This window comes from Labrus mixtus, chromosome 1, assembly GCF_963584025.1.
Source record: "Labrus mixtus chromosome 1, fLabMix1.1, whole genome shotgun sequence".
Classification (NCBI taxonomy): domain Eukaryota; kingdom Metazoa; phylum Chordata; class Actinopteri; order Labriformes; family Labridae; genus Labrus; species Labrus mixtus.
Window position 1 is genome coordinate 3,763,722 of NC_083612.1, and position 72,089 is coordinate 3,835,810.

A 72,089-nucleotide genomic window follows, 5' to 3' on the forward strand; every position below is an offset into this window, starting at 1 on the left:
ACCAATGTCCACTATTGAATTAAATAAATCCATCGTTTTCTTTTTTTCATTGGGGCAAAAACGTCAGTGTGTCTTAAAACCAGGAGCAGAATCTAAAGTTAGAAGGAGGACATACTGGCTGCTGCATTGTTGTCAGAGAAGCCAGCACTTCAACATGTTTCCTTAATGTCTGATCAGATAGTAAGATACCTTTATCACTTCTGTTGGTGAATGAGCTGAAAGACTCTAAACTAATCTTTGGAGCTGAAGGGTGATTGTAGACTCAGGTTATTCTCTCTGTGGGATTGTCCTCATAGATGAGTCACGTCTGTTACAGATTGTGATTATGCCTTTGTACTTACACATTTTCATTCCCAGCAGCGTGTATATTGGTGTCCCAGCGTGTGGTTTCACATTGCGTTGGTGCAAAGGGTACGCCGTGTAAACACACACGCCTGATGTTACAAATTGCCAACGTCTCCCTCCACTACAAGTCTGTCACTATACCTTCAATCGGATCAGGGGCAAAACATCTTCGCCCCACCATTGCACCTTGGTGCCACTGACTATTTGAAACATAGGCATAGTGTCAGTGACCCATTGGTTTCTAAAGGGGAGTATTATAGCCTAATGATTGCTGCTGCATTAATGAAAATACTCTCAACCCACCTGTGGTCGACCTTGTAACAGGCGAGGAAGTAGAGCTGAGGCACCATGAAGGAATAAGAGGTCGTAATAAAGACCATACGTTGGATTGAGAGGAAGTGGGGCTTTGCAGATCAGACAAGAGCAGCAGCATAATCAGAGAAAAGAAATACATCATAGTACATGTCGAACCAAATATCAACACAATGCTGCACCTTAGACAATACAACCTCAGCACTTGGTAAGCCACTGTGGTTCATTTTCATAAATTAAACATAAGGCATCCTCTGGCGTTGTTGGAGGGCATTTAACACAGACTGATCAAGATGAAACCTTTGCTGTAATCTGCTCTGTAAATAACACAACCAGGTCGCAGGCGCAGCTGATTCTTAAAGGGCTAGAGAGCTAACACTGATTGGTTTGATCAGAATCAGAAATACTTTATTAATCCCAGGGGGAAATTTGTTTGCAACAGTTGCTCATAACACCAAAAATCAGAAGGAAGTACAGATAAGTTCACAATATAAAATAAAATAAAAATAGTAATAACAATATAATAAGCATAAGTACCAAGTGAAAGCAATAATAAAGTAGTATAAGTAATAAGCTATGTTCAAGTGCAGGTAATTGAAAATATAAACAATATTTACAAATATGAATATACACTGATGGATTAACAGCGTAGATATTGTACGGTTCATGTATAAATATTGTCCAGTTTTCAACAGATTGCACAGAAAGTAGAGAAATACTCAAGGTCCTGGTCCTTGATTCATGTTACTCTAAGTACACACCTACTGTACTTTTGACACTTTACCCGTAATTTCTGCATAGACAGCACCTTGCACTAGAGTGACTTTCACTCGCATCATTTTTATGCAAATACAGAAAACTCTGCAAAGCTCTCCTCTGAACTGCTTCACATTTAGATTGCTTACATTAGACTTTTTAATACCTAGACACACATATCTAAATCTCGATGTAAACATGGCTAGGACTATGTTTAGGTGAAACTTAAAATGCTTTACATAAAGAAAAGAAAGCGGAAGAACTTTTCCAATCTGCGGATTCTGAGCTATCCAATCCTTATATGCACCTTTTCTTTTATTGATGACACAGCTTTGTATTCCTTTGTTGTAAATCCTGATGTATTTCATGTTCCTGGAATGAGCCTAATTCCAAATCCCTGTTTCCATCATGTTATACCAGCTGAACAGAGTCTGGGAACGACACATCTAGTCAAACTGTGTGCAGTGTGTATCCCCTCGGCATTAGAGATTAAGCTGCATTAACACATTGTTCCTGTGGTCTCAGTGGTACATGGTCTGATTACATAAAGTGCAATGCTAGTTTCTCTTTACGTTTCCACAAAGAGAAGTCTCTGGACGTAATGGACCTTTTTTTTTTTCCCCCTGCTGAACTGCTTGCATTTCCCTCAAGCATTCTGTGATTACAATTTCCATTTTTTCCCCCAGCCTTCTCTCTTTTTCTCTGTCACAGTTAAGGAGAGATCACATAATATCTCCAGTAGAAAATTTTCTTGGGATAAATATCCCTGGGCAGTACAATCAACGCCTTTTTCCAAAACACACCCTATCTACACTTTGCAACAGGCCTATGCAGCATAATAGCAATAGCAAAAATAAAAGTAATAGTGTCTGTTTTCAAAAGCAATGCATCAAAAAAACAGCTTGTGATCGAGATCGGTGTCACGTTCATGCTGTTTGCAACACGGCACACAAGTCCCAGGTCTCACATTGGGAAGAAAAAGTCCAAAGGTAACTGTACATATATGTGGACAACACACCAAACAAAACGCAGAATGTACATTAAGATAATGATTAAGATGGAAGAGGATGGTGGAGTGGGATGGCTCAGTAAGTCGGCTTGTCAGGTGATTGAAGGTGTGGTTTGGGCGTTTAACCTTGAGTTCATCTATTAACTTCATTACTTACATCTCATAACAGTTTCACTTCCTGAGGCAATGACAAGTATTCATGCTCTGAGTGCTGCCAGAGGATGACTGAAAGACTGAGAGAAATCCAGGCTAAGCCTTCCTTCTCCACACCCTGGTCACAGTTTACAGCTGGACTAGAAACATGAGAACAGATGTTGGGATTGATCACCACAGTTTCCTACAAACACACAAACGTTAAGAAGAGCTACCTGTCACTACCACAACAACAACCACCAATCAAAATCGAGATGTAGCAATGTATGTTCAACAAAAAGGGAACCCAAAAAAAAGCTGGAGGCAAAAAATACCAAATTCAAGGGTTCAAAAGTATAATGGATACTGTGGTGACCCAAATGCAGCACACATGAAAACATGAATCTTGGGTTAGATCTCTTACTTAAAGTTTCGACAGGTTTAGAAACGCAAGTACACAAATATAAACAAAGTTCAGTTCAAACCCGGAAACAGGTAAGTGTGGCATGATACGGTGGCAGAGAACTGCAAAGCAAATTTTAAAAAACTTTACAAAATTTGAGACAAATTTACATTTTTCATTATTTATTTTTTTTACATTTTAGAAACAAATTTACAAGATGTGAAACACTTTTACAAGCGCTGAGACAAATGCACAAGTAGTAGAACACTTTGACCAGTCTCCAAACAAATTTACAAACGTCACAATCTTGACGGAAAGAGAATGTACCAAATGCAGAAGCGACCCGTCAGTGATTGAGTTAGAGGTCATTTTGTTTGTTTTGGCAGAATCTATTTGATGTGTATTTAACTATTTAACCATCCTGTAACATGGAGGAGGCATTGTTTAACGACCGTTACTGCAGCCAGCCAGCAAAGAGAGCTCCAAATACTTTGGCTTCACTTCCAGGCAGCTGTTCCTCCGTCCATCTTAATAAACAGTCTTTGGTCTTAATGAAGAAATCATTGAGTGTGTGTACATTCACAGAAATAAGTCTTCATCTGTTTTTCCTTTTATGTGTACAGAGTGTCTAAAACTGGCTTCTTAAACCAGAGACAGATGTTTGAATGCAGCACATTGGCCAGATTGTAGGATGCTCTGAATGTCTCTGCAAAATGAGCCATTGTGTCATTAACAGGACGAGAGCTGGTTCTTGTTGTAGTTCAGTCAGTAAAGTTTTATTTGTTCGTAATGTACAATTGTACAACGTACTATATACAGAGAAAGTGCATTACAACAAACACTTAGAAGAAATGTATGTGTCTGGTATTTTAGAGGAATAAAGTGTCGGCTCTCTGTTAGAACTAAAGTTAAAGAAAGGACAGACATATTAAAAGAGGGACTTTGTCTTCCCCCTCTGACTTGTATCTCAATAAATCTTCTTTACAACCCAACTGCTCATCACCCTGAGAGGAGACTTTCATAAATGTTTAATGACATTGTGTACAACCTTTAAAAAAACCGTGCAGCTCTTTTCATTTTCTTTCCTTTTCTGTCTTTTTTCTTTGTGAGCTCATTCCATGTTAGAGTCTCTGGTGCCCTGAAATGAGCGGAGACAATGCTGTGCTTTTAATAATGTGCCAAAGCTAACTGAGATGAATGAAGTTAACAACTTCAGATCATGTCAGCTGTCTGTCATACTTTCAAGATTCAAGATTTGTATTTGTCACATGCTCATACAGATGTGCAGTGAAATGTAAAATGTACTTGTAGTCAGTGGTTCTAAATATTCAGCCATATATGAAAATGGCAATTGTATATTTATTTTCCAATCGTCTGACTACTCAAAGCGCTTTTTACACCGCAGGTCACACCTACACATTCACACACTGATGGCAGAGGTTGCTATAGTGACCATCAGAAGTACATAATCCCATTCATACACATTCATACGCCGCAGACAAAGCAGCGGGGTTAAGTGTCTTTCCCAAGGAAACACATCGGACATGTTGCTGCAGGAGCTGGGGATCGAACCCCCGACCAACCGGTTGGGAGACGACCCACTCTACCAACTGCCACAGCTGCCACATTTATTTAAACTATCTGAACTATCTGTAGGCGGAGGAAAATGTCATCACAAAAACTGACCAGTGCATACTTCACAGTACTTTTTTCAATGTATGGTTCTTATTTCAAGATTTGTTTTTTGGCATTTTGCATTTACTAGTTAGAACAGTGAATGGAGCCAGGAAAAACAGGGTCAAGACAGAGGGGTTGACCTGTAGCCAGGGGCGTGTACAGACTTTTTGACTTTTGTGGCCCAACTGGTGCACTGACTTATGCAGGAGTGGCCTGAAGTGTGAAGTGCGGTGAGTTAATCAAGCCCAAACTATATGGATAATCGACATGTTCTGTTCTTACTCTGTGGTCAAATTGGCAGCACAGAGAGTGTAAAATAGTCACAGACATATTAAATCCTCACAGCAGAGATAATATGTCAATAAAGCTGAATTGAGGTCACAAGAAAATGCAACACACATTCTTTCATCCCTAAAAGATTTACAAATTATCCAGTAAAAAAGAAGCTGATGCAGTTCAGATTCAAATTCTAAACTGAAAGTGGAACAGTTTAGACACTGAATATACTGAAATGGTTCCAGAAAAGAGACATTTTCTCCCCCTGTTCAGTCCAAAGCTAACTGGACCTCATGTCATATGGGAGACATTAATCCCATTAATGTCCAATTTAAACAATAAAAATTATATACTGAAAATGAACGTTAGCTCCAATGTGTAAATCAGTACTGCTTTGAATCTGCTCTGACGCTGATGGCGACGTTGACTGGATAACTTTTCTACATGTGGCTACAAGTTTCCCTTCTAGATCACAGGCATGAAATTCAACAGGCTGCAGCGAGCAGTGCCAATGTGTTTTCTAGCTTTCAAGGGGGGCCTCACATTAAGTTTTCACACATGCACAAAACTCCAGAAAATATTCAGGGTGAGCTGCAAATGGTCAAATTTTTAACCCTGACCTACCTGCACTTTTTTTCTTCAGATGCCCTAATTAAAAATGTTGGGGTCGGGGGTGAACGGATGAGTGAATGCATCAGGAAATATTCCAAGAAAATTCAGTGCAACCAGCTGGGCAACTGAGCAGGTAGTGATGTTTACACCATGCAACCTGTGGGCAATCGGCGAAATCTTTGTGCACAAAATGAAGCAACTTGATATTCTATTCTGCATCCCAGTATGTATTACAGTAACTACTCAAACTGTGAATACGTCCAAACACACGTCGCAGACTGCCACTGCAGTGAAAAGTCTCCCACTGTGCATACGCAGAAGGCAAGTCAGGGAGATTACAGGAGCGGCCTGTCCTGAAATGTTGTAGAAGTTTTCAGGCGTGTATGTGTGAAGAGGCTACAGTGTGAATCTGCGACCGGCGTCCTCAAGAGATCAAGAGGTTGACCACCTCAGCTGGAATCTAACGTGTTTAACCTCGCCTCACCTTTGGCCTCTCAACACTGGGTGGGCCACACAGTGTGTATGTGTGTGCGTGTTTAACCCAGTGTGTGTGTGTGTGTGTATATATATTGGTTCAGCACAGGAGTAATGGTAAAACCAGGAGGAGGAGGGGTGACTTTAATCCTCACCTTTCCACCCCCCAAGGTAAGACTGAAAGGATGAAAGGAGAATTTAGCCAGGCCCCTGTGTGTGAGTAACTATGTGTGTGTGTGTGTGTGTGTGTGTGTGTGTGTGTGTGTGTGTGTGTGTGTGTGTGTGTGTGTGTGTGTGTAGGGCGCTCACATCAGTGCGAGTCTCGGCCTCGGCCATAGAGAATGAATGGGTTTAGTGCTGCGGCCGGACAGAAAAATCAATGCTTCATATGAGGAGGCTGCGGGGGTTAGGCCTCCGTGTTCATGTCAACAAGGCTATTGGTTTTCTTAATACTCCAAAGTTGGCGTTTCCCCGCTTCGGGAGGGCCGCTGAGGTGACTTGTGTGGTCAAAGCTTAACAAAGGGATCCTGCCTTCTAGCCTTTGCTGTATACTCCTTGGCCGAGGGAAGCCGGGCCAGGATTAATTACCAAGTGTGCGGGCTGGATATTAGTTGTTGTTTTCTCCCATTGTCACATGGCACCTCTGGACTGAGGCTATTGGAAGCAGCTTGTGTGCTGCAGACAGTGGGCTAATACTGTTAGATGGAGTAACACAGTTAGATGTAATAGCAGTGCGATGCCGGTGTGGCAATCACACTGCACCTCAGTATGGCTTCACAGAATAATCAATGGTCAAGGCAATGCTCCTATATGGTTACTTATCAAGAGACACAGCCAATCATTGGACTGAAATAGATCAGTTCTGATCAAATATAAAAATGCATATTTAATAAGATCTCTAAGTTTTCATGTTCAATGGTCTGCATATTCCATGAAGTGGTAAATTACTTACATCTCGTCATCCTCGAGTCAAGGATAACAGCCTCAAAAAATAACTTGTAATGTCCAACATTCAGTCAAAATTAAAATATAATATTTTAAGACAACATAAAGAAGCACAATTTCACATTTGAGAAATCCAAAATCCAAAAATATTCTGCATTTCAATGTTGAACTTACAAACAATATTCTTCAATCAAAAATCATCATTAATGCAGTTACAGAAACATCTTAACATTGCAGTGCTACATATTTTAATGAACAGTGATGGAAAATCAGACGTCCACTGCATGAATGGGCGTAGTAGTGGGGGGAAAAGTGGGACTGATCACCCAGGGCCGCATTGGGGTAAGGGGCCCTCATTGGGCTTGATCATCAATATAACGTTTTTGTGCAGATTTGCTCCTCTTACAGTCATAAATCTCTAGTAAAGATTAAATTGCCCAAATACAGAGATGATGGAGATGATGATTTACTCTTTTTTAACTCTTAAAGGTACAACATGTTGAATTTTATTACAATGTTTACATTAAAATATCTAAATAAATTAAAACTGGACTAAACCTATGTTATATATTTTTGTTGTTGAGTACTTACTTAACCTCAAATATTTCCATCAGTTTTCAAAACCAGAGAAATCCATCATTTTATGGTTGTAAAGGGACGTGTCTTGTCGTGGCGGCCGCCATGATATGTTTTTTAGTTGCTGTGGAAACACCAGATGTTACATCAAAGGTCGCTGCATAAGGAAGCGTGAGCTGCTCCTGAAAGCTGCCGTACTGTTGCTGTATGTAAATTATACTTTGATTACATCAGCTCGTCTGTAAACATATTCTCTTCCTCAGGTCGGTTTCGCCCGTTCGTCTTCACTACGGTCAACGCATAGTTCTTTTTCATCGGGGGTTGGGGGGGAAGGAGTAGCAGAGAGAATCACTCCCATGATTACTTCAACGTCACCTTTTGTTTTTTTGAATTTTGATTGAGAGCCCCCTGGTGGCGGAAATTACATGCTGTGGGTTTAAAAAACTGTAAAAAAACAAAACAAAACTGAGATGCTTAAAAACAATTCAAGTGCCAAAAATATGAATATATTACAAAGTTTATGTCACTGCTGTTGCTCGATTTGAACTGCAATTGAGTTTTTAAGGGTTTAACACAAAGTTATTTAAAGTTATTTAAGGTAATCACAATACTCACATTTTAAACTTTCATGCAACACTAGGTAAGAGTTTTGATACTACAACATAAATAAACAACAACTAAGCACCCCATATATGGTCATTTCTTGTTTTTCATTACCAAAAATTGCAAGCGAACTCCTGCTCACTGCGTCAATTCCACAAATCTGTCGGCAACATCTCTGCACCAAAACGTTGCCGACACATTTTTGCAAGTGAGGCAGTCTGCAGGAGTTTGTTTGCAATTGTTGAAGGACTCATTCTTTTCTCATGAAATAGACATAGTTTTTTGAGAGCCTTAATACCGGTATTAGTACTATTGAGTCAAATAAAATAAATAGTTTACTTTTAAAATACCTTGTGTAAAAAGTATACAAAGAGGGGAAGATTTTGACAAAGTTAATTTAAAGCTTCTAATGTGTCATCGTGTGTGATGGCGATGTCGTTACAGCAGTAGGCTATATCACATGGTTGGATGGAGTATGATATCTTTTCATGGGGCCCAGACATCCTGGCAACTCTGCTGTTAAGTGAATATTTCCTTTTTCACCCTTGTGTTAAAAACAACTTTACATGATCATATTGTATCAGTCTCCTGCCCTGCAGCATTAAGAATATTCAGTCTCTCTCTCTCTGCATTCAAATATCTGATATCATAACGAGTTCTGTTTGTTCTGTTCCCTCCAGAACACCTCACCGTTTTACTGCACCTTTTACACACTCACATATATACTTACCCACGTACACACAAACACACAGAAGTGGTCGTTAGCGACACCGCGCTATAGACAGCAAACCTATGGGGAGGGGTCTGGGGGTCGGCGGAGGCAGGGCCGACCCAGCCGTTGAGCATTGCTCACCCAGAGCAATCGGATGAAAACGCAGTGCAGATGTAATTTGTTTTCAATGGCTGTTTCAAAAGAATAATTGTGGTGACACCGGCAGGTCGATAGTATGGATTTTTGTTTTCGAGTGCAGTGTGTGTGTGGCACTAAGAGAGGGCAGGAAATACAACGCTGCAGACCCAAATACAATAAAAATGGATTGTGTGTGTGTGTTTGTAGGGGTATTTGCAGGTCTGGTAACCATCACTGGGCCCTGGACATCATTGGAAGGATTACTAAATGTGTCCTATGGGCTGGCTATAGGCTGATACTCTCTCTCTCTCTGCCTCACTTTGCCTTTCTCCCTGCTGTTCTTTCAGAGAAAAAAAAACAGACTTACCTTCAATAAACTCACTTAAAATGAAACACAGCTCAGGGAGAGAGGAGGCCAGGGTAAAACTGTGAATGTAAACCTAGCAGAAGTGTATGTGGGGTTAACTCTGCACACAAAAGGGATGAATATCTCCATCAATTCAGATTTGACTGCCATTCTCAAAATGTTCTCACAAGAAAGATTTAGGCTGGTTTAAAATCATGTTATTTGTTCCTATTCAAATGACGATTACCAGAGGTTAATGCTGAATTGTTTGAAAGAAAACCTCCCGGACGCAGCCACAGGGTTTTTTTTTCTTCTTCTTTGGTATCATCCTTTCACGTTAAATAAAAATTATAATAATTAGACGCTTTTTTTTGCAGCCTTAAGCAAAGGCTTCCATCTTTCACGTCATCACCTTGCATGTTCGTTGATGATGTCTTTGTGTTACGTTAATGTGCAGGGTGAAACATGGTGAACATGTGCAGGTGGCAGGACTGTGATCAGCCCATGGGAGATTGATGCTTTCATTAGAGCCCGACCGATTCATCGGCCAGCCGATAATAGCGGCCGATATAAGCGTATCAAGTGACTATCGGTATCGGCTAATTTATTGCAGATATGTATTCACCAGTCAAATAGCATTTCATCTGAGTTTCATTGTATAACAGTAGCAGTTTTCTTCACCAGCAGAGGACGCTATATGATTACTGTCCAGAGTGTCAAGCGGTGATGCACGTACATGCACATTTAGGTTCAGGTTGAGTGACCATCTTGTCTTCATTATAAATCTTTCCCCAAGTGTTTGGAAACTGCATTTGACGGATCAACGCAATACATGTGTATATGGATATATATCACTACAGGCCAAACAGAGAACCAAGAAAAATATCGGCTGATATATCGATATCAGATTTGTTTCTCTCCCTTACATCCATATCGGTATCGGTCCCAAAAACCCCACATCGGTCGGGCCCTAGTTCTCATAATCCAGGTTAAAAAAATCCAAAATTAAAATCATAAAAGCCAGAGCAAAACTTAAAAAAATAAAATAGCCTTTAGGCCCTCAAGACAAAAAGACAAAAGCAAGGGGAATACTCGAGTAAATAAACGTGAAAGCATGAAAGTTTTAACTAAAAATACCAAAAGCAAGGGTGTATAAGGGGGCTGTGGAGTGTTTATCATTTAAAGCAACATTGTTGGTGCACTTTGGCGCCCACCGAAGGTCTCTGAGTGCTACTGCACTGTCATAAAACACAGTCTCGTTATGCCTGTCCTTCATAGATAACGTGCATTTGTTGACGAACAGAGGGAGGAATGCTTCCTCTAAAGTCTATGATAAAGGTTTTAATTTAGGCTATTAAATCATGCTTCCTGTTTCCAGTGTAAATGTGAGTAGTGGAGTTTTAATGTGATTCTGTACAGGGAGCTTTATCTGACAGAGGGTAATTGTCCATCAAGACACACTTCCTCTGAATTATACACAGATGTAGAGATGCTGAGAAACTAACTTATCTTTTAACTTAGTGCTTCTGAAACGACGAGGGCGCACAGGGTTGCCAGATCTCACGAGAAAAACAAGCGACCCAGCTCTTCAGATACCTAATCAAGCCAACAAACTATGATACCCCCCCCCCAGAAGTACACTTTAAGTTTGACCACCACACTGAACATTAATTTTTTTCCATTGACTTTTATGCATTCTGTGCAAAACATGCATTTCCATGTTACGCCATAACACCCAGAGTGGATTGCATCACTGTGTTCATGTTGTTTTTATTCATACATTTATAAAAGCATTGCAGTAATAACATACATGTATACCCAGGCAGCTCAGCTAAATGTACAATTATATACATGAATTTAAAGGATGTTTTTTATTGGACTTTGACTTTATTTATGCTGCAATAATGAAGTCATAGTTTTCTGTGTACACGAGTATACGACGTGCATTTGCAATCACCACTGTAGTTCTTGAATACACTGTGTGAAATGCTTCTTTCCTCCACGAGATTGCACCTTATGATTGGCTCCATAATAACACTCTTTTTCCTCTGGTTAGTTAGTGCACCCTCTAACTTCGGAAATGGGCTAATTTTTTTCGCTCGTCCCCTACTTTCCCTTTGTCCTTCTCCTCCTCCTCCTCCTCCGCTGATCTGCACCTCGGGCTCATCTCGATATGGCCTCTCTTTTTCCAGATAATGGACACTTTGACCATTTGCCAAATCAGACACTGTTTTGCTGGCCGATGGAGTCGGGGCAATTCTAATTCTTCACAGAAGGAGGAGGAGGAGGAGGAGGAGGAGGAGGAGGAGGCGGCGTGTGGACATGACTGGGTTCATTGAGGAGGTGGGATTGTGTGACATTAAATGAGTGAAGGTAGATTTAGACGGCACACTGGGGCCATATGGAGAGGGATATACAGTAAGAGGACATTATTCCCCTCTTGTCCAGGTCCTCGCTTACACTCTCGTCCCCCCTCCTCTATTCTCTCTCTCTCTCTGTCTTTCAGCACTATTCCCTTGCCGCGGGTGGTCACCAGAGACCAGACTGGGGCTGATTTATTCTCCCCTTCTCCTGTCCTCTGCCTGACTGCCTCTGCAATGGAGAAATTTCCTCTCTGCTTCTCTCTCTCTCTGTCTCTTCAGTGGTACTAAAGGCAGGGGAAGCAGAGGAATGAGAATAGGAGGGCTAACATTAGAACGTCTCTCTAATACACTCTCCCACTCTGTCTACTCCCACTTTCCCACCCCTCGGGTTCCCCTCGCGCCAACTCTGTCTTCCTCACAGGCCATCTGTATGTGGTGGGTATGAGGACTCATGTAAAGCTGTAGTCCCTCTCCAAGTAGGTTTTTTTTTTGTGCATAGACCGAACCAAACAGACAGCCTGAGTGGATGTTAATGGATCATTACCATACAACGATATTTATGCTACTACAAGGCTGCTGCTGGTTAATCGCCCTGATTCCAACACACCTGCTGTTTTAAAGACAAATTGTTGCAATATCACAACATTATCTTCAGCTGTACTTTTTTTTTTTCTTAATTAAAGCATCAATATGTCAGATATATGTGGATTTAATGATAAAGTGACCTTACTATATGATCAGACATTAAGGAAACATGTTACGTTGAAGTGCTGGCTTCTCTAACAACAATGCAGCAGCCAGTATGTCCTCCTTCTAACTTTAGATTCTGCTCCTGAATGCTCTGGATTTGTTTGGACCAGAGAAGGTAGGCGCTTTTAAGGCGACCCCCCACACAGCTATCTACTATGTTTTGAATTCAGACTGCAGTACTCATTTTAAACACTAGGTGTCAGAGTTACATATTGCTCCTTTAAATAAAACATTTATGTAGTCAAGGGTTCCTTTTGTTTATCCTCACCATGTTTTTGGAGGGTACATTTGATTAATGGAGAAACAGTGTTCAGTTTTATATGTCTATAGTCTTCCCTTTGACTTTAAATACGTTTGTTTTAATGATTTAAAGTTACATGTGTTGTCGAGATGCTCTTGATGTTTCCTGTGAAGCACTTTGAAATGCCGTGTTGCAGACATGAACTACAGCATATTGATACACCTGCCTTGCCTAAAGGTCTGATAATGAGGCCTTACATTTTCATACCTTTTCTACATGTTTGTCTCCCTATTTTTATGGATTTGTAAAAGAGAAGTAAGTAAAATGTTTCAGCTATTTGTTGGATGTAATCATTCAAAATGTTTTGAACATGTAGATAGATTTAGTTAATGCTTATTATGTCTATGTTGCAGTATAACAACATCGGGCTTTAGTGGTACCAAGAATAGCAGGGGCACTTTACACATGAAATCAAATTATATCTCTCTCATGTTACACATACGAGTTAGACCCCATCACCTGGGTGAAAGTCCTGTTGTTTTACTCCTCCATCTCCACCATCCACAAGCTAAGGAAACTACAACAGCCTTCATACGTCCTGCTACGCCTCAGCAGGCAACTGAATCATGACTTGAATCATGATTATGAACTAGTGTATATCTTTTTTTTGTTATGGGTGCAAACATTGAAGAAAGGACAGCTTAAACAACGGCTTTATAATGCTGACATTAAAGTTATTCATATATATATTTAAACTCTTTTATGTTGACACAAGTGGGAGGAAATGCATTTTGTTTGCACTAAACTTTGAGAAATTCAATAGCCGGAAGTGGACATACACTAATACCCGGGTTTGAGCTTTAGACAAACATCTGGATCTTGCCAGGTTATAAACACCTCCTCTTAAGGCTCAACATGTGCAGCTTTCCTGAAGCTCATTCGGTGAGCAAAAAGGCACAGCAGGCAGTGAGCTTGAGCGGCACGGTGACACTCGTTACATCAGCCAGCGTCGGGCTAATTGCCACGGGGATGAAACAATTCTACAGATGCTGACAGGTGAGAGGGCGTTCAACCGCGACTGAGCAGCAAAGTATTTCTCCAGTGGCCAGAATGGGAGAAGGACTAAAGTGGACTCTGTGCTCTGATATGCAAACAGATATATGCAGATTAAGGCACAGAAACAAACACAAGTATGTGCATTCTTTAGGGTACGCATGTGCATTTCTATTTTGTAGTTGTAGTATGTAGATATGAGATCTCGCACTACTGATGTTGAGTGCATCGTCCAAAGTGACAACCCCCTTTTATTTGTATCCGCCCCTCTTTAAGCCTGGAGTTTTGGCCAACAGCATCCTTTTAATTTTTTTTAGAGTCTGACATGACCATTTGTGGACAGAAGGATACATATAGAGCTCAACAGTGACCGCCCACTTTTTCAGCTGCTCTGATTCCAAAGGTAAATTTCCACATAAATCCTCCTTTGACATTTCACAACATCCTGATATCAAGAGATTGAGACATGTAACCATGACAACCAGCTACCCCAATACTCGTGACTGTAATACGTTTGATTCGATGCAAAAATGGCTTTTAAAGGGTCATACTATCTTGTAGTTTGTGTTATTGAATATATAAATCACATTCACTGTGACATAAAAAAGTTATTAGTACATTTCTTGTTAGCTTACTAACTAGCTAGCCTGCTAGCAAAATATCCGTTTGCATACAGTGCAGAGCGGCGGGAAAATTGCCACAGAAACAGCGAGCAACATAAATCAGAGACGTGGCTGTGACACTCTATGATTGTGGGTAGTGTAGTTCTATTCCCAGATATCGTGAATAAACCATGTTTTTCTTAAAATGAGGTTGACATCATATGGATTTGTGTCTCCTACAGGAGTATAAACAATCGTTTCACACTCGTAGTAAGTCTACCTTGGATGGTTATGACATCATGGCTAATAATTTAATCTGATATATTGAAGATGAATGTGAACACTGTTGAGCCCTAATCTCATGTCTCTGTTCTGGCTGAGTACACGTTGGTAGCAGCTTGTCAATCACACACAGGTCTTAAAGATACGCAGGTTTATCTTGATTTCAAAGTCATCTGTAACATAACTTACAAAACAAACATCACACTGAGTTGTAGAAGATTTGGGATTGTGACCAAAAAATTGGGAAAATGTTCAAATGTTTACTGATGCTGTATTCACACAAACACAAGACACAATTTCTTGGAATTTTCAGGGTGAGATGCATGTGGGAACGCAGACGACCTATTCAAATTTACACAAATTATTTTCCACCAGCCCCTCTGTAAAATCTGTGCATGAAGTCGGGATGATCTGATGTGTGAACGCATCAGGTAAAAGTCTAATTCACCGCAGGCTAGCTTCAGGTGGAGCTGCTCTGCTAGCGAGCTGCAGTTGCGTGCGGCTGCTTTCTGCCTTTTATTGATTCCTCTGTTGAACTTTTGGCTAAATGTGTGCAGCACCTGGAGTCCATGATGAATTTCCCTAAGGGGACAATTACTTTTTTATCGTATCATGATGACGTTTAGATCATACGTTTAGCCAGCGACTGGTGCGATTGTCGTGCACTTAAAAAAACAGCTTTATAATTGACTTGCTCTGGACTGCTCAAATATGTTCTTTTAATTACAGTGAGGCTCGTACATCTAAGTTGTGAAACTTATTTTGTGAAACTGTGAATACATCTGATGAAACATTGCATTGATCTAAAGCCTAAAACTTTCTATCATTAAAGCTTTGGACTCTGATTCTCTCCCCCCGTCTGACAGAAATTCAAAATGTATAAAGGGACGCTTGTAAAGAACAACTTTTGGAAATTTCAGGGGCAGGTTGTCCTGAAATTTTCTGAAATGTGTGAAAACAGCTTAAGAATATAAATCAACCAGAAAGCAGGGTCACAAATGAATTGAATTAGCAAACCAGGGAGTCTTCCCCTACTGGTCATTTGAAAGAAGGCAGGCTTAGACATTTTCTTCGACGGCTTCACTTGATAACCCAGAGGCCATGTCGGCTCCTTGTTAACAGTCTTTGGATGGATGATTTTGCCTTGAAACGGATGACCTGCCCCAGACATGTTGTATCATGCCCTTCATGCCAAACACAAACAAAACCTCATGCCCACCTCTTTGCTCTGGGAGCTCTGGTTCTTGGACACCCCTCACTAGTTAGACACAAACACAGTATTGATTTTCATTTAGATAACTTAAGGTTCAAAGACAATTCACAGCCCCTTCCATCACGGACAACCAAACCCCAACTTAGATGTACGAGCCTCACTGTAATCTGCTTCCATATCTCTGTTCTCATGCTCTTTCTCTCTCTCTCTCTGTTCTCCCAGATTCATTTTTACTAAACTTAACCAATTCCGAATAAGTGGGATATAAATGGAGAGCAGATGCCGCATCGATCAATCAGACTTCACCCAAATGCACACACACACACACACACACACACACACACACACACACACACACACAAATACATTTCCCACCAGCAGTTTTCCTTTTTTTCCGCCCCCCAACATCCCATTACCTCCGGGGTAGTTGGCCAGTCAAACAGGAATAAAAATTGCACCCCAAACATCATACGTTAAGGCTGATTTGTCGAGCGGGAAGCCTGACAATTCCCAGAGACTTACAAGCCCACGCTGGTGCTGGAAATCAGGCCTGTTATGGCGGGCCACACGTCTATAAAGATTGTTCATTTGGTGGAAAACGGCTACCTGGGCAGGGACAAGGAGAGTGATGCAGAAAGTGCTGTAAATACACAGGAAGATATATGGGGCTCTGCTGACCAAGACTGGGACTGTGCAGCTGTGGGCATGAATCCAATGAAACAGTCTCAGTGAAGGGTCTTTATGGGGGAATGGTGGGGTTTTCTTGTTAAATAAAAGCGCAACTTGCCATGAACAAACATTATTTCAGTAGGCAAATAAAAGCAGCCAGGACTAGAAAAAGTGAAACCAAATTAATCTTTGTCTGGCTGAAATAAAAGAAAAAAAACAAAGTTGTAATGATTCTTTATAACAAGAACGAGAGGAAACTTATGTGTCCTCTCCTCAGATCTGGTAAACTGGTGCTCAGGTTTAAGGATGCTGCGAGAACAGTTTCATCATTTGGACACTCTTCTAGAGTTAAACATGAAAGATGGATACAATTATCATTTAAGGGTAGAGCCTGGAAACTGTAAGGGGAGTAGCACCACGCACTACGCCCTGGTTCTCTATCACTCTAGTCCAGTGCTTCCCAAAGTGTGGGCCGTGAAAAGCCCTCCTCCAATTTTAAAAACAAAAGAAATATCACACTAATGATGATTCACCATGAGTCAACCCTTTAAGTGATTAGTAAGGCGTGTCATGACTATTCATGGACATAATGTTCAGTAAACTTTTGTGTCTATCTCTCCATAATATCATGTAGTCATGTCCAATAATTTACCCTAACTGAAAGTTATAGATGTAGTTATAACATTTTCTTTTATAACGGGCCCCGGAGTAATTTTGTATTTCAAAGCGGGCCGCGGCAGTCTGAAGTTTGGGAAAGGCTGGTCTAGTCAATCATTGTTGTTCCACAGCGAGCGCCGCGGTCCGTCTCTGGAGCGTGCCAACAACGCCACTACGCTCTCTGAGTACGCTGCAGGCACGCCTCTAGCTGGACAGAATATGACAACCCGGACAGGAAGTCAGACAAGGACGCGCACAGAGCGTCCGGTCAAGTTCAAAATAAAACTTCTGGATTGATATTGTACGGGGAATTGATGTGTTTGGACGGATCACTTATTGTTTGCGTCTTCATGTGAATATGAATATAATAAAAAAACTAAATGTAGTTCGACCACCGGCCATGGGGAGAAAAGACAGAGGTAAAACTTGAAACTGGTACTTGTAATCATCCAACAGACCACTTTGTTACTTGAGCAGTGAGGCTCAACTACCACCATCAAAGTTGAGAACGTCTGTCTGCTTGTCATGGCCGCAATGTTACAGTGTTTCCACAGCAGGAACCTCTTCCCACTATTCATATATTTGTCCCATAAGAAACAAGTGTAAAGTAGAAATGTTTTCCTGGACATTGATGTGAATTTTCAGGAACAAAGCTTGCTATGTGACACAATAAGAAGTGTAAAATATTCATGTTTTTTTCTTTGACCTTGATGTGAATTTAAGATTATTGATTGATTACAATTTCACACGTGTACAAACAGCAGCTTAATTCAGCTGATGTGTTGCTATGTAAGCGATTTGATGCAAGTAGCTCTTGGCCACTTTCATTTTTTTCAAAGTCGCTCCCAGATGAAGAAAGGTTGGAGACCCCTGATCGAGACATGTAATATGTGTTGCATTGTTAGCAGCTAAACTTTTGATTTATTAAGCATCCTCCTGAGTGTATGAGCATGCATGTGAACACATATCTACAGCTCATTATGCTCCACTGCTATTATCAGAGGTATTAGCCTGATGTCCTGATGGTTCACTTACTTAACTCCGTAAAGTCCTTGCCCCCCCCCCCCCCCCCTCCCCTCAGCCTTTTTTTTCAGCCTGTCTCTTTGATCTTTCTCCCAGCTGTCCCCTGAGGTGAAGGACGCTCACAGATGAAAGAGTGAAAGGAGACGAGTAACACTGAGGACAGCTCCTGCTGCGCCCAGGCCACCACACCGCACACTGCCTGACTGGGCACTGCGTAGTGAGTTAGCACTGGGCGCACACACACACACACACACACACACACACACACACACACACACACACACACACACACACACACACTCACAAAGTCACTCCTCTGTCCTGTCACCTTATGTTCTATCACCGCTCATTGCCGTCATCTCCAGGGGATGGTAACTTAGTCATACTGGCGGCGGATGGAGACCGAGGTGACAGAAAAGAACATCAAGTAAGTTAAGACGCCTATGACGGTCAAAAGACGTCCTAGGTGCAGTAAGTAAAAAAAGAAAATTGACACGAGAAGCTATGGCATTTTGACATGCATTAAAAGGTCGTGACTGGAAACATCAAAACAGAGGAAACTGAGAAGGCCGGGGTCGTCATGGAGATGACAGGAATACTGGACAGCTTCTTTTGACGGACAGGTGAGCTAAACGGACCCTCTTAGTGCTGACTGGCGTAACTCCGCCCCCCCCTGCTGGGAGCTGTCCCTCTGATTGGAGCAGAGAGAAGACGACTGATTTGATTCAAAGGGAAACTAATTGGAACAGGACATCGCATTTAAGGGATTATAGCATGATGAATTCCTGCCTCGTCGTAAAAGTCGGCCTCCAGTTTGGCCATACGACGTATAAAGTGTCATAACGAGCTTTCTTCATTGGTGGGGTTGAAACTTCGGGCAGGGGTCTTCTGCCCACAGCTTAATGGCTTGTCTGCAAGAAATCAAATCCTGGTTCACCTGCAACTTCCTCAAATTAAACAGTGACAAAACCGAGCTTCTCCTCATCGGCACCAAATCAACACTCTCCAAACTCCACAGTTTTTCTCTGGCTGTTGACCACTCCTCAGTTTCTCCCTCCCCTCAGGTTCAGAGTCTGGGTGTCATCCTAGACAGAACACTATCATTCCAAGCTCACATCAATAATGTCACCCGGTCTGCTTATTTCCATCTTCGTAACATTAATCGCCTCCGCCCGTCCTTCACTCCCAGCAGTACCGCCATCCTCGTCAACACCCTGGTTACATCCCGCATTGACTACTGCACCTCCCGTCTCTTTGGTCTCCCTCTCAAGTCCATCCACAAACTTCAACTGGTCCAGAACTCTGCCGCTCGCATCATCACCAGAACGCCCTCTGTTCATCACATCACCCGTCCTACAGCAGCTTCATCGGCTCCCGGTTAAACATCGCATCACCTTCACAGTTCTGCTCCTCACCTTCAAGGCCATCCACAACCTCGCTCCGCTCTACCTCTCTGAACTCCTGCACATCAACACACCTACGCGCACTCTCAGGTCTTCTTCTTCCATTCAACTCACTGCACCGCCCGCCCGCCTGTCCACCATGGGGTCCAGGGCCTTCAGCCGCTCTGCCCCCCACCTCTGGAACTCCCTCCCACCACAAATCCGTAATATCGACTCTCTCTCCATTTTCAAATCTCATCTCAAAACACATCTTTTTAAACTGGCATATTCAGTCTGATCGTTCTCCACCCGTTCTCATAACTCCTTTACATCCTGTACATTTCTGTTTTTAATGTTCATTTTATCGTTGTGTTGTTACTTTGTTGTTTTTATCTCTGCTTTGTAAGGTGACCTTGAGAGTTTTGAAAGGCGCCTTTGAATAAATGTATTATTATTATTATTATTATTATTATTATTAATAATGTAAACTGTCCTCTTACACTCATAAAGGCTGGATGTTAGCTTATTTCTAACTATTTCCATAACAAAAGATAGACTTATAGGGGGGTTAAAGATTGGGGATGTCGTTGTCTTAATTTGCTAGCTGGCCACATCACAGCATCATTACACTGCATTTGCCTAGGCCTAATATTGGTGTCCAAGTGTGTGACTTCACATTGCATTATGGCACCTACATGGCAGACGAAGCAACAGTCTGATGCCTCAATTATTATATCAATTATACTTGGATATATTCACAGGATCAACACAGATGTGGAAAAGAGAATGCTGGCAAGGAGGAAAGTTTTATGAAGCAGCTCCATCACATGCAGGAAGAACGAACCGGTCGCACACCGGCTGCAGGATAAACGTCATCACCCCTGCCCACTGGCTGCTCTTCAGGCTTTATATGTGATTGTTTGATCCAGCAGATGTCGCCCTTGAGCACCAGCATGAAACCAAAACAACTCGCGGTGCATTGTTGTGTTAGCATGCTAATGCTAGCAATCTTTATTATGCTCGTATCTTCACACTGCATGTAAATTTACCTGAAATGAGCGTGATCTAGAAACACAGTTAAGCAGTGAGTACAGTATGTTATTCTTCTTTTCTCTAGTCCCTCAATTAAACAACTTTTATACACGAGGGGAGGAGTCAGCCGGCCGTCCGGGCGATGTAAACAAAGTGAAGATAGGACTCTGAAAACTCTGAAAACATCACAGACAGTGGGACTCGGGTGTTACACCCATTGTAGACAGTCATGACTCACAGAGTTATTTTCAGAGGAGATACTTGATTTATATTATATTTAAGTGTGAAAAATCACATAGAAAGCCTTTAAAATTTCTTGACTATCACCTGGTGTGTCACACATCGGCTCACCAGGACGTCTTGGTAAATTTCACTAAGGGCCTAGCAGGAAAAGTCCAGATAAAAATGTATTTGTGCAGGTGTGGAAAAGCTGTGTGTTATTTTAGAGGGTGGGAAATATTTGTATGGTTTAAGGATTTGTTTATCTCTATCCATAATCGATAAAGATTTGGAGATTAATTGAGGCGACAGAGAATCAATGTCACCTCTGCTCTGTACCGGCAGGCTTTTTTTTGTGCCTTTCATTCACGGTCTCACTTGGTGTTGTGTCCCAAACGTCGTCTGTTGTCAGGTATGGTTGTGCTGAGGGCGGCTAATGTTCAATCCCAAAGAATAAGGACCTGAATAAGCTTTTAGCACCGATGTAATACAGTCCAAACAATGTGTTTGTGTGTGTGTGTACATAGTGTGTGAGCATTTCACTGTCAGTCCCGTCTTCTCACCTCGGCTTCATATACATACTCTGATGGGCTTTCACACCCTGATACAGCTGCTGGTGTTAACATGCTTTATGTGACAGTGTGTGCTGATGTGTGTGTGTGTGTGTGTGTGTGTGTGTGTGTGTGTGTGTGAGCGAGAAAGACATAGAGTGAGAGAAACATGTTGTGGTCGACAAGCATGTGAGACTCACTTTATGCAGAAAGTGTTATTGCTTGTGAGGAAGTGGCATTAACCGGGAGAGGCTGTCTCAACCAATCATTGTTCACAATCGTTAAATCTGAGCACACTGTGTTTTTAATGAGCAAATCCACCTTCTCTTAAGCCGGAGAGAGGCGGAGTTATGATGTCATGACCTGATTTGTACCAACTTATTTTACTTGATGCAACACTCTTAATCTGCGTTTCTTTCTTTTGTCTTTTTAAAATAACATGCTCGGTAAACTGTCCATATTTCAAGAGAAGTTAAAATGATGACTTTCTCAATACTGAAAATACTTCAAAATACCTCCAAAGTAATATCAGAAATTGATGTATGTCAACTTAATTCTTTATTCTTTTTTTACCATTTCAATACAATTCTCAATTTGATGTTCTTTTTTCAATCTTCTGTTGTATTTATCTTTTTTTTTTCTTTTTTACCTCTGCAGTAACAACAGATAGTACTGTTTGATTCAAACTTTTACAAAAAACTTCTCTTAATATTTTGTTTTTTATTCACAGTGGGTTATATAGCTGACTCCATTTTAGTGAGAAAGCAGCAGAGCAAAATCCTATCTATTGGTTACTTTTGGTCTTTTGGTATGGACTGTAGTAGAGTCCAGAAGCTCGTCTTTTTGGATTGAACGCACTGCAAACTTAAATTTTTGTGCTTCAGAACTATAGCTCCTGAAACCTCAAGAGTCTGCTGTTTTCATTTTAAAAACCGTTGCACTACGTCTTCAGCACCACCGGGAAGCAATCTGTGCCAGCAGGTTAGGGAGCTGGGTGCACAGATTGCAAATTCTGTAAACTGACGTTACAATTTTATAAGTTTTATAAACCGTGCGCACAGCTTTGCATTGCAGAAAGCTCCTCACATGGCCTTTAAGAACACCTCAGGAGATCTTGAAATACAGCCATCAAGTAAATGCACTTTCTACATCTTTGATCTGTATGTTAATTAAATTATAAACATCTATTTTAATTGATCATACTACTCATTGACTGAAATTAAGGAGCGATATTACTTTTAACTTTCACCATCAGAACACCTTTTATCTATAAATCCACTCTGGGCCAATTAGACTTGAACTAGCTCTCTGAACTAGACATGTCCTTATTGTTCAGTAGCATCGCATTTTAATTCACAAATCTATCCCAATTAAAAATCTGTGTTTCATCAAAAATACAATTCCTACATATGGCAAATAACTTCAGTCATTTGCACACAAAGTTGGAATAAAACATTTCTCCCTCTTTGCGCTGGGACTGCTGATCTACACACACACACAGACGAAAAAAAAACGAGGAGGGAGGGGAGCAGGCAGGCTAAGCTTTAGCATTCCCAGCACGGCACAATTAAGACTGAGCGCTAACAGACACTCCCGGTTTAACCACATTACTCTTAAAAAATGTTACACAAACCAGAGACATCTCTGACAGGGCAACATTATCCCCACAGTTACAATTAATTACCCACACGTCCTCCCCATGCATCCCATTTACATATCTTAACAAAGGCAGGGGGATCTGCCAGGAGGGGAAATACAGGTTAGTTAGGCATGCCGGGGAGCATGTAGCTGTGTGTGTGTGTGTGTGTGTGTGTGTGTGTGTGTCTGTGTGTAGGGCTCACGCTGAAGTGTGATAAATAACAAATTAATGCTGCTGATACCTGGCTAAGAAAGACTGACAAAGAAAACATGTTCCCCCACATTTTAGTTTTTCTTTCAACTTTCCCGTCTTTAACTCAGCCGTGCAGATGTCATGTGTACATCCGACTTCCTGCTTCTCCTACTTTGGGATCTCGTATCTTGTTTTGCATCGTACTTGTGTTTGCACTCAAAACAGGCTGCAGTGCCATGTTTTTGCAAATATGTGCAGACATTTGAGAGTCGCTGCAGACAGACTTTCTGTGTGTGTTTCCCTTTTTTCTTCTCCTCTTTCTTTCCTCCATTATTATTGTTTTTTTTTTTTTTTTACCTCTTGTTCCCTTCTGTCTCTCATTTATAATGGGGAGAGGGAGGCTGGAGATAAAAGAGGCGAGCGGGGAGACAGAGTGAGCGGTCACACTCTGTGATGCTATCTGCTACCCACAACGCATTGCAAGTGGACGCCTGACATGTTCTATACATCTTTCCACTCTGGCGCTCATTAAACAAATGCCCGTTGATATATAGCTCTCAAGAAATGAATTTTTACCTCTGTGGGCTGGGGACCTGCTCTCTCTCAGTCCGTGCCTCCTCAGTGATCTCTTGGGCCCATGGAAAAACACACACACACACACACACACACACTTATGTGCATGCAGAGACGCACATAAAAACCTAAAACAGAGATAACAAATGTGGCCATGAACACACTCACCATGTGCACACTGGTTATTTTCTCCCACAGGGCGGCTCGGGCTGCGTTTGCTGATATGACCGGTAACTTATAGGAGAGCCGGCGACATGCACCGTAAAAAACAACGAAGCAAATATGATTACACTGATATACTGTAACTAATGACACACACTCTACAGCCTATTTGCTCCATCCAAAGCCAACCCCCCAATGGAAGTATGAATGTACAACTTTTCCAAGATGTTGAGATGTTAAGGAACAGATAGATATCTAACAGATTCATTTATGCTCCATGTTATCTCCTCTACTTTTTACTCCTGCTAGATATGTTTTGTTAAACTAAGATAAATTCAGTTTCCTTCGTGCATGAGTTGGGTGTAGAAGTGTTTTTAAAGCTGGCATAAATCTTCTTGCCCTGGATCTTTGGCATACTTCACAGAAAGTAGTGCTGGTAAGAAAGTGAAGATTTTTTTAAGGGAACAAAGTTTGACTCTTTTTTTAAACTTAATATTCTACATTAGGTTGGTGTGAAAACTTAACAATCAGCTCCTCATGTTGTCATATATGCTGAAACAGTTAGTGGACGTGTTTACAAATGTGTAAATGTGTTTTTTGATTTGGGAGTCAGAATCCAAATCAGAAATACTTTATTAATCCAAAGGGTAAATTCGGCCAACTAGAACTAGTATTAGCAGCTTCTAATTTAGGATTTTAAATTGGTGCATTATAAAGAGATTCTATTCTGTGGCTCAGATGGTAGAGTCGATCGTCTCTGAACTGGAAGGTCGAGGGTTCGATCCTTAACTCCTGCAGCAACATGTCCGATGTGTCCCTCACTAAACACCAATTTGCTCTTGCTGCTTCGTAGCAGCGTATAAATGTGTATGATTGGGATGACCTCTGATGGTCACTTTACACAGCAGTCTCTACCATCAGTTTGTGAATGTGTAGGTGTGACCTGAAGACTAGAAAAGAAATATACAAGCTCAAGTCCATTTACCATTTAAAGTCTTTCTATGTGATTTTTCACACTTAAATATAATATAAATCAAGTATCTCCTCTGAAAATAACTCTGTGAGTCATGACTGTCTACAATGGGTGTAACACCCGAGTCCCACTGTCTGTGATGTTTTCAGAGTTTTCAGAGTCCTATCTTCAGTTTGTTTACATCGCCGGGACGGCCGGCTGACTCCTCCCCTCGTGTATAAAAGTTGTTTAATTGAGGGACTAGAGAAAAGAAGAATAACATACTGTACTCACTGCTTAACTGTGTTTCTAGATCACGCTCATTTCAGGTAAATTTACATGCAGTGTGAAGATACGAGCATAATAAAGATCGCTAGCATTAGCATGCTAACACAACAATGCACCGCGAGTTGTTTTGGTTTCATGCTGGTGCTCAAGGGCGACATCTGCTGGATCAAAAAATCACATATAAAGCCTTTAAAGTCTTAAAGGCTCTAACAATGGTGGGAAAAAGCTGCCATCTTGTTTGATCTGACTGCAGACGAAGAAGTTTCATGAAAAAAATGAATAAAATGGAAGCTTACTCTTACAGAGAGTCAGCACCAAATGTTCAATGAAAAGTCCCACTTCAAATAAAAGAAGTAAGAGGTGCAAAAAAGCTAAATAAAACACACAAAACTTGAAACAGAGTTCATTCGGAGAAAACTCAAAATCCAAAGACCGAGAAAGGAAAAAAAGAGACACAAATAAACTGACACAGAAGTACAGACTAAAAACACACTGAGGTAATCAAGCACAGGTGACAGTTATGACACAGGTGAAGAAAATGAGGGCCGGACACACAATCACAAAGGCTAGTGGGGAATCATGGGAGTCCCCCCTGCCCCCCCAGATGAAAACGACCTCCGAGTTGACCGTAGTCAAGATGACTGGGCAAGTCCGACCTGAGGAAGAGAATATGTTTACCGACGATGTATCCGAGTATAATTTACATGACGTTTTTATCACAGCAGCTCATACAGCGACAGTACGGCAGCTTTAAGCAGCAGCTCACATTTCCTCATGCAGCGATCTTTGACGTAACATCCGACGTCTGCAAAAAACATGTTGTGTCTGTCATGGCGGCCGCCCCAACAAGACACGTTCTGTTACAACTATAACATTTAGAATTTCTCTGGCTTTGATAACTGTTGGAAATATTTGAGGTCATGTAAATACTTTAATATAAAAAAAATAACATAAGTTTAGTCCATTTTTAATGAATTTAGATATTTGAGGGTTAACATTGTGATAATATTCTACATATTATACCTTTTGGTCACAGAGGGGATATCAATAACTGATATAGAAAACATGAAATCTATCTAACATCTAAGGGTTATAAACAGAATCTTTACACTCAACCTGCTCCAGAGACTCTCTAAGTGGTGGAGATGTTGGGTCAATGTCTTTCTATCAGCAACAATAAGAAACTACATTCATATCCACACGTCTCTCTTATTTGTCTGAAGGGGGGATCATTACTCTTTGCCTTTGAATGGACACAGTTTAATTAAAGCACTAATGTCATTTCCATCCAGTCAATGCATATTCTCAGCAGAACACGGGGTTTGATCTGTCAGCTTCCACTGTTACAGGCGACAGAAAAGGTTACCGAGCGTGATGTAGTCCGTGTGCTGGGTCTATTTCAGTGCCCTTCAGCCTCATATCTCTTTAATTAGTTTTAATTAGAGCAGGTGCAATATGCAATACGCTTTTAATCAATGGTGTGAAATTAGACAGCTGATTCAAGCTGCAATGGGTCAACCTGTTGAGATTGCAATGGGGCTAAAAGAAGGTGACAAAAACAAACAGTCAATCCTCGTTATTTTATTTAGGAAACACTAGAAGAGGATGGAAATTTTAAGTCAACAACTTGTTGCAATCCTTAATTTTGTCGGACTTGAAGGCGGGGTTGGTAATTTAAGAAAAAGAATGATTTTAAAATCAGAAAAAGCAAAAAATAAATAAAAAAAGTAACCCATTTTGCTCTAGTGAAAAATACATAAATCCAGAAACTCTGGAAACTCAGCAGGTTGACTTTCTTACATCCTGCAACATGTTCCTTCAAAGCCTCCAGAAATTTTTAAATCCATCCTTTGTTATTGTGTTTCTGCTGTTTTCTTGTCATGACATGTTTTAAAATGTAAATTTTAATTTTAATATTTAATCTGTATATCAAGTAAACATTAAAAAGTTAAATGGTGTATAAAAAAATTATAATAATAACAACAACCTCAGTCGGATGGCTCAGAGTTAGTGGGCATGCCTGGCCTTGTTTGCCCTTGCATGCATTTGCTCAGTGACTGGCCGCTCTCATTAAAGCTTGCTAATGCACTTGTAAAACAGTCAGCAGAAACGATAGATCACGGCATGTGACAAGGTGTGTGTGTGTGTGTGTGTGTGTGTGTGTGTGTGTGTGTGTGGAGGGAGGAGGACAGGGAGGGTAGCAAGGGGAGAAAAATAAAGCATGAGGCGTTTCCGGGAGAAGGAGAGCAAAAGTGTGAGAGGAGAAAGAAGGATGGGGAGAGAGAGACAGGCTGAAGAAGGAAAGACAGAGAGAGAGAGAGAGAGAGAGAGAGAGAGAGAGAGACAGAGAGAGGTGGTATTGGGTGGAGGTGGATGCTGGTCAGTGGAGATGTCGGTGGCCCATTAATCTTGGCCTCTTCCTGCCTAGTTATTGTGTATTTCTTTTGGCCAGAGATTGATTGTAGCAGGGGAAGATGAATTTGCCCGTGGACCTTCTTTTCTCTCTCTCCCACTCTTTTGTTTTTTTTCTGACTCCTGATGCTCGGCCAAGGTGATAATGCTCTCTGTCTCTCTCTCCTCCCCCCCCCCCCTCCCTACTGGTTCCCCTCCTCCTCCTCTTTTTGTGCCCCCCCCCCCCCCCCTCCTCTACACTCCCCACTCCTGTGTTTTTCCCCTTTCATTTATTTTAGATTACAATCATCATCTATAGCAGGTTGCAGAAAATGTGTTTGTGTGTCTGAGCGAAATGGAGATCAACGGTTCGAGTGTCGCAGCCTGCAGGGCTCGAACACAGGGGATGGACAGTGACCCAGCTGGACCCAAATGTCAGGGCAGGGGGGCAACTCAGAGAGCACACACACACGTACACATGGGACCGTTCAGCCATTAGAATGCCTTTCCCTTTAATTGTACGATACAGCAGGTAAACCAGGACAGCTTTATATATTTATATATGAACTCATTTCAGTGTGTGGCTAGTTGTCTTTCTCCTGCAGATGACAGACCCCCTCTGGGGTTGTCCCTTTCTGTGTGATCATGTTCAGATCAATAGCATAAATACCCCCCCACCCCAACAAGATATGTGTGTGGACATAACCTACACTCATATCTTAGTTTATTAAATCCCACAGAGGAGAGCCCAATCATCTGTTTCTTGTGTCTCAGTTGAACTGTAAATAGATTCTTGTGATATACTTTAAGTTTGCCAAAGTTACAAACCACGATGCAGATTTGTAAAAAGTCAAAAGTCAAGCTTTGTCCTGTCAATCCTTCAGAGTAGAAGAAATCATTTCTGATGCATTTTGAGGTTGTCAGGGAAACTTATCGCTGATTAGTCTTTGCAATGCAAGGTAAAGTCGCTGGAGTTGAAATTTCCAGGATAGGACAGGGTAGGCACTGGACTATACTTTGTCTTTGCACTGGTACTTTAAAAACCTGATGTTGTCTTTCTACTTACTTTTCTGGATGTTATTTAAAAATGTTAATTGTTTAAATGTTTAATGTGAATGATGTTGATTGTTGTCTTTTAATGGCTGCAGCATAAGTGAAGAGCCCAGGACAAGTTTCTCACTTTGTGGGACAAATAAAAGTTCATCTTGGATCCAGAACCAGACCTCGAGGAGGGTGCCCCCCACCAATGTAGCACCTAAAGTTCTCAGCTCAAAGCCAGTCATTCGGTTGACTGAAAGAACCTCCAGAGACCCTTTTTGTAACAGATGGCTGACGTATTTTCTAAGTTCTAAGATGCTTGTTATCAGGGCCAATAGACAGAGACAGGGTTTGTTGTTTTACCAGAAAGCTAACCAGGAACTGTACATGTTCTGCTTCTCTTATAAGCTTGTATTGTCTCCTCACGTTCAATCAATCAATCAATCAATCAATCAATCAATCATTGTATAGCACCAATTCATAAGTGCTATCTCAAGACACTTTACAAAACAACTGGGTGTCGGGTGGTGGTTGTGGGGACGGCACAGTCTGATGGTGGTCGTTGGGCTTCAGGGACGTCTGGTGGTTGTATCACCTCGCTGAAGGTTGGGGGAGCTCAGTCTACTCAAGAGCCTGGCTTCTGCTGCCAGGACAAGGCCTGGCACAGAAGGGGAGGGTGGGATTCATAGCAGCAAGCCGTCATAACCAACAATCCCAGGGAGCTCAGGATCTCCAAGGAAAATATGTTAAATGTTATGTTATGACCACTATCATCATATTATGTCTCATGTGCCCCAAATGTGTGAGTACAGCTCTTCAGTGTTTCTGTTGAAGTCTGAGGTCTAAATTTCATGGTTTGAGGTCCGAGCAGCCTCTCTCACCTCTGTGCTTCTGTGCACTCGTGCATGTGTTAGCGCTGGTGCACTGCTGTATTAGTGCCAGATCTGCAGCAGTGTATTCCCTGGTCTGAATCCTACTTAACCCTGTGACTTCAGCACGGCCGGACATATGCTGCAGACCAGAGGGACTTCCTCCTGACACACACACTCACACGCACACACACACACACTGACACACTGATTTTGAGAATCAGCCCTCCCAGAAACCAGCTTTGTATTCCCAAACTGATATTTTTGTGTAATCAATGAACGAGTCCAGTATATCATATTATCAGGGTGAAGGTTTCTAAATGAAGCAAACACTACACACTATGACTGCATCCGAGAAGAACAAATACATTTGTAAATAAATGTTTTATGCTCTGAAATTCTAAATTCATACGGTTGCTTTCTTTTTTCAAATGTCATGGAAATGTCAGGAGTTTAGCTTTGATACAGCTGCAGATGTTTCTGAAGCCTATTACTGAACTGTTTTCTGCAGCGCATGTCTAGAGGAGAAAAGTGAAAGAATCATGATCAAGAGAGATAAGCAATGTAACACTGCAATACTTAGAGGTTCATTTCCACCAGATATTTAAAAAGATATTTAAAAAAAAAAAACTTGCATACCTCCTCCATCTCTTCTAAACTCTACTGAGGGGGTCAACAGTGTTCTTCCAAAACTCTTATGTCCTAATTCACAGACACAAGAATGAAAAAAATGTACATTTAAAGCAAATGGAAACAAAGTTTTGCATGCACCTGTACCTTCTTCAATTAGCAGCCTAATAAAACCCTGCTTAAGTCAGACTTTGTGCTGTTGGAGGATGCTTCTGCGAATTGCAATGGTATGAGTATTATCTGCAGACTAGCAGTCATTAAGGTCTTCACACACTGAGTCTGTTTTTTTCTACGCATGTAAAAAAAGAAATATGATCTCATGTCATGTCGATCATGTTTGCACACTGATTCTGAAACTTTCACCTGTCATCATTTGTTTCTGAACAGGTTTGATTTTTTGCATTTTTTAACATCCAGCCCTGTTTGTGTGGTCATGTGTCAGTCGTGTCCCTACCTCAAACATACTGCCAGCTGCTGTTCACGATCAGTTGCTTTGCAGATATTGATGGTGTTCTTTTTAATGTGTGGTTACAGAATATAGAGAGCAGCGTATAAAACTGGATCACTGACGTCCTGGAGGTGAAGGAGATAATTCTGCAGCTCCTTTTCAACGAGACAAAGCTCTCCTTTACCGACAGGTGAAACTCTCCTCGCACTTGTCTTGTTTTCATGTGGAAGGACCCCGTTGTTGTTGTTTTTTTTCAAGGAGTGAAAGAACCGTTTTTCATGATTACGGATCCAAAAATACCTGACTCTGTGTGCAAAGGCCTTCACACTGCATGCACTGTACGAGTATATGAACATGACTAGATGCTGCTTTCCGTACAGATAGAAGAGAATAGAATAGAATTACTTTATTGATCCAAAACTGGAACATTGTGGAAAAGGGTTAGGGTTAGGGTAACGTAACCCTAACCCAGAGGTAAATGAGCAAAAAGCAAGGAAGTGTATCGCCATAATTATGATTCCAAAGGGGTGGAGAATCTGAAGTCCCTGGTTTCACACCTTGAGATGCTAACCAGGCTACACTCCTGACTCTGACGCTGAGCTAACCTTGTGATCCATTAGACATTTCAACAACAGCTGTGTGACATATTGCCCTAAAAGATTGCAGCTGGTTGAGATCTGTGAAGGCTCTAACACCTTCTTCTTCTTCTTCTTCTTCTTCTTCTTCTTCTTCTTCTTCTTCTTCTTCTTCTTTTACATTCATTGAACCGATCAGCGACCTCTTGTGGAAGCATCGGCATTAATAAGGCTATTTATCCAGCTTTAATTCCACTAATTTGCAGTGAGTGTTGAAGCCCTGTTTTTTTTTTTTTTAATTTGTGAATAACATTTTAATAAACATGGGATCATATTGAAGATCACTCATGCTACTCATTAGTTTAATTGGCCAGGTTACAAAATGAAGGTCTGAATGCAAATACAGCTTTCTGCCTGCTTCAAATAAAAACACATTTAACACACCGTGACACACACCGACAAAACTTTGAAAGTCACATAAAGCAGGGAGGATACACACTATTTACACCTCTCTCATTTTTCCTCTCCTGACATTAGTGTGTGTGTGTGTGTGTGTGTGTGTGTGTGTGTGTGTGTGTGTGTGTGTGTGTGTGTGTGCAGCGTTGACCTTTCTGCAACGTTGCCCCGTATTCACTGGTTGTCAGCACAGTCTCTGTCCCAGGCCATCCGTCTCTGCCACCAGTCAGTCCTCCAACCAATCCTCCACCGTCCCATTAATACACACACACACGCACACACACACACACACACACACACACACACACACACACACACACAGACTCACATGTACAAACCATACTCATGCACCTTCTTATATTTACAGCACACGTGTTCATGTGTACACACGCAAAAACACACTTCATGCAAACACTCATGCCCTCTTGCAAACACACACTTTATCACATACATGCACAAAAAAACACACACATACACACACACACACACACACACACACAAACACACACACAAACACACACATTCAAGCAATCCTCCATTGTCCCATTAGCCCGGGATGAGGTGCTCTGCTCTGCTTTGAGCCTCGGCTCAGCCTGCTAGCCTGGGGGATCATTAGGGCCTTGCCGTGCGCACACACACACACACACACACACACACACACACACGCACACACACACACACACACACACACACAAATATGCCAGGGCTGTGGTAACGGACTGGAGGAGTCCAGGTGGCCTGTTGTTATTTATAACAAAAGGAAACAACACAGCAGAACCGGCTGACATCAGGCCCTTGTGGACCTGGGACGAGTGTGTGTGTGTGTGTGTGTGTGTGTGAGAGCATTTTTCAACTCCTTCACTTTTTAGTAAATATGTGTAGGTGTTTTGCCTGCATGAATGTGTGTAAAAGAGAGAGAGATCACTGAAGGACAGCTCAAAGTGTGTGTCCACCCCAACCCCCCCCCCCCTCCCCCCCCCCCCCTCCCCGCCCACTGACAGTGGTCTACCAGGACCCCCGGACCAGATGTTGGCTCCAGAGCAACAACAAGATTGATTGGTTTAATTGCCGGCACTTTATTCTCTGGCGTCTGAATACCTAATGTCAACTTTTAAAGAATGTTTGTTCTCTGTCTCTCTTTTTTTTTCTTCGTCTGGCTGAAATGTGTCTCCTGATCAGTGAGTTGCATTTAGTGCAGTGTAACATTTCCTCGGCTAAACATGAGAAAACACGGGGGTCATCTCGAATCTTTTCAAGCAAACAGCTTATGTTGCTACCTGTCAGCTTCTTCATTTCTACTTTTCAAAACTCCCCCTCCCTATCACTGACCCCCCCGCTCTTTTCCATTTGCCCTCTCGTGTCTCTCCGTCAAAAACCACTTGACATAAAATATCTCCTCTACAGACTTCAGGTATGCTAAGTGTGTGGGATCAACAGATATTCTATCTTTAACATCTACATCACAGCGCTGTGTAAACTTTCACAGAACAGGGGAGACGCTGTACAAACAGAAAGTCTGTTTATGTGATTTATTAAGAAATAATGCACATTAGTGTTGCCTGTGTTACTTAAAAGACATTCTAACACGGACAAAGACGGAGTAAAAAACACTTCTGCTTCTGTCGTTTTAACCCACACAGCTCATCCAAGGAACATGTTCTGTTTGCTTTTTTCATGCATTTCTCTGAGCAGGCCTCTAAAGCTGTGATTCTCAACTGGTCTAGCCTCCAGACCCACCATCAAATACTATCCAAATTTGTGATATTTTTCAACCAATCAGATTTTTTAAAGGCTGAATGTGCGACATTTTACACATAAATATAACAGAAATCAAGTATATCCTCTGAAAATAACTGAGTGTGACACCCGAGTCCCGCTGTCTGTGATGTTTTCTGAGCCGTATCTAAAGCGTGTTTACATGGACGGGACGGCCGGCTGACTCCTCCCCTCGAGTATAAAAGTTGTTTAATTGAGGGACTAGAGAAAAGAAGAATAACATACTGTACTCACTGCTTAACTGTGTTTCTAGATCACGCTCATTTCAGGTAAATTTACATGCAGTGTGAAGATACGAGCATAATAAAGATCGCTAGCATTAGCATGCTAACACAACAATGCAGCGCGAGTTGTTTTGGTTTCATGCTGGTGATCAAGGGCGACATCTGCTGGATCAAAAAGTCACATATTCTGCCTTTAACTTGAGAAATTGTGCAGTTTCAACCTTGGACAGAACAAAAGAAAAATGTTTCAAAAGTGCTTCATGGACTTTTTGACACATTTTTTCTATAGGCACAAATTCCCAACCCACTGAAACTGACTCCGTGACCCACTTTAAGGTCTTGACCCACCAGTTGAGGACCATTTCTCTAATGCATAAAAGTTCAACTACGCTCTATGTCTGATATGCATACAGATACGGGAGGAGCCTTCTGACCGTACACTTGAAAGCTTGCAGATACGAACCAAACCATTTGATACCACCGGGGGGCAGTGTCGAGTAGAGAGAAGCTGAAAGTTAACATCAAAGAAAAATGTTTTGGAAAATGAAGATGAAGGAAGATTTTGGGAGTTGGTCAGGGAATATAAACTGATGTTACCTCGCCGGTCACAGGGACTGACAGCTCGAGCAGAACAGCTGGATGGAGATCGCAAGTAAATGAATGTCAGTTGGACGGAAGCAAAGAAGCCGGGAGATTCAAAAGCTCACATTTAAAAGTTTGCTCCCTCTAGTGGATGCATAAAAAATGAAGGACAATAACAACAATAACAAAAGGCCACCTGTATCCAGACCGAGGGATTCAAACGCTAACAGGTAAAAGTTTGTCTTGATCGAGACTTGAAAGAGAACAACAGAGGGGGGGGGGGGGGGGGGGGGGGGGGGCTTCTGATGTGGAAGGAAGGCTGTCCCACAGTCGAGGGGCCATGATGACTGAGAACGAGCGGCCACCTCTAAGTCGTTAAATAGAGCGGTAGTACTACCAAGAGACTCCTGTCAGAAGATTCGGTGTCTGGTGGGTTTGTAAGGTCAGTCACTTAGAGTGGGGGCAGGCAATTCAGGGTTTTAAAAAACAAACAATGCAATCTTAAAAATCAATCCTGAAGTGAATTTCAAGCCAGTGTCGAGAGGTTAAAACTGGGTTTTATATGATCCTACTTCCTAAAGCGAGTCAAGCTGCTGACAGGACAACTGGTCGATCCCAGAATTCAGAGCGTTACAGGAAAGAAGACGATTGAAGTAAGAGAGGGTCATGAAGAAAACAAAATGTTCTGAAATAAACACACTACATCAATCCAGTCAGTCACAGGATGGTTACAGGATCTCCCCCATAACTGTGTGTGTGAGTGTGTGTGTGTGATACCAGGAAAGGGTAGGCTAAGGATGGGAGGTGCTTGTCAAGGCCAAAACCATGGGTTCCTGCACCACTCCACCCACCCACCCACCCACTTTCACTCCCACCTACACAGACACACACTTAAACACACACACACACACACTCTCTCCTCCATATCATGTACCTCTCCACATCTGTCACTCTGGCAAGAGGAGTAAGGACGGCGGCAGAGGAGGGAGGCACGCAGCAGACAATTAATTGTGGGGCCGGTTGGAGAGGCAAGAAAGACTGAGAGAGAGTGAGAGAGAGAGACTGAGAAAAAAGAGGAAAGGATGGAGAGAATAATAAAGTGTCTCTAGTAGGCATTAATCTCCCTCACACTGCAGGCGTGTCAGTGGAGGCTAGCTGGTGACTAATGCCACGTTTTGCATACAGTGGTCACAGACAAGAGCTTCCTCTCCACGCTGCAACACATGGGAGATTTAACTGCTGCCGCGGCGGGAAGACAGGCGGACATGTTGGAGGAACGGGAGGGATCGAGGGGGTGGGGGGAGTAAAAGTAACATTTTCACTATGCTAATGTGAGAGTCAGTGGTATTCACTTATATGCCATTTACACTTCATGCATCCTCATAAATCAGCTGTCTGATACTTGAAATGTTAAATACAACCCAAGCAAAAGGATAAGAGACGGACCGTTGTAATGATTCGTGGTCACATGTGGCTGGATTTGAAAATCAAAAAAATGGTAAGGCGGCCAAGCTCAGAATCAGTGAAACTCTTTATCAGTTTTTAACCCTTTCTTCTCAGTACTGCCCAAACAGTTTTCACCATAACTGGATAAACATGGATGTGGTCTCGGTGACATCACCCAAGAAGAGCCGTTATGGAGCCCGTTGATGGTGGTCGCCATGTTTGGAAATAGTACCTCAACCTACCTCTTGATGATTGGTGAAACAGTTAAAAAGGTGAGAAGACATCTGCAATGTGCCCAATTGTCAGTCAACTCATCCACACCCCTTGTTGTGCACATTTTATGAATAACTAAAATCCACATGGATAATAAAAAACGTGTCTTTCTGACCAGGCTTGCAGGTGTCTTCGGCTTTTGCAGCCAGCCTCAAGTGGTCGCTCGAGGAACTGCAGTTTAACACTTCTGCAAGGCCAGCATCTTTCAACACTTGACACGTTGAAATTGAAAACATGGCCACAGAACATACCGTGCTGACACAAAAATGTGAGCTTTGTTGTATTGACAGAAGAGTTGTGTGTCTTTTGTTACATGAATAAATGTTAAGCATTGTGTCCCAAGTATCACTCTGAGACTTTAGAGTTTTAGCAGTAGCTCTCGGATAAAAAAAAAAAAAAAAAAAAAAGGTTGTAGACCCCTGCTCGAGAATCCAAACAGCAAGAGGTTTCAAATTCTGAACTCAAAGTGACTTTATGAAGCGTTGTTTTCTTTGGCTGAGCAAACGGGCGAGAGGAAATGAAAGGAAAGACACTTGATCCCCTGATATGCCCTCTGACAAACACACACACACACACACACACACACACACACACACACACACACACACACACACACACACACCCAAGCTCCAAAGTTCTCAGTGTAGCTGAACCGAGGGTAATTTACTCCTACACTAAACATTCTCCCCATACAAGCACTCAGCCAAACATTGGTAGGATACGTGCGGTACTTGTGTGTATAAGTGTGTACTCGGATCCTCGCCTGTGGTTTTTGTGTGTATGCACGCTCGATTGATCTTCCCCGGCTGATCGATAGCATTTAGGCCCCTTAACTACCTTCCATTCCATCAGTTATTTCAGACAGAATATAGATGTGTGCGCGCACATTTTTTATGTGTCTCAGTTTTTAAATCTTTGCCACTTTTTCCTCTGAAACTAAATGTATAAATCAGCCTTCTCAGGGGGACAAAAAGCTGCAGGAAAAATCGAAAAGAGAAACCTTACAAAGGGGGGAGAGAGATTCACCAACAGATGATAACTCTGCATCTCTTTAATGATCACGAGCCCGCGTGCCTACCAGGGCCAAAGTTATCCTCCACGTTGAAAGAGCAGCTACACGCGTGTCTCCAGGTGAAGGAAGCCAATTAGCATTTTGTGTTGGTATTTACATTTTTTGGGCTATCTATCATGCTAATCGGCCGGTCGATATATCAGCCTGGTTGTGATTAATGCGGGGTTAGGGCAGCGGGTGTCCTGTGGCTGAAGCTGGATAGAAAAACAACAATTACAAGAAGAAGAGAAGGAGTCTTCTCCCTCAGCTCAGTAGGAGAGGACACGAGAAGGAGGAAGGATTTCATATTACTTAGCATCCACTCTCTTCTGATCAATTTTAAATTTGCATGCCAGGAGAAAAAGAGGAGGGATGTGGAAACAGGAAAAAAGTATGAAAAAGGAAGATGCCGTAGTTTTATGAAGTTTTTTTTTTTGTTGCTTTTTTGTAGGTTGAATGGTGGGAAAGCAATATCCTCTAGGCCTTTTAATCATGTGATGACGGGCCCGGGACCTGTCTCAGTATTTGTGTGTGTGTGTGTGTGTGTGTGTGTGTGTCTGAACTGTGGCCCCATTGATCAAAGCCAGTGCTGGTGTGATGGGATAGAGGGACAGGGCTGGCCGTGGACACAGCAGCTCCCCGTTCTCCCTGCCGTCCTCCCCAACACCGCTCAGGCCAGCGCGGGGCCATTTGTCAAAGTTTTATCTGATTCCAGAGGTATTGGATCTATCAGTCATCGCGTATGAGAGAGGAGATTGACCTCCTCTATGGGCATTTTTCTAAATTAGACCCAGCTGATATTGGAGCGACACATCCCGCCATTGTAGGTGACAAAGGAATTGTAAAGCAGACTCATTAACACCACGTGCACCGCTGTAATTTGATTGCAAGTGGGGCGAGGTGGGGGCAGGTGGGATTTTGAGTTGTGTAAGAGACGTTCGAGGTGTCCCTGGAGTCTGAGTGGTTTCTCCCCTCTCCCTGGGTTTTAGATTGCCTCCCAGACTGACAAAGCACCTGCCAGACATTCATCAACGATCCCATCCATCTGTCCATCAGGTCGCCGGTCCACTTGGTCATCAACAGGTAATGCCTAGCAGCCAGGCTGCCTGCCTGATAATGAAAGATAGGAAAACATCACACACTCTGTCACCCAGTGTTAAGACCCATATGTATCCCACTTAAGACAAAAACATGCATCTCATGCATCGCTTTCTCTGCATCCAATCCTTTTCCTCCTCACTCTCCCCTTCACCTAAATCCTTGTTTTACACAATTATTAATCATTTATCATTGCGTAGCAGCAAAGTCAAAGATTAATGTTGTTTTCTAATTTTCTGATCTGTTCTCGGGGAAAAATAAAGACTATTTATGTGTGAATGTTTTGCAGTTAATGCTGCGGTGGTTGGACTAACAAGCAGCCATTTGGGCACGTTCCAACTAAATTGCCCTGACTATGTTTAGTTTTCTGGCAGACAGCACTGGTTAATTGCCACTTAATTAGCTGTTTTACCCAGAATGCTTTGACCCACTTGGGACAGGTCTCTCATTAGAGGCAAAGCATTGGAACTCATCGAAGATTGGAAAAAACATAGTGCGCTGAAAAACACAATTATCAGCATTTAGATGAATACGTTGAAGAAAAAGGTGTTGTTTGGCTTTTTATTTTTTTATTTCACAACTTCACAGCTAATCCTCCAAGGACTCACTAGTAGTGACATTGGCTTTTAACTTTTAGAGTTAACTTTCTGCCTCACAGATGTGGGCAGAGGACTGTTATTTATAATGTTTCTAAACTGTACACGTGGAGATTTCTATTCCAGATCGGTTCAGCCGTCACTTTTTAAATCAGGTGAATGGAGCTTTCAGAAGGCATTGACGCGTCTTCGCTGCTACTCATATATATATTTCAAATAGGTGTGAATTAGAGTGAAAATTAGTGAAAATAAACATGTAAACGTGCCAGATTATAACCTCATGCTAATTTCCATCTGTAGTCCCCCGGCAGACTGATGGTACCACGTACACAAATGTACATAAAACCCAAAACAAACCAGGAAGTACGTGACCATCAGAGTTAAATAAAGTGCTAAAGAGACATGAGGTGAAGTGCTGAAGTTCAGGTGTATTGCACATTGCACTATTGCAAAACATTTGCATATACAGAAGTGAGTATGCACCAGGGCAACCAGCGGTGTAGTACTCAAGTTTAGACTTGACTCGGTCTTGAGCGTTTGCTGCTTTGAACTCCTAAACTGGAGATGAGGACGATGCTTCTGTTGATTGGGCCAATCATTCAATAGAATAATCTAATGTTAATAAATAAAAAGGTACCAACAGCGACCCCCCCTAATAAATCCTGAGCTTCATCAGAGCTGTTCAAATGATATTTGTAAAGTTTCTCAGTCATCTTTGGAGAGTTTCCTCTGTCCTATCAACCTCGAACATTTTAAACAGTTTTCAGTTTTGCTGCTTAAATGTCCTAAGATATTTGCTTCTGTAACTTTGATTGAAGCAATCATTTCAATCAAGAGAGTTTTCAGTAGCCTATGAGTTTACAATTATCTATTCAACAGGAAAAGATAAATATGCGATGTCTTTGGCGATTGGAATTCCGTCATGATGACTCAGAGAAGTAGAGATGCCGGCAGCAGGATAGGACACCCCCCCTATGGAGTCTAGACCCCGGTGGTGTTGGTGGTGGTGATAGAAGAATGCAGGATGGGATGAGGAGTGGGATTCTGAGGCTGTATCTGAACTCTGCTGAGCTGGAATGGATGTGACCGGGGCGGAGGAGGATGGATTTCACACTGACATGAAAAACTGACTAAGAAAGAGAGAGAACAGATTTTAAAATCTGACCGTGGCAGGATGATTGGTTGAGAGAGGTTGTGGCAGAGTCAGGTTGGATTATAACTTAAGGAATAAACGTCCATAATTAGCTGATCACCAGAGGAGGGAGACGGAGGAAGTGGTAGAGAGGGAGTGGCTGAGTTGAATGAATGTACAATTCTACAATTCACTTAGCAGACGCTTTCATCCAAAGCGACGTACATCAGAGAGTAAGAACAACACAAGCAAGGATCTAGAAAAAAGGGAACAATGTCAGTAAGAGCAAACGATCAGCTTTGAGTCTGATTGGACACACAGGTGCTGACAGGAAGTGACCAGAGGCAAAGCACAACATTGAGGGCAGTTCTTGAGAGCTCTGATCAGTATAGAAACCATCTTATAAGTCGTCGTTATCAAACAAAAACCATCGTCATTACCATCATCATCATCAATAATATGGAGACCATCATCATTCAGTTAGTAGGTATTCATGAAAGAGCTGGGTCTTTAGCTTTTTCTTAAAGGTGCAGAGGGACTCTGCAGATCACATGGAGTTTGAAAGTTCATTCCACCACTGGGGGGGCGACAGAGGAGAAGAGTCTAGTCAGCGTCTTAGGACCCTGTTGTGAAGGTTGGATCAGACGCCTTTCATTGGCAGAGCGTAGTGGGCGGGGGGAGTGTAGACCTGGATGAGAGAGTTAAAGCAAGGAGAAGACGTTTTTGTCGCTGTTTTGCTAGCGAGCAGCAGAGTTTTAAATTTGATGCGAGCAGTAACTGGGAGCCAGTGTAAGGAGATTAGCCTCCTGCTTGAACTTATGCTGAGCTACATTTAGTGGAGGTGGTACCAGCCCATGTAGGACCATAGGACTTTGTAGGACTTTGTGCACCACACAGGAAATTCTAAAATGTTTGAAGCTGTCAAAGCTTAACAGCTTGAACTTTAGAAGAAAGTAACAGTGGTGGTTTGTACGCACTCAAAACATTAAAGATGTCAGTAAATATGACAAAGGCTTCTAAACAACACAAACAGAATAGAGCGAGGCTGTTTATCTTTGATTTCAGAAGTCTTTGAGTTGATGTCATGGTGGTTGTGTTATTGGTGATGCTCCAACGCCCCGAAGGGCCCCCTCCGGAAACAGTTCAAGCTCAGTGAGCAGCCCTTGCTCTGGCTCAGCACCCTCCTGGCTACATCAATATGCCCCCAAGTTTCTCCAACAAGCCTAAACACCCGGGCATGCTATTAGACTTCAATAAGACCTGCATCCACAGACATTAAAGATTGAGCTTGGCTGGCAGGCAGGCAGACAAGCCGCTTCCTCTGTAAACTTTCCTCCCGCGTTATCAGTCACACTTCAAACTGGCATGTCAGACACCCCGGATCTGAAGACTTACAGTCAGAGCTTTTAATTCTGCTCGGTTCGATGCCCATCTCTCTCCCTCCCTGTCTGCCCGTGAATCTGTTTCCACTGACTAAGAGCAAAAAAAAGGCAGAGACGTGCAGCTTCCACCACACAGATATTGGCAGAGTGTCATCGGAATGAATGAACCGCTCTTGCATCGCAACTGCCAGCTTGTCAGCCGTGAGCCGGGATGCATGACTGACACCCCCTGATTGGTCGATTTAATATAGAGAGAGACGGAGGGAAGTCGACTGGTGCATGCCTTTTCCTGAGCAGGAGACGGAGGGAGAGGTGTAAGTCCATTTGTCGAAGACGTGAAGCGCTAACTCTCTAGGTATGGGCCTGTACGCCTTGTTAGAGAGACTCAGATTCTTTTTCATTTCAGGGCGGGGGGGGAAAGGAAGTTAGCATGCAGTTTGTTATCGCTTCAGCTCGGATGTTTCTGACAAATCGACTCAGACAGCCATCAGCCAGAACAAGACATTTCAAAAGCTGGTGTCAGACCAAAATACAGAAAAGGCTAAAGTTCTTAGCAGAGCTCAGAAAGGCTGACGGATGGTTGGCATTCAAGACGGCACCATCAGTGTAGCAAAGTAACCTTCTGCTTTTACAAAGTGATATACATGAGATCAATATTTGAAAACGATCAGATTATGATTCAAATAGCGGATAACTTAATTTAGTGCACAAGGGGCGGCAGTGGCTCGGTTGGTAGAGTCGGTCATCTCTCAACCAGAAGGTCGGGGGTTCGATCCCCAGCTTCTGCAGCCACATGTCCATTGTGTCCTTGGGCGAGACACTTAAGCCTGAATTGCTCCCACTGCTTTGTCGGCGGCGTGTGAATGTGTATGAATGGATTAGTTAGTTCTGATGGTCACTTTCCACAGCAGCCTCTACCATCAGTGTGTGGATGGGTTGGTGTCAGAGCGGTTTGAGTTGTCAGAAAACTAGAAAAGAGCTATACAAGCTGAAGTCCATTTACCATCTATAAGCATCAAAACAGTCTTAAACTGAGTTTTAACAAGAGTTAGTGTGCGATTAGATTTATCCAGAGCTTCTTCAGCAAGCACAGCACTTAAAATATCCGCCTTTATGAAGTTACAAATATTGCTAAAAAACATCACTGACAAGGAAGAAATGTTGCTGCTACTTTTATACCTTTTATCGATTAGATGATGTTATATATATATATGCAGTCTCAAAATGGCTTTGCATTTCTACAAGTGGGTGATTTGATTTGATTCCTACCTCTTTTTTTAGGCCCTTTTGCATTTATTAGATAGGATCCCATAAATCTGTGGATCTTGAACACCGTGGAGCCGAACAGCGGTTCATCCCTGCGGCCACATCCTCAAATCTGGTGCAGAGCCTGAAACCAGCAGAGCTCAGTAAACATATTAGTAGCGATGCTCATGATAGGACCAGCGTCTACTCATCAACCTTTTTACCTTTGATCATGTTCAGCTGTCCACACTGTACTGTAACACTCCCACACTGTGTGAATATGTACTTACAAACTAAATTCTGAAATATGTGAACTAACTTATTTCCATGTATGACAATGCAAGAAAGTAGAAGATATTTTGCCAAACTGTGCCTCGCTAATGAAGGACTAAAACATACTGAAAATGCTGCAAAGTTTTGATATTAGATGAGCGGTTTTCAGACTTTAAGTGTCGCAGGATTTTCATGACATCAAAATGGCTTTGCATTTCTAAAAGTGGGTGATTTCATTCCTACCTCTTTTTTTTTGGCCTTTCTGCCTTTATTAGATAGGACAGCTGAAGAGAGACAGGAAATGTTGGGAGCAGAGAGCGGGGGGCAGAGGTGGGATTCGAACCCACGGCCACTGCGCTGAAGACTGTCGCCTATACGTGTGGCGCGCGTGTCATAACCACCAGGCTATCGACGGCCCATTCCTAATCTCTTTCTGTGTCATTACTCACCAAACATCATTATCATCACAGTTTAGAAATCATATTTAAAATGAACTGTTGGATTCCAAGAGCTCATCCCTCTCATGTCATTAACAGAATCACTCCATCCTTCAGGGTTTTTGTTCTTGAGAAAACTACAGTTTGTGCTCCAGCGTTAAGTCATCCTGCTGCTTCCTTTTTTCCCCCGCTGTATGAGACTCTGGTTTACTCCGTATGAGAAACTGCCGTGCAGCTGGATGCTGACAGGCCAAAGCAGAACGCACTCTGTTTCAGCATGTAATTTCATGTTACTGGGAATCTAACATTATTGTTTCCCCCCTCCTCGCGCTCCAATTTAGAGACAAATCAATATTCAGCTTTGTTTATCAAAGTGACAGCTCCTGGATATTGCATTTTGCATTTTTATGTTTTCTTTTATAAGCGGGTATTAAAACATAATATATCTGAAGTCTTGGTTTTATGGGCTGACAAAGGGTGGGGAGGCACTTTTTAATGGTGTGAAACAGTTGAGGAATGGCGGCTCCTGTTCCTACACTCACAGTTAAGATTATCCATCACACACATCAGCATCAGTGTTTGCCTAATGAAGACGCTCTCTCTCGGGGAGTGTCGTCGATAACAGACAAAACCGCCGAGGTATTCCAGGAGGGGTTAGCTTATGTATGTGTGTGCACATGTTGTGAGACATATGTGTTTGTGTTTTTGTGTACTTCCCGCACATACAGGAAAAGTCTCCCCTTTTGACGCCCAAGTCCCAAATCATGCATGATTTGCAAACCAACTATAAAGAAATGACAATGGCAACCCTATGCATACAAATCAGGGCCCATTATCCACCTCAGTCTGTCAGTTAGCGCTGCGTAAGTGAAGGGAGACTTGGCCGAGGGGAGTCGTACCCCAGGTCCTGATAAATGCTTTGGCTGATTGGCCTTGTGAGTGATGGAGCACTAACCCTGTTTAGCTCCTTTAATATACTTGTATTAGCATGAATAAATAACGAGTGTGTCCGGATGCAACAAATATTTGATTGTGTCTCTGTAATAGGCCGGCGTCTTCCGTCGCATGATGCCCTCCGCGACTCTCTTGGTGTCGCAGCCGAGGCACACCGACATCGATCTTTATCGGGCTGCCCCTTAAATCAATTATCAACCCTGAGAGAGAGAGTGCCAGAGAGGGGCGGGCGATGACGGCCGTGTGGGGCTGTGTGCCATTCCAGCTGTGCCAAGATGTCTTGTTGTTTGTGCCCTTGTTTTACAACAGAAAGCATCAATCTGTCAGGCTGGGTGTTGTAGTTTTCCATGTACAGTGGGGAGGGAATAAAACATGAGTTTAGCTCACAAATTCAGTGACAGGTCCACTTTCCGATAGACATTTCCTTTTTGTAATGCAAAGAGACTGTGGGAGAGCCAAGGTGCTCAGATTCTAAAGATGTTGACACTAATTTAAGATGATTACAGTTGACAATAACTTTTTCCAAGACTTCACTTTAACATCACATCTTTGGCTGATGGCTGATGACATGAAGGGAATGTACAAAGACCTTTGAGAAAGCAAACTTTCTATCACTTTTTTAACAGTTTTTGGTCGGTCACACACCAAGGCACATATCACTGTTGCCCCCTTTTGATAAGACATCCCAAAGAACCTCAGAAGGGAGACAAAAATGAAAGCAATTTGTTAGAGTAAGAAGCAAAGAAAACACAGCATTTCTCACTCCTTCCAGATGTCGTAGCTGCTCATCCTGTCACCAGGGCTCCTTGTGAAGGAGTCACATTTGACCATCATGACTAAATGATCTCATATTTCCCCAAACAATTTAAAACTCATAATTTCACTGAATAGAAAATGGTAAATGGACTTGAGCTTTTCTAGTCTTCTGACTACTAAGTTCTTTCACACCGCGCGTCACACCTACACATTCACACATACACATTCACACCCTGATGGTAGAGGCTGCTGTGTAAAGTGAATATTCATACCCCGCTGACGCAGCAGAAGGAGCTAATCTGGGATCAGTGTCTTGCCCAAGGACACTTGAAACAAGGATTGAAACCCAGACGGGCTGTTAGAGAGATGTGCGACTCTACCACTGAACCACAGCCGCTCTTAATGGGCAAACCATTATAGCGGTCACTGGTGAAACATTGGCCCAGACATTTCACAGTAAAACATATAGCTATAGGCTAACAGCCCCCCCCCCCCCCCCCATAACTGGCTGTCCAGACAGATATGTCGCACACACCTCCCACACATGCAGCATTAAGCTATTTGACCTCTGACCTCTCTCAGACAGGGTTGGTAGAGAGATGGACAGATACGCACTGCGCTATGTTCATTAGCAAAGGAAGCCCCACAGCTGCAGATGAATAGAAGAGTGTAAGAAGCTTTTAATTATAATGTTTTGATTTTAAATGACAGCTTCATGAAGAGATCCTACATTATCTATAAACAGAGGTGGGCACGATTAATCCAAAATGTCGCTTTGTTAACCAATAACCAGTTAACAAAGATGTTACCTTTAATAGTAGTTGATCTATAATTCCATTAATAATTCAGAATCAGAAAACAGAAAAAATACCAGATTTTTTTCAATAGATGGGAGTTCTTAAGAGGCCACGATGACTTAGAAAACTCAAAATCGCGCGCCCCGTGTACAGAGGAAACAGTCCTAGTCGCAGCGGCTGAGGGTTCCAATCTGACCTTTGCCCTTTACTGCATGTCATCCCCTACTCTCTCCTCCCAACATTCCTATCTTAAGATGTCCTATCCAATAAAGGCAACAAAAAGAAAGCCCCCCAAAAAACTTTTGAAAAGAGTAAAACTCTTAAATACATTATTATTATGTCTGTATTAGATTCTACATATATTCACCCTGCGGGCACTCCCACAATGCCTTCATGTAAGTCATGTCGCAGTAAAGGCGCTGGGGGTTAAGACGGGTATTTTAGTGTTTTGTTCAATAATCTCACTAAAGTAAAGGAGGTGGTCTGCTCTTGTGGTTATCCACAAAACACCATGTAAGAGTTTGGATTGGTTTTGGAAGTTTGGATTATAATTTTTCCAATTAATGTCCACGTTAATCATCCTTCCATTTTCTGATCGGTTAGAAATATTTGAAGTTCGGGCTAAAGCAATTGTGTATTTTAGAATGGACAAAGTGATAACTGCATCCTGGTTGATTTTAAGTTTAGTTTGCAGTTTGGTTTGTTGTTCTACAGAAAGTACACAAGAGAAGGACAGGGAAAGAAAAGAGAGACTCTAAGCTCTGCCTGAAGTAGAAGTGTGCAAACCAACAGAGTGTCGAGAATCCCTCAGTCTCTCCTCAGTACAAAATTGAGACTGACGTTTTGTATTTTCCATTGAATTACACCTCATCTGGAATTCACTTTGAACAGTTTGAAATCTTAACTTCCTCTTTGGCATTCCATCACATCTCCGAAAAATAAATAAAATAAAGAAAAGGCGATAATTTTACCCCCGACCGTCTTGATCTGTCAATCATCTCCGGTGATCTGAAGACGCACGAGTGCTCTGAGTGAAGAAAATCAAAATGAAGTAAATAGGTTAAAATGTACATCAGTTATTCATCACAAACTCGTCGAACCAAAGTCGTATTTTCTTCCCCCTTTCTTCCTCGTAGCAAAGTGCAAATACTGACACATGTACTTCAAGGCTCCCCCACTGCCTTTTCAAAGAAGGGATCTGGCTTTATTAAAAATTCATAAGGTCATATTAATTAGAGACGGAATATTTTCTTGCATGAGCGCGATGAAGAAACGATTTAAAAAAAAAAGGAGGCCCAGAGGATCGTTTTGATACGGCGGGCCCTCAAAAAGGAACGGAGAAGGTGAAAGGCACAAGGCTAAAACACGTGCTTTGTTCTGAGGCCGCTCTCTTTGTTCATCAAACACACCAATAATTTGTTCACCCGCCCCCAACTCGAGCACACACACACACACACACACACACACACACACACACACACACACACACACACACACACAGTACACACACAGTACACACACACACACACAGTACACACACACACACACACACACACACACACACAGTACACACACACACAGTACACACACACACACACACACACACACACACACACACACACACACACACACACACACACACACACACACACAAACACTCCTCAGCCGTATTTCTCCTTTATTGTATATTCTTTTTTAGTCGAGTGCGGCTGATTTGAAATGCTAATTAAACATATTTTTAATGTATTCGTCAGGCTCATCAAGGCAGGCTCATATATCAAAGTGTCTAAAGTTGTATTGATGTTGGATATCAAAGATGTGATTTCTTCCTAACATCCAGAATTTTTGTTTAATTGTCCTCGTCCTGAGTCCGGGAGCATTTCTGGAGCGATCGCAGCACACACAGCTGACATGTGGGACTATTTTTTTTGTTGTTGTTGTGAACACTGCAGGACCAAACAGCTGCATGGTAAACAAACAATCCATTAGCCGTCCTTTCCCACATTGTTGTATCAGTTTTTTTTTATTCCAGTTTTGTCTTTTCATGTAGAAACGTAGGCCTGTACACATTAACATGAACAACGAGTGAGCCCCTCGTTAACGCGCGAGAGACTCAAGCAAACAAGCAAACAAACATGTGCTCCCTCTAATATCCTGTCACTGCGTTCTGCCAAACATGTGTGGACTTGCACGCACACATTTGCACAGCGCATGCAGGGAGCCTGTGAGCAGGTAAGGAGTGTGTGTGTGTGCATGTTGACTGTGTGTGTGTGTGTGTGTGTGTGTGTGTGTGTGTGTGTGTGTGTGTGTGTGTGTGTGTCAGAACGACAAACAATAAAAGAGGAACTAAAATATACATGAAAGGAAATAATTCATTAACAGCCTACTTTACATTTTTTCCCCATTTCCCACTAATTAGACTCAAAAACAATAAGAAAGGCTGCGTTTCTATTTCAAACAAGCGGTGGTAATAATAACGCTGATGGTAAAACACTCATAAGTGTGTTCTTGATATCAAAAGGAGCCACACGATGAGGTGGAAAAGAACAATGAGCCTTCTGAGGATCCTTTCTGTTATTTTTCAGTTTCATTTCTGTGCGTCCTTCCTCCCTCTCTCTCTCTCTCTCCCTCTCTCTCTCTCTCTCTCTCTCTCTCGCTCTCTCTCTCTCTCTGTCTGATGTAGCTAATGTCATTAACTCTCCCTGCCACTTTCCAGGTCACTAATTCTTCAGCTCGGAGTTCATTGTGCCCAGGCCGCGATGCTGTCTCCATAACGAGGTTATTTCTGGGTTATTACCTTCCTCTGTGATATGGCACCTGATGGGAGGCATGAAATTGATATAAATCAAAAAAACGGTCTGCAATGAGCACGTTGAAATATTTGCTCATTTTTGCTCCTCTCCCTTCCACTAAATCTGCATATTTCAGCTCAGGCGACAAACACCTCGGGTCCATTTCAGGGCCCCTGCAAGTCTGTTTCAGCTGTGGGCGCTGAGAGAAGTCTTTCCATTTGATGATGTCATTCCTTCCCGATAATCTCCACATACTATATGCGCAGGAATAAAGAGAAACACATACAAACAACATGTTGCTTTGTCTTTCTGAGGATGATTTGTTGTTCATTTGTTGCCTGTTTTGAAGTAATTTTGATAAAATGATGAAAAATACGATCCCGATTCTGTATATTGTGTTTTATTTTGAAATTGACCTGTGTGTTTCCTTGTCTGACTTCCTGTCTGGTTAGTTATATTCCGTCCAGGGGCAATGGATGTGTCGAAAAGTGATTGGATGAGATCAGCAGATGTGTGACTAAATGTTAGCAGGTGTGTTTTCTACCTGAAAGTACGACTGTGACCGGTTGTGAATGTGAGTTTTGGCAGGCAGCTGCTCTCCCCTCTGTCCACTGCTTTGTACCAACACTGGATCTTTTGGTGGTATGCAGTCTGTCACCTCTGCTCTAAACTGCCTTTATTATGTTTAGAGGAAGAATATGCGATTTTTTGATCCAGCAGATGTTGCCCTTGAGCACCAGCATGAAACCAAAACATCTCGCGCTGCATTGTTGTGTTAGCATGCTAATGCTACCTGAAATGAGCGTGATCTAGAAACACAGTTAAGCAGTGAGTACAGTATGTTATTCTTCTTTTCTCTAGTCCCTCAATTAAACAACTTTTATACACGAGGGGAGGAGTCAGCCGGCTGTCCGGGCGATGTAAACAAACTGAAGATAGGACTCTGAAAACTCTGAAAACATCACAGACAGTGGGACTCGGGTGTTACACTCATTGTAGACAGTCATGACTCACAAAGTTAATTTCAGAGGATAAACTTGATTTCTATTACATTTAAGTGTGAAAAATCGCATATAAAGACTTTAATGTCAGTGCAGCTGGAAATGGCAAATGTACTTGAGCTGCATGTTTTTTTATTTATTTCTCGATCAGACGCAGCTTAAGTCTTTTCAACATGGTGGGTGATCTAAATCCTGCTGTGCCTGACTATCAGAGATGTTTAGCACTGCAGGGGCTGCATGCCCTGCCCCCCAAAGTTCCAGGACCTTTAGAAAGTAGGCTACTACCCCCCTAGCAGGGTCTTTTTTAGGGGTAGATATTTTACCCCAGAACTTAATGTAGACCCTGGTTCCTGTGGTGGAAATGCACATAGTTCCTCTAAAGGTCCATATAGTCCTTGGGGAAAGTTCCTGCAGTCCAAAAGGGTCTTTAGAGTAGCATTATACATTTTCTAATAGTTAGTTAGTGTGGCCTCCATTTGTTAACATTTAAATCACAGCTTCACATTTTGAATGTAAACAAGCAGAAAGGAAACTGTGGAACTTTACAAAGATCAAAGCGCGCTCCCTTCAAAGGACGCATTCCATTCTTTCTCTGATGATGTCATCAGAAGGTGTAGAGAGACGTTGTCCAGGCACTCAGATCATTTCAAGACTCTTACCAAGATTCAACACTTGTTAGACCTGACCTCTGATCGATACATCTGTTCATCAGAAACAATCAGAACATTCAAACTGCAGCATTTCTTCACTTCTGAATTTACCAGCCTTAAACAACATGAGGCTCAACACTCAGAACAAAATGCAGCTCGTGAAGATCCCGAAAGGGAACAGAAACACCTTCATGCCGAAGGTCAAGGCAAGAGCTCGGCCGAATAACAAACCGAGCGAGCTCTCAAACCTCCATCAAGAGGTGAGCCGGCTCAACGTGCTGCTCAACAGAAAGATGGAGCACTGCAGCCGGGAGAAGAACGAGAGGATGGCGATCAGCCACGAGTTGGAGGAGACGAGGAGGCAGCTTGAAAGACAAAAATCTCAAAAGGAGTTTTTTATGAACCGCTGCAAAGACCTGGAAAGACAGCAGAGACAACCCTCAGAGAACACTGACGCCACCCAGGGACAAAACAAAAGGCGCAAAGGGAACAAACGTGTTGCTGAGGAGGAGATGCAAGTGGACCGCACAAGCATCAACAACAAGACGTCAGCTGAGCTCGGAGGAGAAAGAGAGAGTACGCTCCTCAAAGAAGAACTGGAGAGGGTCAAATGTGCTCTAAATGAGCTGGGCCTGAAGTACCAGCATGATATGCTCAGCGGCGGGCAGCAGATTGAGACCTATCAGCGTGAGATGCAAAAACAATTTCAGGCTCACGCTGACAAAGTGTCTCATGACCAGGCTGTCATCAAATCCTTAAAAGAAGAACTGGCCTCCCTACAAAAGAATATGGCGGAGGAGAGCCGCAAGCACCAGAACATTATGCAGAGTGCCGGGCAGCAGGTGGAGATCCTGCAGCGTGAGCTTCAGAACCAGAAGCAGGCTCACACTGACAAGGACTCCCAGTTTCAAGAATACATCAGGTCCATGACGGCTGAATACAACGCCAGCTGTCAGAAGATGGCAGATGACAACGCTGTCCTGTTGCAGAAGGCGCAGATGTTCTGGACAGAGCTGGAGCAGATCAGAACTCAGCTCAGTGTCCAGAATGTCATCCAGAAAGACCACCAGGAGCTTCAAGCCCTGCACAAAAACTGTGTGGAACAATTTAGAGCTCAGATCCAGGAGGAGAGGAACAACAGCAACCTTTTCAAGGAAAACCTGGAGAGGTTAGGAGCTAGCTATCAGGAGCTGAACCACAGGTATCAGTCTGAAGTTTTCACCCTGCAACACCAGGCTAAGAGCCAGCTGTGTCAGTTTGAGTCCGTCACCAAATCTAACTCAGACAAGCTGACAGAGAGCCAGAATGTAACCCTGAAGCTGAGGGCTGAACAGGACGCCCTGCAACAGAACTACCAGGAGAAGGAACGCTTCTATGAGAGACAGCTGGAAGAGCTGGGCACTCAGCTCAATCTTCAGCTCCAAAGAACCATGGAGCTCTCTGAGCAGCTGCAGGCCGACAGAGAGGAGCACATGCCTCCCAAGAGGAAAAGAGCGCGGCGTGATGAGAGGCCGGAGGACGAGCAGCGCTGGTGAAGACCTTCACAAGTGCATCAGCATCCGACCCTGACCCTGACAAGAGACAAGATTACCATGCAGTAATTGATGCACAGACTGACAATCACCTCAATAGACCTGTTTTTCACAGCGGACATTTTTGAATTGCCGTAGTTCAAATTATGGTAGATATAATTCACAAATGTCCACTGTTGAAAAAGATGTCTCTAAAATGTCAATTGAAGTAACATGAAATAAAAATTAATAATCTGGAACATTATAATCCTGCACAGAGAGTTGTTTTCTGCAGCTGTAAGTTGTTGTACAGTTAACTTTTAAGTTTTTATTTTTCAAAGTTTTTATTTTTTTTTTCGCCGGGATGTTGGAAATATCATTTTCTCTCATTAGTGAATTTCTTGTAGCTTGAAAACGAGCAGAAACAAGCAGCTGATAAATGCTGGAACACTTTGTAGAGTTTAGAGGAGCTGCAGAGTCTGGTGAGAAATATCTGGAGGTTCATAGAAGCGCTCCCCCTATCACATTAGGTTAGTAGATATCTATAAATATATCATTCTAGAAAACAAGTCAAGGTTTTACAGCATCACATCCATGACATATTACCCTCACTTCAACATGCAGACAACTTCAAGTAAAGCTTTTAAGGCAGAGTTGGTCATTTTCTCCAGATACACTTTTTTAAGATTTTGGTTGAAGTTGTCTTTAGGTCCTGACAGAAATTAATAACTCATGTTCTCTGAAAAAGGAAATCCGTCATCTGTATCAGTTTGTAAGCCTGAAAAAACTTCAACGAATGTCTACCACGAGGTACCAATCTGATGAACCAATCACACGCCTCCCTGTCTCCCTGCTCGTTCTCTACCTCTTGCGTGCACTAGTCCGCACTCAAAGAGCGTCAACGATGACGGAGTTTAAATACTGTGAGTTTACTTACCGCTGAATGAGACATGACACGACGTAGTTTCTACACAATGCAAGAGATGAGCTGAGGTCATGTAAGTGAGGGGGCGTGGCTTTAGAGGGAGCACAGAGGGGAGGGGGGTGGGTGCAGACGGAGCACTGAGGGAATGCTACTTTCAAAATCGAATGTGACCAACCCTGCTTTTAAGTGCTCTCCTGAAAGGAGCTGAAACTTAAAGCTTTTGGTGAGCTCCACAGCATGAACCTGTCGACTCAGAGTCTGCAGCAGGGGGTTTATTTACTTTGGCTGAGTGATGTAGTCGGATCCTGTCACATGATAATCCATTTCACAAGATTTTATAGAATGTAAAAAATAAATACAACAAATATTGTCCATTCACCATTGGATTTTGGGGACATTGAACTTTAAATTAATTTTATCAATGATGAAATTAAGTAGATGCATGTTTAAAATGTGCATTTACACTTTTACATTCACACGATTTTTATTTATTCACATTGATATCCACATCCAGATTCTTCCAGATGAACCCGTCCACCTGAGAAACCAGCGGCTCGGTCTCATTCATATATCAACAAGCACACGGTGAGTAAAGAGAGGTTGCAAAAAGAACATGTGGCATTTCCCTTTTCTCTCTTTTTTCATTCGCCCTTGCAGTCCCATTTTCAATTATCCCGTTGGGGGAAAGGCAGAGTCGGATTCCCAGACAATCCCATTTCCAGGAGGCAGGCGAGGTGTGAACGCGAGCGCACGGGAGCAGAAGAGTGGCTGCCGAAGAGAAAGAGGCTGGCATTTGACTCTGCTGAATAAGCCCAAGGTGTGCAGTCTGCCAGGTTAGAGAGGTTACGCATGGGGGGGAGGTGGAGGTGGGGGGGAAAGGGAGGAGAGTGCTGTGTATGGTGTGTGGGTGTTAATGAGGGAGGTGAGGTGTGCCGTGAAAAAGCAGCAGGCACAGAAGGACAGAGAGAGAGAGAGAGAGAGAGAGGGAGAGAGACAGAGAGAGAGAGAGAGAGAGGGAGTGATCTGGGTTTCAGCCTTGCTCATTACACTCTGTCTCATCGAGAGGTGAAATGAGGCTTGCTGATGGCTCGGCGTGGAGGGTTTCATCCTTGTCCAAGTGAGTCATGACAGAAAAGGCGAAACGTCCTCATCAACTCCATTAACAATACTCAGGAAATACTCAGTGTCCCTTCAAAAGAGGAGAAGGAGCATGTTTAAATCTATACATAGATAGCCTTTATTTTTCAGGTAACAATCCAATGAGATGTTTCCTGTACATTATACAAAACAAATTCTAAAGGTTTGGTAACAAAACACAAACTGTCAGATACATAATTGCAGTTTGAAAAAGGGGTTTTAAAGAGGACATATTCTCCCCCTTTGTCCACCTTTTCAAACAGTCCCCCTGAGGTCTAAATGAAACATCTGTGCTGTGCTGTGGTCAAAATATAACATGAATCAAGCACCAGAGGTGTGTATGTCTCTTTAAATGTAATGAGCCCCCCCCTTCAACTAGCGAGAATAAAAATGGCAGACCTGCGCTAAAGTTTTGCTCTCGGCTGGGGGTGGAGTCCATGGGTGGAGATACCAGGGGAGGGGAGGGTATTTTTTTTTTACCAGAATCCCACTGTGACATCACAAGGAGAGCAAGTTTGAAACGAAGCATTTGTCTCTGTGTTGTAAGACTTATGCAGACCACAAACAAAGGACTGGATGGTTTATTTCACATGTTGTGGGTCAGTAGACTCTCAGGTTACACAGATATATGTTTAAAAACACTGTGGAAGTGGATTTTTCACACTATGTCCCCTTTAAGAGTCATCATTAGTATCAATTATAAGTGTATTTTTGCTCCACATGTACAATGTTCTGTTTCATCAGTCGCTCTGCTCTAGACCACTATAAACCAGACATCGCTGCTCTTTGGACTGAGTGTGATCCAGACTCTGGTTGATCAGAGAAACGTACATGGAGCATCATGTCCTCTGTGGAGGAAGCCGAAGATGTTCATTAAATATATTTTGTATCAAATGGGTGCACTGCAATGACCCTACTGCACATTTACATTAACTTTACACATGACTTGCATTTTGAAACTACAGTTTGCAGGTCAGTGTTGAAGTCAGGACATTCATTAAAATGTTTAATAAAACAAATTGCCTGCTGCACAGTAAAATGCATTTAGCCTCATCCAGCAGAGAGGAGGCCCAGACAGGCTTCTCGCTCTATAGCTCTGCTGTCCCTGTCCTCTATCGACACTCTTCTCTCTGTTCTCTCTCTCTTCTCTTCTGTTTCTCTTTGTCATTCTTTTTCATGTGTAATGTTGGCAGCAGGAATAGTTGTGTTTCTTTTTTTCTCCACATAAGTATGTGAGAACACAAAGATGTTTTGCAGTATGTCGGGTGGTGAGAGCTCATATGGATGCTCCTGTTGTCATAGCTTCCACCTGTCTACATAGTTCTGTTTCGGGGTCCACTAAGTGCCATGTGGAATAGGTAGTATTGGCGTTGTTGTCACTACCTGACTAGTTTGAATAAATGGTGTCTAGGTCTGTTGAAGGTCATTTTGGGTTGCGGTGGCCACTTTAAGAGACTTGTAGTAGGTCATGTGACTGATCAGTAGGACATAAGGGCCTTATTAGGATGAGGGGTTTCTGCACAGAGTACTTATCCTCTCATTAGGGCGCAAGCATCTTGTGTTTATTTCAAATGATGTAACCTCCAGGTGCAACTGGCCGAGTGGGTTAGGTCCCATCCCATATTCAGATGCTGTAGTCCTTCAAGCGGTTGGCCCGAGTTTCAATGCGTCCTGTGGCTCCTTTCCCTCATGTCATTCCTCTCTCACTCTCCCTGGTTTCCTGTTCTATCCCCATTCCTGCAAAAATAAAGGCATGAAAGCCCAAAAATATAAATATGTGTATATAGCCTCACTGCTAACTGGCACTGTTTTTTTTAAGAGACACCTACAGTAAACATGTCTCATACAGAGAGGTTGCACGAGATGCCCAAAACACAGGGAAATTTACATATGGTGATATTCAGATATCAGTCAGTTGTGTCTATTTGTGTCTGAATCCCACCACAAAAACAAACTCATCCTGCAGAGATGGTCAAACAGACACTGGATTAATATCAGAGACCCTTGAGAAGAAGTATTTGATCACTTCTGTCAAGGTGCAAATAATGTGTAACGCAAAGAAGGTTTTATTGTGCACACCTGCCACACCATGAAAAACACCCTTAATGTATTTGTCAGCATCTGCTCTGTTTGACCTTTACATGCATGCTGGGCCTGAGCTGTTTGTGTGTTTACATGCAAAACCGTCCTCTGTATCCTTTGCACTTATGCGTGCATACAGGCCGCAGTCTGAAAAAGTTTTAAGTAAGTGATGACTTAAATTTGCAAACATGTACAAATTAGCTGCAGGAGGAGGAGGAGGGGGATTATGTGGAGAAGTTGAGTTGTTTTTTTAGGGGGGGGGGTGACAGATGGACCAATGCAGAACACTGTGCACACTATCTGCTTTCTAAATATAGACCCCCCCCCCCCATGTGTTCTCTGTGTGTAACATGTATGTACCTGTGTGTGTCCGTACACATGTCTCCCAACCTTATGCCGCTGCACTGCAGTGTGCCCCTCACCTCATGTGTTGCTTATGTGTGTGTTTTTTGCCACTTAGTGTGATTGAGAGCAGAGTGGCGCTGAGATGGCAGCTGGCGAGGCTAATCCCTGTACGTGAGGGACGCGGCCCAGCCCCCGGTGTCACCCAGACCTGCCAGGCCTGACGGAGGTGCATTCAGCCCGGCCGCTTAGTGTCACTCGTCCCCTGTCACTCAGTCCCATAATCACCCGCATGACTGACAGACAGGCCTTTCCCTTTGATGGTGCAGGGGGATTTTAGAGAGAGAGCCACAGAGCTGCAGTGATGATCCGCCACCACTTCTGTGTGTGTGTGTGTGTGTGTGTGTGTGTGTGTGTGTGTGTGTGTGATGTTTGTGAGTGTGTGTGGGTGCCACCAGGAGGGCTGCTTTTTTTTTTTTTTTTTTTTCCACAAGGGTGTAGGATGATGGTTTTTGAGCCAGCTTAATGACGAAGATGAAGACGATGGTTGCTGAAGATGAGGACGATGATTACCTTGGTAGCAAAGTGTGCCAAAGATGTTTGATGCAGAGGGATCAGTGGGGGCAGCCACTCCGCCGAGGCAAAGCCAGAGGGACCCGAGGAAGACAGCGACACAAAGCCAAAGGATTTAACTCTGTGTGTGCGCGCGTGTGTGTGTGTGTGTGAAGAGAAAAGGAGAGAGTGTGTGGGAGTTTAACGGTGTCACACACTCTAACACGCATCACATTTGAAGCAGGAAAATCTGAAATACACATGTAATCACACGATTATGATAATTCACATCAAGTGTCATCTTAGTTGATACTCGGCGTGTGACAGTGAGTCGTGTTTGAGTGCGGCGCTATCGCAGCGAGGGTTGTTGGTAAAAATCCTGTCAGGCCCTGTGACAGATTCAGATTCTTATTGACTCCCAGAATACAGAAACGATTGCCTGAACGTGTGTGCTGGTGACACAGTGAGGGATGCGTGCAGGGCTTCCTCGTGTGCATGCTCATGGGGTTATTAATCGCTGCGTGCAGGCAGATTGAAACGTCGTAATGAACAGATGTATCTTTACAAACACCTGCACAGATCCACTTCATGAACAACAGGTTTTTTGCAGTATAACCTGCTTTGATTTAAGATGGTTGCAATTGAAATAATCATAACTCAGTCCTCCATGAGACAGACATTAAACACACACCGACGCAATTAGTCTGATCTAATGTTTCCAGCAGTTTCAGCGATGTCATTTAAGATAAATGTCCATTAATCTCAGAAGAAATCACATAAAAAAAGCACTAATACAAATCTTTACTAAGTCAGATTCTCTCATAAATCCTTCTTCTCTTACATGAATGGCTGTCACACAAGACTTAATCATTTTCATTTACCTAAACACTTGCAATCATCACTGCAAGCTGTGCTCTGTGACTGCAAAACATAAAAAGAAACACAAAGATAGATAAGCTAAAAAGCTAAATTTACACAGAATTTTAAAGCAATTAGCATTGCTGCATACTCACCTGTGACTCAGCACACGCACTCAATGTGAATTTGGTATAGTTGCCGTTTTGTTTATGATTAAAACCTCGTCCTCACCCACAGGTTACACACATTATATCAAACAAGACACTGTGGGATGCTAACAGTTGTGTTTTTTACTGACAATCAACCGGTAGGGAAATGTGACTCTCGGCCCTTTTCTGCACCAAATTAAACTCAGATTTTCTTTGACGATTAACTCAGACTTCTTGTTAAAATGTAATCTCCCAAACAGCGTGGATTATACATTTGGCTGCTATGTCGTACTCAGTAACAGTAATGTAACTCGCAGCTCACATCGTGGGAAGGAGCCTGTGATTTGTGCGCTCATCAGCAGACAGAACTTTTCATAAAGTCAACGACAACAAAGCCCGCCCACTAACAGGGAAGATGTGATTGGTCAATTCTACTGTCTTTTGAAATAGTTTTCTCATTAAATTACGTTTACTAGGCCTTCTTTAATTTTTTAGTCGGACCACTAATCACAGAGTTAGTTTTCTACCTAGCAACAGCAGACAAGACATTTCTGATAGGGTTACAAATTGGCCCCATTTATTTCACCCTTTAAATGCCCAAACAAACTAAAAAGGCATGTTTTAAGGGATTATTTTATCCAAAATATTTAGTTTTTATGTTAATTGTTAGATAATTATGACTGAACTGTTTTTTTAAAGCCACACTCTGAGGGCTGAGAGAGCCCTGATGGTTCTCCTCTGCCATGAACAGCTAGCATAGGCTGGGTGACTGTGTGTTACACTGTACTCCTGAAGTCAATTTCTGACTGAACGGATGTAGTTTGAGATGACTTTTTGTCATGGCGACCGCCATCATTGGGCTTCAAAAAGCCTGTTCAGAAACCAGTGAGGTGATCTCACAGAGACAACATCCATGTTTTATACAATCTGTTTGTATCTTAGTTTACTGAGACTGAATTTCAAGAACTGAATTTGAATTTTGAGAACTGAATGTGGAAGTTGAATTTCTAGTGGGGATGAAATAAAGTTCCAGAGAAACAATGTGAAAATATTACATTCAGTATCAAGTTTATTGGACTTCCATTTTAAACAAATTAATTCAATTTCAAGTGATGTTGTTTAAAATGAAGTGTTCCAGTTACTAAAGCTTTGAATATTTATTTTGGGCTATTTATGTTTCTATTCTAGAGGCAGGATAGTGATTATAGTCAGAAACCAGGGTGAGAAGGAGTAGAAAGGAAAGGAGCCACATGTCGGATTTGAACCCTGGGCGTCCGCTCTTGAGGGCTATAGGCCTCCGTACATGGGGCCCGTGCACTAACCGCTAGGTGGCCTGCGCCCCACAGTTATTCAAGATTAACAATATAGAGTCCAATAATGTGATCCAAATTCATTTTTTTAAATCAAATATTCAAGTTGAGTAAATCTTAATTCAGTTTTTTACTGTCTCATATGTTTGCCTGTATCTCTGTGGGAATGGGGAAGACCGCATGATGGGACATTTTAAAACTTTAAAAGGGTCACCGGTTCAAGTCCAGGCGTGGACCAAGTTGGTCTGGTTGATGTAGAGGTGCCAGGTCACTTCCCAAGTACTGGCACGCTCCCTGTGCAGACTGTATACAATGACACACTGAAGCAGCAATATGACAGCATTTTCTACACTACATTTTCAAATTGTAATCGCTAAAATCATCTGTAATTTTCTAAATTCCTCATGAATAATCACATTATTTTTTTAGCCATGGAGTTGTTACCAACATACCTCTACTCTATCTGTAATGTGAGAAAGTGACAACGGTGAGTTCAATGGGTAGATTGCCAGGCCGCCGCTTCCACATAAGCATATCTCTGTCTGTGTGTAACACTCTCCGGCGCAGTAATTGCTTAAAGCGAGACACATTTTGTTGAGTGGACGCCCGAATGAAAATACGTTTCCAGCCACCGCAGACTGCAAACAGACAATTAAAGGTCTCTAAATCCCCCGGACACACGTTGTTGTCGCCAGCTCCCTTTTCTGACAATGAGACCAATAAAACCTGTAAAAAAAAAACAAAAAAAAAAAACAAGCTGTTTTGCTTTCCCCCTCTTCTCTTTCCAATCTTGAACTCGTGAGTTTTGTCTGATAGTGATCCTGTTAAATTAAGTGCCTGAGCTTTATCCAGTGCCCTCTCACCGTCACTCCTTTAATTTAGTCATTATAATTAACCATTAACTGGTGTCAGTTTCTGGGCCACTAACAGGCCCACTCAGTTCTGCTTGTCTGCATTATCACAGTTTGGGGGGAGAAAGTAAATTATAATGAAGGGCTATATAGTCCAATTACTGATAAAAGCAGCCAAGTGCGCTCCTTGTAATTAGGTGCCAGCATCCCTCCCTCCTTCGCTCTCTTTCTCTCTTCCTCCGCCTTCCTTCAAGTGACACATCGGAAGAGAATATATGCTTAATAGCTATTTTTATTACCGTTAACCTCTTACTCATGTTCTTAACCCAGTGAGTTTCAATCACACAGACAAGGGGATGCCACACAGAGACCTTATCTCGCAAGCAATTATTTTATGTACTCCACACGCCTGCTCGACAAAGTTACCGGATAGAAGCGGGGCAAAAGCAAAAGGAAAGGAGGCAGAAAAAGGAAGGGGAACGTGGAGGGCCTGAGAGGAGTAAAGGAGTGTAGGACAGAGAGGGGGAAACAGGCAGCAGCGCATCCTTCTGTTCCCTCTCTAATGGGATGGAGCAGAGCTGTCTCCTGTAAAGCCGGGTCGTGTAGTTCCCCACCACAGCACTTACAAGTCAGGGGCTGGTAATTAAACTGTACCATCAGCCCCCCTCTCCTTTCCTCCTTCCTCCCTCTTCTCTTTTCTTTTCTCTTCCAACTCGCCCGCCCACCCACCCTGTCCGTTTGTTCTCCCCTTCCTCCCTCTTGTCAGGTGAGACAACATGCTTTGTGGAAAGTGTGAATTAAGAGGAGCGACGGGTAGACACAGGGAGAGGAAGAGCAAATTAAGGCTGCTGGAATGAGGAGGGGTTTTCACAGTTGGGGTCACAGTGTTGGGTTTTGAATGCAGCCTTAATTCAGCCGGCTGGACATGAAGAAGTTTTTTATACACGAGTGAACTGTGGGGAGAAGTAACTTTCACATCTGTAACCTTTGTTTAACTTCAGTTTTATCACGATTAACACTCTCTCTTTTTTTAGAGTATCTTGGTTAAGACAGGCAGCGGCACAATTATACAGATTTGTACTCAAACACTTGACAAATATGTGACATGAAGGATTCAATTGCAAGAACCTCCACAGGGTAGAGAGCAAAAAAGGCAGGTTTAGTTTCAGCCCGCTTTGATACACAGGTAGTGCAAAAACATGAGAAAAGAAATCCAGAGGAACAGGCAAACGAGAGGGTCAAACAGGCAGGCGAAATCATACTCAAAGCAGCCCCTGGGAAACCCCTTAGGATGCAGTAACACGGAGGAAAACACAAGGAACTGACAAAATGAGGGAGGATAAACGGGGATTAAATACACAGACAATCAGGGGACAACAATACACAGGTGAGCTCAATCAGGGCGGGGCTTACACACAAGGCGGGTAACAAGAGGCGCAGGATCTGCAAGACATGCAGAGACAAGGGTAAGTAATACAATAAAACAGGAAATGACAATAATAACAAAAAAAGGAAGCAAACAGAAGAAACTGTCTGGTAGGAGTGTCAATATGTGAGTTTATGGGGTTGACTCATATTTTTACAGAATGATCCGTCCCAGATGCTGAACATGTTTTTTTATTTTCGAAATTATCTGCATATTTATTCTGGAACTTCTTCCTTAGTTTAACAGATTCATTCATCACTTAAGGTCACTGACCTGCTAAATGGCATCACCTGATTTTCAGGTGCCTGCCTGTAGTGAAGGATGCAAAACAAAGGTGATAAAATCATGTTGACTGATCTGCATTACAAACTCTGCAGGAACAAATCTGAAAAGATGCATGGGATATATTCACCAGGGGAAAGAGTGTTTCCTGGTTTTGTCAAAGATGCAACATCTGTTTCAAATGCAAAAAAAAGAAAGACAGAGAGAAGGGAAGGCTCCTACTGCACAAAACAAATGTAAAGTTTCCCCCAAAGATTACAGATGCACAGTAAAGATGCATTTGATCTACGTAGCAGATCAGGAAAAAAAAGCCTTCAGTGTATTACATTTGAAGGATATCTGAAAATAGAATCCCCTCAAAGGTCTACTGTGTAATATTTGGGATGCTTCCTATATCTTTGGAAGAAATCATTTTTTCAAACCTTGTTTGGTGGATTCGTGCATTAATTTACAGAGAAACACAACAAATAACCATTTAAAAATAAACAGGTAAACACAATAATCGTAGAACCAGATCTTTTCAGTCATATAATCTGCCAGCCAAATGTATTTAAACACATCCAGTAAATCATTTTGTAGGTGATTCATAGAAGAGGGAGCTCTAACAACATTTTACCCAGTGCAACATGGACTTATAAATAAATACTGTGAACAGCAACAGTTTCTCTCCACAGTGTTTAAGGAATATAGATTTGTGAGGAGGATAGCAGTAAACAAAATATATTTTTATAAATATGAAAAAGCAAAAATGTGAAGTCTTAGCAGCTCTAGTCTGAGCAAAACATTGATGAGAAAAGACTTTAAATTTCATTCAGGGCTCCAAATTATTCAGAAGTCTACTAGAAGTAAAGTGTTACCTGGGTAAAACACAGTGACTGTTGAGTTAAGGTTAGTTATTCAATGATACTGCAACACTACAGTCTTTGGGGCGTCTGAGGATCAGTGGGTAGAGTCGGTCGTCTCTCAACCTGAGGGTCGAGGGTTTGATCCCCAGCCCCTTCAGCCATATGTCCGATGTGTCCTTGGGCAAGACACTTAACCCCAAGTTGCTCCTGCTGCTTCATCAGTGGTGTATGAATGTGTATGTACGGGATTAGTTAATACTCAGTGTGTGAATGTGTAGGTGTGACCTGCGGTGTAAAAGCACTTTGAGTAGTCAGAAGACTCAAAAGCAATACACAAGTTGAAGTCTATTTACTAAACAGCAATTTTTACTTTTACTTTTGAGTCTTTTTTTAAAGGCACAGATGTGAAATATATTCTGCATGTTGTGTGAGGAAATGTTTAACTCCTTATTGCATATAAGATATGTTAATGGGGCTGGTTATTGATCCTTCTGGAGAAGTTTGCAACATGAGTTTTGGTTGGAAATCCTTTTTGGCAAAATCAAGGTAAAAGGTAAAGTTATTAAACGTTTAACCAAAACCATTAAAAGCAACAGATATGGAGGAGAGAAACACACAACTCGTTTTCTCCCCGATGTGGTAATAACAAAAAAAGAAAGTGGAAATTAATTAAAAGTCCACCAGGTATAGAGCAATGAGGTGCAGAAAGGCTCGCCTCGGGAGGAGCCTGATCCCTGCTGTAATAACGGTCCTGAACAAAAGGCCTGAATGGGAACTTTTGACTGTTGTCTAATTCTGTTTGTTGTGTTATACTCTGTTTTTTTGTGTATGAATGTTCTTTGGTGGGACTTGTCTGTTTGGACAGTAACTGTGATATGGAAAAGAGTTTCCCCTCTGGGACAATAAAGTCTAAAGTCTTAAAGTCTACACCCTACAGTCCACCTGCTACACTTTCAGCAGCTGGACTGCATCTGTTTACAGTAAGCTTCAGTCACATACAAGGTACCTGTTGTAGTCAAGACCAGACTAACCGAGACCAAGACATACCTGAGACCAGAGTGCTGAGACAAGACCAAGACATTTAGGAATCCAAACCGAGTCGAGACCAAGACATACCAGAGACCGAGACAAGACGAAGACATTTAGGAATCCAAACCAAATCGAGACCAAGACCAAGACCAAGACCAAGACCAAGACCAATGGCAGGGCGAGACTGAGACAAGACCAAGACCATTAGTATCACTGAAAAAGCATCTTCTTGTGTGCAGCGGGCGTGTCACTCACTTAGACCGAAACACCGGGAAGTTTGCGGCCATAACCGGGGGATGAAAATCAAATTATGAATTGAAGTTATTCGTTCTTTTAGAGAGAGGAGTTTTCCTTCTAATCACAGTGATGCCATGGAAATTTAGACAAACAGTGGTGGTCTTGACCGATCTTGGTTTAAAATCCTGAGTCCATCAAGTCAGAGACCGAGACAAGACCGAGTTAAAATGCATTCGATTCCGAGACGAGACTGAGACCTTAAGAAAGTGGTCTCGAGACCTGTCTTGGTCTTTTGAGTACTAAAACACTACTTTTTTTTAACCTTTATTTAACCAGGAAAAGTCTCATTGAGATTAAAAATCTCTTTTAGTAGAGCGTCCTGGCCAAGACCGGCAGCCGCTAATAAGGTACAGTTTTTGGTTTGGGTTTTATCTTCGGTGCTAAAGGCTGTAATTGAATGGAAAAAGCATCTGTTGGTAATTATCTATACCATCCCAGACAGCGTTTAACAGATGGCATCAACTCAAACAAGCACAATATTGTTCCTGCTCTGTTTGACGGTGTGAATATTCATAATAATAACGACTCTGTAAAGCTGCGATCAGCTGGTATGTTGCTTTTTAATTAAACAGTGCAGATTGATGATAAGTGAAGACAATACAAAATAACTTTCCGACTTATTAACGGTAATGTTTGTCGGGTTGATTTCATGTGCATTTTATTGACTTGATGTGGTGAATCAGGAAGTGTTAAAAAAAAAAAGGTGCTTTGAACATCTCGTCGTGGTGTTTATTTCAGATGCTGCATGCGGCCTCAGAGCCGGGCTGCACCTGTCTTGTCTGTATGGATGCCGGCTTGCCGAGCTGCAGTTGAGTGTGTTTTGTGAAGGCATTGTTTTCTGGGAGTTTGGTGGCGACAGACGATGGATTAAACGATGAATAAGTGATTTATTAGCTGCCGCTGTCACGCTGGTTAGATGGATTACTACAAGCCACCTCTGACCCCACTTACCAGCCCTGTGTCTCACCGCAGAGGTGTGTGTGTGTGTGTGTGACCGTGTGTTTGTGTGTGTGTGTGTGGAGGTGGGTGCGCTGGCCAGCTGTATTCCTGTGACAGGATGAGACTAGTTGATCAATGGCCTAATGAACACTGTATTTCATTGGGCCAATGAAGTGAGAGGTGCTGTAGCCACAGCGGCTCGGCCCAGAGTTTGATCTCAAAGGCCAACAGAAAAAAAAAAAACACTTTTGTTCAAACACTGAGTTTTCACAAGTGCGCAGGCCACAGTACTGTCACTTTGATGCAATGTGAGTCATCATTTTTTTTTTTTTTACATGCATCCTCTCTATCCAACAGCTATGTTCCTGGATACACAAAACCTTTCCTGTCTCTAAACTTTTCTTGTAATGCATGTTTTTTATCTTCTCATTCAGTCAGGAACACCAACCATCACAGATTCAACCGTGTCCTGGTTGAAATACAGTTTAACCTGCCGCTGATGCTCTGCTCTGAAGATGCTCCCTGGGTTAGCCGAGCGGCTTTCTATGAACTTCCAGAGAGCATGATGCTCAACGCTGCAGGTACGGAGGTGGCTAAAAGCTTTTAAGGTTAGAAAGGGGGGGGGGGGGGGGGGGGGGCAGTGCAATGTGAGCAGCGATGGAGTAGCAGTGTAAACGGACAGTTTTAAGTCTGATCGGACACACAGGTGCTGACAGGAAGTGACCAGAGGCAGTTCACAACATCGACAGCTGTTCTAATCAGTATCAATACCATCCTAGAAATATACCATTAAACTTTCATTCATAGCCCGGGATATATTAACTTCAGTGTGAGAAATGACCCGGCCTTTATTTGGGACAGGCGTCAATAAGAGACGGGCTTTTAGTTTCTATCAAACAGAACTTGTGCACAGCGAAGAAGGGAAAGACTATCCAACTGTACATGTAAACCATGAAGAATATGAGGATATTGATAAAACTCATTAAATTACAAATCCTGTAGGCTAACCTGCTGCACACCCGGTATGCATTATTCTGTCTTTCTTGGACTGATATTGAAGTTGGTCTTGACTTGATCTTTTGCGTCTTGTTGATTTTCCTCAACAAACTCTTCCAACACTGAATGCAAAGGGAACTCTAATTGTCAGAACTGGGCCTTAAATTGGGATGGGCCTTTATTTGTTTTAAGATATTGTAAGTTATAGTAAAAATATTCAATCCAATAAAAATTCTGGCAGCCTACAGAATCGACCCTACTTTAAATTTAAATCCACATCTTTCTTATTCAGCAAAACCAAATTAACTGGGAAAAAAAACAAAAACATTTTGAAAACAATGTTTCCTCTTTTGCTAATTACTTTTTCCTCCAACTCTGTTTGATACTGGTTGCATGTTTTCCATCACTTTGTTTTTTTTTCCTTTTCTATTTTATTTTACTTAAAAATTTACCTCGACTGCATGTTTGTATATCTGGAAGAGGAAGCTCATCAACGTTGCTCTATCTCTAGTTTTCTACATTTCTATAATAAAATGGAAATCAAAATACAACCGTCTAACACACACACACACACACACACACACACACACACACACACACACACACACACACACACCCATTCCTCCCATTCCTCCCATTGTCTCCTGCTTTGATGAGCTTTTGCAATAAAATGCAAAACAAAAGGACGGGAGATCTTTTTGCACCTTGATGGCTGCTGACTCTGTTATGAGATCTGTAATAAAGGAAAGTAATATGCTTTAAACATTAAATAAGACTTTAATTGTCGACGCCATGAAAAACGCGCCTTTGCCAGGACGTAATTGAATGTCCCCGTCGCATCGAGGGAATTAAAATAGGTTATTTTATGTGTTGCTTTATTTTTGATTGAATCTGCTCTTAAGTGGTTGAGACAGTGGAGTTATCCATTTTTAGACGCCTCGTGGAGCGCTCAGTGAGTGAGAATGGAAAAGAGGGAAGGAGGAAGACAGAGGGCGAGAGAGAGAGAGAGAGAGAGGAGAGAGAGAGGAGAGAGAGAGAGGGGATAGAGAGAGAGAGAGAGAGAGAGAGGAGAGAGAGAGAGGGGATAGAGAGAGGAGAGAGAGAGAGGGGATAGAGAGAGAGGAGAGAGAGAGAGAGAGGAGAGAGCGACAGAGGGAGGGGGATAGAGAGAGACGAGAGAGAGAGGGGAGAGAGAGACGAGAGAGAGAGGGGAGAGAGAGACGAGAGAGAGAGGGGAGAGAGAGAGAGAGAGAGGAGAGAGGGAGAGAGAGAGGAAAGAGGGAGGGGGAGAGAGAGGAGAGAGAGAGAGCGAGCGAGAGAGGAGAGAGGGAAGGAGGCAGGAGAGCTGGGGATGGAGGAGGGGAGGAAGTGACAGAGACAAATGTCTCTGCATTGACAGCTGTCCTCCATTTTCTCACAGACAGACATACAAATGAGGACCACAAATCAAACGGATCCCTCTCAGATTAATCCTGGGCCCCGGCAGGCACGCGGGTAGGAATTGGCAGGACCGTGGACTGATGAGAGCGGATGGATCTTTGGACTTTGATAAAGTGTATCAATACCAAACACTTTAGGATCAGGTATTAGAGGAATTGGCGTTTTGCTCATATGGGGAGAAAGAGAAAGCTTTTACTGATCAGCAAACTGACGTCAGAGGCCCAATGAGAAATTAAATTATTTTAAATAAATGATTTTAGGACTGAGACGAGGTGAGAATATTAAGATTTTTAAAGACATTAAACACATTTATTCAGTCTGGCTTTGATGTTGTATTTGATCTTTTTATGGCTATTTATTTAAATTAACACATACCATTGGATTTATGGTTTTTAGTATTTATATTTTTTTCTTATTATTTTATTCCTGTTACTTTATTGACACATTATCATTTTGAGAATCTTATTTTCATATTATGTATATATTTTTTAATTAATCAAAATCATAACAATATTGTCTCTTTTCTTCTGACATTTTAAATGTTTTTGTTTTCTTATTTCTTTTATGTTCTTGTCTTTTATTTCTTTTGTCATTCATCTTTATTTTGTTGTTATTTTATTTAACTCTTATCGGTGTGCATTTGTCTCTAAATGATTTTTAAAAACTACTTTTTGTCAATTACTTTTTCTGAACTTTTGAACTGCAGTTGAATTTGTCAGAAAGGTGCTGTTTAAATAAAGTTTGATTGATTGATGATCGACCTTACACTTCAGGTTCCCTGTTATGAGTCTTAACGTGTTTATTTCATTGGCTCGGTTGCTTGCGTCTTTTCCTTTTTGTAAACAGGTGTGCGAGCCCCAGGAGCCTATTGGCCGATCAATTTCCTGCTCCTGCAAATGACACGCTGCGGAGAGGTCTTACCACTATAATGGTGCATTCATGTGGTGTTGGAATATAAAGTATCTTAACATTAACAAAACATATTTTGCCCCCCATGTGATGACGATTCTCACAAGTCAAGTCGGGCACCTCATTTTTTTTTCTGAATTTCTGAGTTGTTGTTGTTCTGACTTGAGCAGGTGCATTTCACAACTCTGAAACTCGTTTTTCCCAACGTGTCCGACAGCACATGAATGCACCATAAATACACGGCGTTAATCAGAAACAGGTGAGGCCAACAACACAGTTGAAGACAATCAGGGAGGGAAACCAGAAAAAGGGAGGAAGTAAGACAAGAACTACAAAATAAAACAGGAAAAACTCTGGATTTTAAACAGTAAAATACACACTACGACATAAAGAAACACGAGGATAAGAAAGGACTAAATAAATCAGGGAACACTGAAAACTAAACTAGACAACATTTTTTTTTTAAAAAGAAACACACAAGGGAAGATCGAGACAAACTAAAACAAGAAAGGAAATCTAAACCTTGAAGACCAAATCATGACACTACATGTCCATGATTTCTGAGGGATCTCTTACCTGACAACAAAAAAGATCAAAAACCTGAAGCTGCAAACGTAATTCTCTTTAGTCCTCCTGTGCTCAGACAATTAAACAATTTTCCTGGCTTGAGTGTCTGCATTTCTGAAGTTCCTTTATTGTTTTTGAAATCGGCACTTACAGAAGGCCTTAAAATAGTACAACACCAATTTAGCATTGCACTCCCAGAACACTGCTGGACTCACATCGGACAGCTCAAAAGAAAAGTATCCAAACAGATGTCGTCTGCAGTTTTTAGAAATTACTTTTACAATTAGACTTTTTATTGTAGTGACACAATTGCTGCAGGAATTATCTTAATGGACTCTACTTTTCCTGGTGGATGAATGGCTTAAATAATCCTCTAAATGACTCCAGGACTTGACATCAGGGAGTCGGGGGGGTACATTTGTACGATTTAACTGACATTAAGTTCAATCTTGTAGTTTAATTGACATTTCTTCAATGTGTTGACAAAAGCGAATATTGGTCATCAAAGCCATATTATAATTTATTTTTGATACCAAGCGGCAACCTCTGGTCTTGAAAAATGAAGTCAATATCAAAATCCTGCAATTCTTCAAGTGTCCACTAGAGGCTGGCTCCAGGAACACTGGAAGTCTCATAAACACCCATTCAAAAAAGCCTGTTTTTAAAGCATAAATTAACATGTTTACAGCCTGGTGCAAAAAAACTAAATATGTCTGATTAGTAATTGTCCTCACGTGCATCGGTTTTGATTTTATGAACGACAAGTTATGCAAAGTTAGGTGTGAGGCTGACCTGATTGGCAAGCGAAAAATAGTTATTTAGCTATGTCCACAGGGGGCGCCAGAATCAACACAGGAGCTTTAACCTTAAAAATACAAAAACCAAGAAATAAGTTCAAATACTAGAAGTTTCTGGTCAGATTTTGAAGTGTTATCCAACCACTACGCTGTCACTTTAGGTATAGTGTATGACCTGTATGAAAGTAAAGGGCTGAGTTAATGACTAGAAATAGTTAGCGGACATCGAGGAGGCTTGTTGGCAAATCAGATCCAAGACCGGTGGGCTGAGGATGAAGATCAGCCACATTGCCTCCTGTGGCCAGTCACAGTCATTCAAAGAAAGGGAACTATTTTTACAGTACACATTACGAGAGTCCTCCTTCATTAATGTGAGATCAGTTTGGACCCCTTTGTCAGAATGTGTCACCGTTTGATTTCACGTACAGTATCATTGATGCAGCGACCTACATTCCTCAGAGAATCACATCAGACGGCTTTAAACAGCCCCTTTTTGCTTTTCATCTATTTTGGTCTCATTTCCAACAGCTTCAGATCATCGATGACTCACGTCCTTGAGCTTTTCAGCAGTGAAGCTGCTGCTGATGATGATGATGATGTAATGTCTTTGTTTTATATAATTGTATTTCTTAAAAAGACACATTTGGACACAAACAAGCTTGTGTTTCAAGTTGAATATAATCTTCTTTTTATTATTTGGAATTCATCGCTGCAGACAGATTTAATCAAGTGTTTGTTCCTTAGAGACATATTGAAGGACGAGCACAACAACTAAACATTTTAAAAAGTGTCCTTTCCTTGTCTTTTTTATATTAAGTCTAAATCAAGAACTGAATCCCAAAACCAACCCGACAACCCCGTGTCTAACAATCAGGGTTTTCACAGTTATACAGTATACATTTTAATTGTTCACTTGTTGTTAACATATTTGCCAAATTACAAAATATTGATCTCGAAAAAAACGCATTATTCGGTTTCCTTTGCCAGTTAGCGTTCCTCATTGGTTCCAAAGTAACGACGCCATTTTGTTCCTCCCAACAGTTTATGGAAAAACGACTTTTCCCATAACTGGTATCGTAAAAAAATGTGCTGATACCAATGCTGATTGAAAATGTATTTTTTTCTCCTCATGGTTAATTCAAAGTTAAAACCAGGGGGCATAGTGGTGAACACGTGCGCTGCATGTACGGAGGCTATAGTCCTCCGAGCAGGCGGCCCGGGTTAAAAAAAAAACAAAAAAATAAATCTTAAAAAAAAAATGATGTTAAAACTGTTCATTTCTTTATTTGTTCTGTGGTAACTATTCCATTTTCATATAGGCAGTAAATGGGAAAAACTGGCATGGTAATTAGGGAGCAAATGAGGAATGAACGAGGAACTAACTACTGGTTAAACAATAGTGAACGGTTTAGTAATAGTTTACTCGTGGTTATTTTCTTCTTCTGAACTCGAGGTTATCTTACTTTCTAACTTATAAAGGTGTTTGTCCAACTTCCATCAAACAGACTATACATTCTGTGTGTTAGTCTTGTTTAGTTTTTTTCTCATATAATGTGGAAGCATGCTCACTCATTGTCCTGCAGTCATCAGCTGTTCACATCGATCTAATAGCCTTTGATATCATTTACGACTGACGACTTGTCCCTCTCAACATGTCCAAGAAAAAGAAATGTCAAAAAGAAAAAGCTTTCTTTCTCTCCTCAACAGCCTGAGGATTGGTGCCATGATAACAACCTTTTAGACTTTTAGAAGTTTAATTATCTGCAGTTTTTCCATCATTCTTGTGTTTTTAAATGTATTTATATTTTTTTATTTTGAGGCTTTTTGTGCCATTACTGTAGAGACAGGACAGGGGATAGAGTTAGAAATCAGGGAGAGAGAGAGAGTTGGGATTGACATGCGGGGAAGGAGCCAAAGGTCAGACCCGAAGGACAACGGCCTTCGTACATGGGACGTGCGCACCAACCGCCGTGCCACCTGCGCCATTTTAATTCATGTTTTAACTTGTATTTGTGAGTTATGGGACACTCCTGAATTTCTCCCACGGGGTGAATAAAGTATCTTATGTGAGAACACATTGCAATTTAACAATAACTCACACATATTGTTCAACTAATTGTCGTATGTGGGATTAAATTGCTGAATGGGGATAATGGATAATTCTCCTTAAACTCCTCAGTAACCTCATCAGCCTGTTTGAACCATCGATGCCAATCAATTAAGGATCAATTAATGTGTCTGAAACTCACAGACCGACTTTATGATTTGATAAAATGTAATGATAAAGATCAGTTAGTAAAAGTTAAGGATGCTTGATTTGGTTTGGTCGATAAAGCTGCAGATTTGTAAACATCGAAAAGAGTCGCTTGAACTTAAAATAAATGAAATGATCTCACACATAGCCGCTCTGGTTTTTTTTAAAACATTGCCTCTTTATTTTAGAGTTCATTAGAACAGATATTCATGTTTTGTTGCGTCCAGGTTCCCTTTTCAAACCCCCCACCCCCCTCCCACCTCATAAAAATGACAAAGCACTCCAGATTAGGCTTCCACTCTGTAATGCTTGATGAATGCCGGTGTTGAACTGAAGAAAAAGCCTCATTATGAGACACTTATAGATTACCCAGGGTGTCACACAGGGGGATAGGTGGTGGGTGTGAGGGTTTGTCTGTGAAGAGGAGGAGAAACAATGAGACTAGATCCTGCTCTCTCTCTCTCTCTCTCTCTCTCTCTCTCTCTCTCTCTCTCCAACCTCCTCCAGCTCTTCTCTCTCTCAAATGGATAATTCTGGTGATGCCTGTGACAGGCCGTGGT